The 72089-nt window shown below is 42.0% G+C and overlaps 1 protein-coding gene across 1 annotated transcript; it reads right to left on the reverse strand.

The window, feature by feature from the left end:
- Positions 1-30192: 30192 nt before the first annotated feature.
- BMP2 (bone morphogenetic protein 2) lies at positions 30193-42806 on the reverse strand. Its single transcript, XM_062203882.1, has 3 exons — positions 42665-42806; positions 41166-41515; positions 30193-32224 (listed from the first exon to the last, which is right to left on the reverse strand). Exons 2-3 carry the CDS (start codon positions 41506-41508, stop codon positions 31380-31382), a joined length of 1188 nt encoding a protein of 395 aa, XP_062059866.1. The 5' UTR covers positions 41509-41515; positions 42665-42806; the 3' UTR covers positions 30193-31379.
- Between the last annotated feature and the right edge of the window lie 29283 nt (positions 42807-72089).

Here is a 72089-nt window from a genome sequence, read left to right on the forward strand (position 1 = left end):
AGGCACTTTTTCCTATAAAAGTTTAAGGTTAATTATAAAATCCACTAACATTGTTACCGTGTGAAATATGTAACACGCAAAGCATCACCCTCCTGGGGCATGTCTGATGTGTAATATGTTCACAATGGAATTTTTCAGCTTTAGTGTATACAAGAGAAAATAATTCTTTCTCCCTGGGGAATATATGAACATTCGTTAAGGGAGTACAATTCCAAAATTTCTATGCGGCTTTTCCTAGGAAGAATACATTTCAGACACTGTTAACTATGGTTAGGGTAACAATGCACAAACAAACATATGTGGTTTAGGGGATACAGAATAACAAATGATTCCTCTCTCCCCTCAAAAGACATTTCTGACTGATTTTGGAAGTTCTGTATAATATTATCTCCTTTCCAGTTTTTCTTGGTAATGATGCTTCTTATCAACAGGTGACATTTTCAAGATAGAAAATAATCAAGTCAAGGATGTGTTCATTTTGTAGTAAAAGATTACAAAGCTAACCTGTCAAATGCTCCCTGCCAACCTAATGAAGAGAAAGTCAATTGTAAGTGAACACTGAAGAGGTAAAAATGTAGACAAATGTAGTTAGGAGTTACTAAAGGCATTGCTCAAGCTTTTGACTAGCTGAACTTAGAAGAGTAAATTAACCCTTTTATGACTGGCCATTTAATTCTGGGATCCATTCAAAATGGAAATATGAGACCTTTGTTTAAAAATTAATAAGAATTTCAAGGTGGTGACAGTAGGGCATAAAGCAAGTACACACACTTCTAGACACAGGGCCTGTGCAATGCAAAGGTGTATAGCCTATTCCCTACTTTGGTTAAACCAACTTCTCTGCCTTTATTATGGTAGTAATCACTTACATGAGCCTAACTCAGCATTGTCTCAACCTTAATTCTCCCACTAGCCTCTAAATCTCTTATGGGCAGGGATGCTGAAAAGAATGGGGACTCTGGAAGCTGATGAATCTGCCATAGATTCCCAATCTCCACCACTTACTCTTTGGATGACCTTAATCACATCACTTAATTTCCCTGAGATTTAGTTTTCTCATCTGTAAAATGGGGATCTTGGTAATCACTTCAGATCTGGGGTGCTGTGAGGATGAGATAAGGAAATTCACAATGCCTGGTCCATGATAAATACTCAAAAACAGTGGCTGTCCTTATTATTCCACTGCAAGGTTGTTATGAGGATTACAATGAGATGATGCTAGAACTTCTAAATATCCAAACATATGGGACTGGTTAAAAATTGGTATAAGTTCATATGATGGTGTACTACAATTGTGGATCTCCACATCTTCCCAGAGCACCCTTCCACAGCACTACCTAAAGTGTAGTACACCTGCCCGCAGCACCCGCAGCATCTGAGAGATGGTTAGAAAGCAAATGCTCAGACCTCACTCCAAATGTGCTAAATCGGGAATTCTGTGATAGCAACTGATGGCCTGAGGGGTAACAAGCCCTCCGAGGGATTCTGATGCTCTCTGCCGTTCTAGAGCCACTAATCCACTGCACACTCCTAAGCTGGCATGTGAGCCAACAAAGAAAGTCTTCTAAGCTAAATTTTTTTTATCAAATTACAAAAACAAAGTACAGGAAAGGTCCCAAACAGATTTCAAACTCAAAGATTTTCCAAAAACGAGACCAATAAATCTACCCCAGCAGACATTAATGAGGTTTTTTTCCTAAGGACAGTGGTGGAAGAATCACACTGACTCCCTAAGACTTTTATCTAGTTTGCCTTTGGGAAGAAGGACTTGTAGAGGTTTTCCTTTTTTACTTCCTGTACACTTATATTTTTTAACTAGATATTCACAAAGAGGCTTCAAAAATTCATAGCAAATGAAGTTAAAAGACAATGCAAATTTCCCCTTAACTTCTGACTTACACACACACACACACACACCATAAATACATATACATATATTACTTGTCTCATGTGATTTAAAAAATATTTTAGATGATTTTTTGAACATTTTATTCAACAATATCTCAAGCAATAGATTGGTTTTTAATGAATCGCCTAAACGTAAGTACACACAATCTAATCATGAAAAAAAAAAAGCCTGGCTCTGGTTAATTAGATTGAGGCTGGAATAAAAGGTGTTTGAAAGTCAGGCAGCATAGTGAGGTCTGTTCTTCTAGAGGCAGAAAATCACCATAGTCTGTGGATTTTCAACCCATGGAGCTGAGCAAACCCTCCTTGCCTGGGGAAATCCTGACAGCAGGGCCCCTAATTTCATGAAATAAGCCAGGTTGACCTCGAAAACTGTTGGCAAGGAAATTACACGGGAGTGAGGGCACTTCACACGATTCTCTCTTCGGGTTTTCATTCTTTTAGGGGTGGTTTCCATGGAAATCTACACCTGCCGGTTCCCTGGGGTCCTTAAGCCTGAGGACTTGGAGGAATCAGGGAGGAGGAAAGTGAGGACAATGCAGATCTCAAAGGCTCCTTTCACTTTGTGTTTTTTTGCTTATGGTGTTTCTAGAAGACTAATTGTGAGGCTGCAGAGAAATTCCATCTGCAATATCCCCTTTATTTTCCATGTTCTTGCTTTTTAGAACCTTGAAAATACTAGATAGTAAGGCTTCAGTGCACCATTATCTTGAGTACAGATATAAAATTGGGTCAAATGCCATGAACAGCATTGTTTTCAGATTGTTTTGGTAATGATAAGAGTCCTTTATATTTACAGCGAGAAATTCTTACCCAGAGAACCCAGGGACCTTTAAATCTTTAAAACTTGCCTTGAGCCAGAGAAGAGCAAGCACACGTTTTTACTATTTTAAATGCAGTGTGTTAAAGTCCCTGGGACAGGTGGTCACCAGCTGGGAAGCGTGAGCTCAGCCAGGTGACCTCTGAAAGCCCCTTTTGGAGTAAGAATGTGTGACAATTGTAGTTACAGACCCGAATGGTCTCTGCTGGTCCCCGAGAGGCTCCGTCCTGATGAGATACATGGCTCTCTGCCCTCCTTCTCTTCCCACAAGAATTTAGGTTGCAAAGGATTACATGCTGTCCTCCCCTGACTGGGACGAGACAACAGACCCTTGCCAGGTGTGTCAGTCAACACTGGCTGAGCTCTGACTGTGGATTCCTGGGGGGCAAGGGAGGAAGCATAGGAAGGTGAGAGCAAATAAGTAGAAGAAACAAGCACCTGAAGGAGCTTACAACTGTATAGAAACACAGTATATGAGCCACCCAGCATATTCAATGCATAGGACACTGACATGGATTTTTACTCAACAAGGGAAACTATTTCAATGTTGTCAAAGAAGTTCAAGGCAATGATGGCATATACATATATACAAAGATTTTTAATTTTAGATAATATACAGTATCTATATGTTTATTAGTCTATCTAATATTCATTTTAAATGTAAATTTAAAATTATTTTGCATTATATGTATCTTTATTTTTGGTTTCCTTACTTATTGGTTGGCTGGTTTTACCTAGAATAATCTTTTAAGTTTTTTTAACTGTTTTATTGAAGTATAAATTACAAACCATAATATGCCCATTTTAAGTAATACAAGGAGTTCTATACACATGGACTAGTGTAAGAATTACCATCATCCAGTGTTGAAACATTGTCTTCATCTTAAAAATATTCCTCATATGCATTTGTAGTCAGTCTGTATTCAAGACAACTACTGTCTACAATTCTGCATGCATACTATAGTGCCAGTGTTATAAAATACTGAGCATTATAATGTGTGTGCTTGCTTTCTTTCACTTAGCATGCTTTTTTCTTAAATTCATCCATATTATCCTTGTATCAATAGTTAATTACTGAATCGCACTGCATTTTGTTACTCTGTTCAAGAGTTTATAGGATAGTTTCCACTTTGGGGTTACTGTGCATAATGTTACTATCAATAACTACATAAAAGTCTTTGGAACTCAAATTGATCAAAAAACTAAATGTAAGACCTAAAACTCTTAGAAGAAAACATATGGCAAAATCTTCCTAAAATTGGATTTGGCAGTGATTTCTTGAATACAACAGCAAAGGCAGGGACAACAAGAGAAAAATAGACAAATTAGACATAATGAAACAGCTTTTAAAATTTGTTCATCAGAAAACACTAGCAATAGAATAGAAAGGCAACCTTCAAAACAAGTGAAAATATTTGTAAATCATTTATCACATGAGGGATTAGTAGCCAGAATATGCAAAGAACTCTTAAGAATCGACAGCAGGAAGCAACTTCATTCATGAATGATCAAAAGATTGAAAAGATATTTCTCCAAAATAAATAAATACTATACAAATGACCAGTAAGCAAAAGAAAAGATCACCATTACTAACAATTAGCAAAATGCAAATCAAAACAATGGTAAGATGCCACTTAACACCCATTAGAATAGATATTTTCAAAAACAAATAAAAGCAGAAATCAAGAGTTGATACGGAGGATATGGAGAAATTCACACTCTGTGCACAGTGAGTGGGAATGTGAAAAGGTACAGGTTCTGTAAAAATAGGTCCTTAATAAAACAGGAGTAGCAGGGGTAGGCTTTAGGTTAGCAGTTAAAAGAACATTTAAGATGCGTGTTTCCCACACTAGCATACCTGGATTCAATTCTCAGCTCCGGATTCCAGCTTGCCACCAATGCACAACCTGGAAGGCAGCAGTGATGGCTCAAGTAATTGGGTCCCTGCCTCCTAGGTGGGAGACCTGGATCGAGTTCATGGCTACCAGCTTCTGCCCAGCCCAGTCCAGCACCAGCCACTGTGATCACTTTGGAAGTGATGCAGCAGACAGGCGCTGTCTTTCTCTCCATCTCGGTCCTTCCGTATCTCAAAAATATAAATATCTTTTAAAAAGCAATGTTCAATCTCTTTTACCAGATGATCCAGCAATTCCAGGTCTGGGAATACACTCAAAGGAACTGAAAGCATGGGGCAGGTGTTGTGATATTGTGGGTTAAGCTGCCACCTGCAATGCTGGTATCCCATATGGGCGCCAACTGGAGATCCAGCGGCTCCATTTCTGATCCACCAGCTCCCTGTTAATGCTCCTGGGAAGGCAGTGGAAGATGGCCCAAGTACTTGGGCCCCTGCATCATGGGAGACCTGGATGAAGCTCCTGGCTCCTGGCTCTGGCCTGGCCGGAGCCATTTGGGGAGTGCACAAGAAGATGGAAGATCTTTCTTTCTTTCTTTCTTCCTTTCTTTCTTCCATCCTTTCTTTCTTTCCTTTTCTTTCTTTCTTTTCTTCCTTTCTTCCTTCCTTTCTTTCTTTCTTCTCTTTTTCCTTCCTTCTTTCCTTTATTTCCCTCCTTCTTTTATTTCCTTCCTTCCTTCTTTCTTTCCTTCTTTCTTCCTCTCTCTTTCTCCCTCTCTCCTCTCCTTCTCTCTCTCTAGTTCTCTCTGTCTCCTCCTCTCTCTGTAACTTGGCCTTTCAATTAAATAAAAATAAATCTTAAAAAAAAAAAACACACACATCAATTAGTGAGTTACTAAAAAAATGACACCACATCAGAATACTATATAGCCATGAAACATACTTTTTAAAAAAGAAAAGAATTGAAAGCAGGATCTCAAAGAAGTATGTTTATATTTATGTTAGTAGTAACATATTTCACAATAGCTAAAGCGTAGGAACACCCAAGTTCCATCCACAGGTGATGGAGGGTAAGCAGAAGGCAATGTGCAGAGATCTTCAAAAAATTTATGTAAAATATATATAATGAAAAACTATGCATGGATTTCAAAATAATTTCACCAAAATAACCTCCTTCTTTAACTCATTTCCCCATGAACTTTTTGAAATATGTAGACATACAAAGCAACAGTCAGCATTTAAAGGAAAGAAAGTCTGATGTGTGCTACGTATGGTTGAACCTTGATGACACTTCTGTAAGTGAAATAGTTCAGTCACAAAAAATCATATACCATACAAATATGATTCTACTTATATGAGGTACTTAGAGCAACCAAAACCATAGAGATAGAAATAGAATTTCAGTTTAACAAGTTGAAAAGAGTAATGAAGATGAATAGTAGTTGATGATTGGTGTGTTTTATCACTGTAAAGAAAAAACTGTAAAATATGAGAAACAATGACTTGATCAGCCCTTGTCCTGACTGCTGATGAACAAATTAATACTTTATCCATTTTAGTATTTTTTTGTTCTACTTAATACTATTTGTTGAACACTTTAATTAACACACAATTGTTATTAGGTGTTTAAATTTAACTGAAAAGTGATCCCTGTTAAATATAAGAGTGAGAATAAGAGAGGGAGGAGATGTACAGTTCAGCACATGCTCAATCACACTTGTCTCTAACGGTAGAGTGAGAAACGTTCCAGGGAATTCCAATTCAATCCCATTAAGGTGGCATGTACAAATGCCATCTCAGTAGTCAAAGTGATCAGTTTCAGTTCACAATTGATCATAATGATAGGACTAAGAGTCAAAGGGATCACATAAACAAGACTAGTGTCTGCTAATACTAACTGATAGAATTAAAAAGGAGAGAATGATCCAACATAGGAAGCAGGATACACAGCAGACTCATAGAATGGCAGATGTCCTAAACAGCACTCTGGCCTCAGAATCAGCCCTTAAAGCATTCGGATCCAGCTAAAAAGCCCATAAGAGTATTTCAAGCATGGAAAGCCAAGACACTGTGGCAAAAAAAAAAAAAAAAAAAAAAAAAAAAAAAAAAAAAAAACCACAACAACAACAACAACAAAACCCTAAACCCTAAATGAAAGATCTATGTGAGTGAGATTCCAGTGGAAAGGACGGGCCATCAAAGAAGGAATTACTGTTCTCTGAAGGGAGGCGAGAACTTCCACTTTGACTATGGCGTTGTCTAAATAAGATCGGAGTCGGTGAACTCAAAAGGTTTCCATAGCCTTGGCAACTCATGACAAGAGCCTAGGGTGATTACTGACGCCATAAACAAGAGTGTCATTTGTTAAGTCAACAACAGGAGTCACTGTGCACTTACTCCTCATGTAGAATCTCTGTCCGTAATGTGTTGTACTATGTGAATTAATGGTATAACTAGTACTCAGACAGCACTTTACACTTTGTGTTTCTGTGTGGGTGCAAACTGTTGAAATCTTTACTTAGTATATACTAAATTGATCTTCTGTATATAAAGATAATTGAAAATGAATCTTTTTTTTTAACTTTTATTTAATGAATATAAATTTCCAGTATACAGCTTATGGATTACAATGGCTTCCCCCTCCCACAACTTCCCTCCCACCCGCAACCCTCCCCTCTCACGCTCCCTCTCCCCTTCCATTCACATCAAGATTTCATTTTCAATTCTCTTTATATACAGATCAATTTAGTATAAAGATTTTGATAGTTTGCACCTACATAGAAACACAAAGTGAAACATACTGTTTGAGTACTAGTTATAGCATTAAATCAAAATGTACAGCACATTAAGGACAGAGATCCCACATGAGGAGCAAGTGCATTGTGACTCCTGTTGTTGACCCAACAAATTGACACTCCAGTTTATGGCGCCAGTAACCGCCCTAGGCTCTCGTCATGAGATGCCAAGGCTATGGAAGCCTTCCAAGTTCACCGACTCTGATCATATTTAGACAAGGTCATAAAAGACAGGGTGAGGATAGTAAGCAATGATCCTAAGAGTGGCATTAACCAGGTTAGAACAATTATACAGCATTAAGTGGGGAAGAGGACCATCAGTACACACAGGTTGGGAGTAGAGCCATTGGTGGTAGAGTAGAGGTTATGATTACAAAGGAATGGGGCCCAAGTGCACTGAACAGGGTCTAGAACAAAGGACAGAGTCATTATTAGAGGAGCTGAGAAAGGTGCTGTCTAAGCTACAATTAAGTTTTCTGATTGAGAGGCAAATAGAACCTGACAGAAGGGGCTTGATAATAATCTGTTGGGCTTTAGGCCTTGTAAGTTAAGAGGCCAAGACCTATCTATCTCTTCACATGGGGTATATCCTAAGGGAGGTGTGAACCTCCTAGGGGAAGGCACTCTGTTGACTTTCATTACTTGGCTGGCCTGGGAGGAGAGCTGGCCAGGTAAAGGCAGGTGGCATCTCTAACAAGAAATTTACAGTTCTGCCTGCAATGTTGCTGACCCTACTTGGCTGTCCCCTCAGCTGCAGTGGTCACTTTGGAAGTTGGGCTGAGTGAAGGGCTTTTCAGCTTAGAGCCAATAAGATCTGTGGCTCTGACCTGGGCATCCTTCGACTCCAGGGCAGGTCCATTTCCAGTGATCCAACTCTTGGCAGAGCTGCCAGGGCTCTTCACAAGCTGACTTCTGCTGAAGCCCAGCCTTACCACATTGAAAGTCACTGCAGTGGACTGGCCTGTTGGGTCTCCTTGAGGGCAGATCACTGTACAGATCAGCCATTTATAGACCTGCCACCCATTGCTTCTGATGCCGAGCTTTCTTTTCCTCCTGGTTTTTGTTAAAGCAGACCAGAGGATGCAAGTCAAGGGAGTGCCCACGTCCCATCTCTAACCTTCGGTGGCCTGAACTACAAGTCTATAGTCACAGGCATGTTCTGTAGTAGTTTTTCTAAGGTAGACAATGCCCATGAGGAAAATTATATTCTCACTTAAAAATTTTCTTTCCCTTTGGTCTGAAAGGGAGTTTTTTTTCTACTTACTGTATACTTTGCTGATGGCGAAGAGAATCTAGCTATGAGATTATTATTTAAGTTCTTATTTTGGCTATGCTATTACAGAAAAATGTTAGCCATCTCTTTTATAAGGTCTAAAGATTAAATTGTGTGTCTTACAGATTCCTTCATAATAGAATTAGTTTCCTACCTTGAGGAGAATAGAGAAATGAAAGAACAAGTTGGGCTTAGAATAGAGAAATGAGGGAGCAAGTCCTAGATCGCTTGCTGACAATAGCAATATCACATGAATACTTAGCAAACAGTTTCAACCATTAGATAACAACTTAAGAAAACATTTACCAGAAGGTCCAATGCCTTCTATAAATTTTAAGAATCATGTATTTGGAAACACCTCTTAAATGTCTAACATGGTGTAGTTTGTTTAACCAGTAAACTTAAGCACAACCATCTAAAATGTTTTTAGTTTCTTTCTACCAACAAGTTTAAAACATATGATACACAGATTCAGGTCACACAAATTAAAATGTATCTTTGATTGATTTTAGCAGCTTAAATTTATGGACAATCTCATCTATAAGCCAATTAAAATAAAACTCTTAATAAAATTTTCCCATGTGGACATACAATATGTACACACATATAACATAGCATAATAGACCAATATAGCAATTCTAATAATAGCTTTTAAAATCTTTAACTCTTTTTGTAGATATCCAATTGATTTGAATTGCTTTTGTTTTTAGTAATCTCAGTTAACCATACTTTCTCTCAGTTGGTACTGTTAATACATTATTGGCTTCATCTGTTTACAGAGCCATCCCAAAGTACTGAATACAATAGAAGTGGCTGGAAAAAGTCCACAGGAACCTATAGGAGGACAGCTAAACACAGAACCAACAATGCTTTAGTTTTATGAGCAGCAAATCATATATAACTGTGGATGACAAAAGACTTTAAGTCGCCATGTTTAAAATTATAAACTCATCAACCAACAAGAGGCACTTGCTTACTTCACAGTATTTTTGAAAGCACCTATAGGATTTTACAAGTATTAACTCTTTAGGCCTCTGGGGCTTTCTCATTAAGATAACTATCATGTCTAGCAACACAAGATCATTAGACTTTTTAATTCTCAAACATTTGTATTAATAGCATTTTCCATTATAGAAACTTAAAATTTGGTACCACGTCACATCTTGACAGTACTTCTAATATAATCCAAATAGCCTGATTAGTTGGTGTCTCTATAAGATGAGAGACATAGGTCCTTCGATTTTTTCAGTTGGACCCAAACTGGAAAAACCGAAGTCCAAGATTTACTGGAATATTTAGAGTCCAGATTGTTTGAAACTTTGATTTTTTGAATGCCTGTCAAGAATGCCAAGAAGGGTCAAAATCCAAAATATCTGGTTGAAATAAGATTCCTTAAAATCATGACATAACATAGGTCAAATTTGATCATTGTTACAAGGTGATTATTCAAATCTTTGAAAATAAGCACATATTTAAATAACCCATAGCTCTTAATAAAAATTCAGCTGTTTTTGAACAATTAGAATTTAACAGACATCAAGAGAACATAATAGATTACTTTAATGCATTGCTTTAACAGAGCATCAGAGTTTAATTCTATGTCAAAGAGAAACTGAGCTTCCTGTGATCTTTTGCTGTGAGGTTTCCTTCCTTTACCTTCTTTCATATTGATGACCATGTTTCTGTGTTTCTGTGTGTAACACATCTTTAAGCATCTTTTGCAGGGCAGGACGAGTGGCAAAAAATTCTTTCAATTTCTTTTTGCTACAAAAAGTCTTAATTTCACCTTCATTCACAAATGAGAGCTTTGCAGGATATAATATTCTGGGCTGGCATTTTCCTCTCTTAGTACCTGGGCTATATCTCGCCATTCCCTTCTAGCTTGTAGGGTTTCTGATGAGAAGTCTGCTGTGAGTCTAATTGGAGATCCTCTAAGAGTGATCTGGCATTTCTCTCTTGCACATTTTAGGATCTTTTCTTTATGTTTCACTGTGGTGAGTTTGATTACAACGCGTCCTGGTGAGGATCTCTTTTGGTCATGTTTATTAGGGGTTCTATAAGCTTCCTGTACTAAGATGCCTCTGTCCTTCTCCAAACCTGGGAAATTTTCTGCTAATATCTCACTGAAAATGCCTTCTAATCCTTTCTCCCTCTGCATGCCTTCAGGAACTCCTAGAACCCGAATGTTGGGTTTTTTAATAGTATCCTGTAGATTCCCGACAATATTTTTTAGATTTCTAATTTCTTCTTCTTTTCTTTGGTTTGCCTGTTTCCTTTCCTGTTCTCTGTCTTCTAAGTCTGATATTCTCTCTTCTGCTTCACCCATTCTGTTTTTAAGGCTCTCTAATGTGTTTGTCATTTGATCTATTGAATTCTTCATTTCATTATGATTTCTTGTCACTATCACGGTTTCTTGTTCTACTAATTGTTTCATTTCATTTTGATTCCTCCTTAATATTTCATTTTCACGAGAGAGATTTTCTATCTTGTCCATTAAGGATTTCTGTAATTCAAGAATTTGTTTTTGAGAACTTCTTAATGTTCTTATCAATTTTTTGAGATCCGCTTCTTGGATTTCTTCGATCTCAACATCTTCATAATCTTGAATTGGGGTGTCTTTTTCATTTGGGGGCGTCATAGTGTCTTCCTTGTTCTTGTTACCTCGGTTTTTGCGTTTGTTGTTTGGCATGTTGGAGATATTTGATTTCTTCACTGTGGTGTTTTTTCTTGTTACACTATGGCTCTATATTAAGTGGACTGTCTGCTTTCAGTGGAGCCTTAGAGGCTTGAGATGAGTGTGGCCTGAGAGTTGTGTTTGGTTGCTCAGGGTTGAGGGTGTGTCAAAGATGACACTCCCAGGTTAGGCGTGGTAAATCTCTCTTTCTTTCTTTTTTTGATTCAAAAGGGAAGTAATTCCGCACAGCTGAACGTAATTGGAGGTAGTTAGCAGGCGAATGATATACCCACAGGAGCCAGAGATCAGAAGCTCTTTCCCAAGGACTACACAGGGAATCTGTGCTGCCCTCAGTGTGGGCTCCAATTCTCCTGCAGTCTCCCACTGGGTTGCCAAGTTAGATCCTAATCTCCTGTTATTTCACTCCTCCCCCCAGAGTCAGGTTTTTCTGCTAGGCTCAGGGCCGGTGCAGACCTGAGGTCGCCCTGCTTATGACGTATGTCCAAAATGGTGCCTGCTCTTTGTTTTGCTCGCCTTTGAGGGGTGAGCGGGGAGAGAGAAACTCGTGTCCGTATCGGTCACTTTTTTTTTTTCCCCTCTCTCTCTTCTAGTTAGCCTGGTGAACTTTTCCCCACGGAGTTTCAAGCCTCGTTCCCTCTAGTCTCCTCTTTCCGCTTGCCTGCCGGTGTCTCGGGCTATTGAGTTTCGGCTCACCTCGCGTTCCAGTGCTGGTGTGTTGAGTCTGCCGCTGGTGTCCCGAACTTGGGCTCCCACGCTCTCCACGCAGGTCCACTGTGAATCACTAGTTCCGGAAGAGTTTCCTCTGCTGTTTCTTCCCCTACTCTTCCTTGACCCTGCAGTATCTCCACTTTTATTAACCTGTGTCTTTGCGAACTATCAGTGTGCTCCCTTCCTATTCCACCATCTTGCTGCTCTCTCCGAAAATGAATCTTGATGTGAATGGGATAGGAGAGGGAGTGGGAGATGGGATGGTTGCAGGTGTGAGGGAGGTTATGGGGGGAAAAAGCCACTGTAATACAAAAGCTGTACTTTGGAAATTTATATTTATTAAATAAAAATTTAAAAAAGAAAAAAATATTAAATTCTTTGTGAGAGAAATTGTGTATTTGGATGATATTCATTTTCCTGCTGCCTTTGAAATAATGGTGATGCCATAAATAAAAAATAAAATATAAATAAAAGAAGTCTTCGGAAGAACATGTTTTCATTCCTTTTGGGTAGATGCTTGGGTACGTGATTACAGAATGGTGTGGTCAAGTTATTTTTACCTTTTTAAGAAATTTTCCAATTATTTTCAAAAACAGTTGTGCCAATTTGCATTCTCATCTGCTATGTGATGTTGCAGTTTTTCTACATTATTGCCTTTGCTGGCTGTAGTCTGCTTTTCTGAGAGCAGACTATAGTCAGACTTTCCAGTAACATCTTAGTCTGGTTTTAATTCAAATTTCCTTAATGACTAATGATGGTGTGCATCAATTCATGTGCTTAACAGCCATTGTATATCTTTTTGATAAAATACCTATTCAAATAATTTGTTCAACTTTAAATTAGGTTGTTGCTTTTCTTAATATTGAATTGTAAAAGTTCTTTATATATTTTGGATAACATCAGATAAGCGATTTGCAAATAATTTTGCTCAGCTTTGTTAGTTAATGGTGTTTTTTAATGAAGTATATTTATTGTATTTTTATTTTATGAATATCATTTTTATAGCCTATCAAAAGTCTCTTTTCCTGGTCCAAGTTATGAAGATTTTTCTTCCATTTTTTTGTACCAGAAATTTCATTATTTTACCTTCTACACTTTGGTGCATGATACATGTTGAGTTAACTTCATGTATGGTGAAAGGTAAAAGCTTAAATTTTTCTTTTTTGCAAATGGATAGCCAATTCTCCCAGCAACATTTTTTGAAAAGATAATCCTTTTCCTCCTAAATTGGTATGGTAACTTTGTAAACATTAATAATAATAAGTTCCTTTTACTTCTTGACTTTTGATTTCATTCCTTTAATCTGTGTCTCTCTTTTTGTCATGACCATATTGTCCTGTTCACTGGAGTTAATTTAAGTTAGAAATTGTAAAGTCTACATACTACAACCTTGTTATTTTTCAAAATTGCTCTGACTGTGTTGGGTCCCTTGCATCTCCATATGTAATTTAGCTTGTTAATTTTTGAAAGAAAGGCTTCTGGAATGACTTTGATAGGGACTGTGATGAATCTCTAGGTCAGTTTGAGAAAAATTGCTGTTCTGATAATATTGAATCTTCTAATCCATGAATGCAGGTATTTAGATCTTTTTATACTTTTATCAACAGCAATGGTGGGATCAGAATCCTTTCTTTGTTACTGATCTTAGGGAAGAGCATTCCTCAACCTTCCTCAAGAATGATGTTAACTATGGATGTTTATTCCAGATCTTCTTTGTCAGCCTATCCTCATTTGTACAGAATTTTGTACTTTGTCAAATACACTTTCTATTTAGATAACATATTACATTAATTTTCAGGTATTAAATCAACCTTCTTTCCCAGGACAAATGCAGTTTGGTTATGGTGTACAATCCTTATTTTACTGAATTTGTTTCTTTTTTTTATATTTCATCTATATTCTTTTTTTTAATTAAACTTTTATTTAATGAATATAAATTTCCAAAGTACAGCTTATGGGTTACAATGGCTTCCCCCTCCCAAAACTCCCCTCCCACCCACAACCCTCCCCTTTCCCGCTCCCTCTCCCCTTCCAATCACATCATGATTCATTTTCAATTCTCTTTATATACAAAAGATCAGTTTAGTATATATTAGGTAACGATTTCAACAGTTTGCCCCCATATAGCAACACAAAGTGAAAAAAAATACTGTTGGAGTACTAGTTATAGCATTAAATAAGAGTGTACAGCACATTAAAGACAGAGATCCTACATAATATTTTTTTAAAAATTAATTAATTTTCTATGCCATTTCCAATTTAACACCAGGTTTGTTTTTTTTTCATTTCCAATTATCTATATATACAGAAGATCGAGTCAGTATATAATTAGTAAAGATCTCATCAGTTTGTACCCACGCAGAAACACAATGTGTAAAAATACTGTTTCAGTACTAGTTATAGCATCACTGCACATTAGACAACACATTAAGGACAGTTCCCACGTGGGATGTAAGTACAGTGACTCCTGTTGCTGACTTAACAATTTGACACTCTTATTTATGGCGTCAGTAATCTCCCTAGGCTCTAGTCATGAGTTGCCAAGGCTATGGAAGCCTTTAGAGTTCGCTGACTTTGATCTTATTCCGATAGGGTCATAGTCAAAGTGGAAGTTCTCTCCTCCCTTCAGAGAAAGGTACCTCCTTCTTTGATGGCCCCATTCTTTCCACTGGGATCTCACTCACAGAGATCTTTCATTTAGGTCTTCTTCTTTTTTTCTTTTCCATGGTATCTTGGCTTTCCATGCCTACAATACTCTCATGGGCTCTTCAGCCAGATCCGAATGCCTTAAGGGCTGATTCTGAGGCCAGAGTGTTGTTTAGGACATCTGCCATTCTATATTTCATCTATATTCTAAAGAACATTGGCCTGTAGATTATTTCTCTTATAATCTATTTGTCCAGCTGGCCTTATAAAATGAGTTGAAAGTGTTCTCTCTTTTTCAGAAGCATTTGAGAATGATTGGTAATATTTGTTTTCCAAATATTTAATAGCAATCACCAATGAAGACATCTGAGCCTAGCTTTTTCTATGTACAAAGAATTTTAATTCAATCTTGTTAGACTTCTTGCACAATCATCTATTGCTTTGGAGTCATTTTTGATGATTTCTGTCTTTTCTAGGGTTCACTTGTTTCATCTAAGTCGCCCTATTTGCTGTGCAACAATTGTTTTAAAACTTACTGAAGACTTTTACATTTCTTCCAAATTAGTAATGATGTCCTCTCTTTCATTCTCTATTTTGATAATGTGTCTTCTCTCCTTTTTCTTGGTCAGTCTAGCCAATTATTTGTTAATTGGTTTTATTTGTTATTTTGGTTAATTGGTTTTTTCAAACAATGAACTTTTTGGCTTTGCTAATATTCCCTATTGCTATTCTGCTTTCTGTTTCATTGATTTCTACTTCAGTATTTGCTGTTCCCATTATTCCACTTAGCATGCTTTTCATTTTCTAGTCTCTTAAGGTAGAAACCTAGGTTATTGATTTTGGATGTTTTCTTACTTTTATTATAGGCAGTTAACGCTTAAACTTACATTTCATTGCTACCTTTCCTGCATGCTACAAATTTTGATGTGCTATGTTTTGGATTTCATTCCATTTAAAATGTTCTGGTTTTTATGTGATTTCATTTTTGACACACAGATAACCTAAAAATGTGTTAATTTCTAATCTGAAGATTTGAAAAAATTATTTTGTTGCTGATTTCTAATTTAATTGTGTCATGGCCAGAGGACATAATTTATATGATTTCAGGCCAATTAAATTCAGTGAATCCTGTTTTATGCCTTAATGGTTTACTCTGGAGGATGTTTCTTCTGTTATACTGTTGGGTAAAATATTTTATAGATATTTACCAGTTCAAATTGGTTGATAGTGTTATGTGAATCTTCTTTATCTTTGTTGATTTTCTGTCATTTTCAAACATCATTTTATAAATTATTGAGAGAAGAGTTTCAAGGTTTCCAACTATTATTGCTGAACTGTCTTTTCTACTTTCAGTTCTTCCAAGTTTTGTTTCATGCATTTGGGGATCTGTCATTAGGCATGTGACTAGGAGCATACTATACAAAGTTTGTGGAAAATGAAGTTAAGGTAAGCTTATTTTGGTGCAAAAAAAATTGAGATCCATGCATATGAAAGGTCTTCAAAAAGTTAGTATCAGAGGCCTGTCCTGTGGCTTAGTGGGTTAAGCTGCTGCCTGTGGCACCAACATCCCATGTGGGTGTCAGTTCGAGTCCTGGCTGTTCCACTTTGGATCCAGCTCCCTACTGGTGTGCCTGGGAAAGCAGTAGAGAATGACCCAAGTGCTCAAGCCCAAGTGCTTAAGACCCAGAGGAGGCTCCTGGCTCCTGGCTTCAGACCAGCTCAGTTCCAGCTGTTGCGGCCATTTGAAGAGTGAGCCAGCAGATGGAGGACCTCTTTCTCTGTCTCTCCATATTTCTCTCTCTCTCTCTCTCTCTCTCTCTCTCTCTCTCTCTCTCTGTAATTCTGCCTTTAAAAAAAAGTACATACCAATGCATATTATGAAAACGTATGCATGGTTTCAACTTTTTTTATTTATTTCTTTGAGAGGTAGAGTTACAGACAGTGAGAGGGAGAGACAGAGAGAAAGGTCTTCCTTCCGTTGGTTCACTCCCCAAATGGCTGCAACGGCTGGAGATGCACAGATCTGAAGTTTTAGCCAGGTACTTCCTCCTGGCTCCCACATGGGTGCGGGGGCCCAAGCACTGCTTTCCCAGGCCACAGCAGAGAGCTGGATGGGAAGAGGAGCAACCAGGACCAGAAACGGCACCCATATGGGATGCTGGTGCTGCAGGCGGAGGATTAACCTACTGCACCATGGCAAGGGCCCCTCCTTATACATTTGTAAGTATAATGGTATCCCAATCAATTTGCCCTTTTACATTACAAAAACCCTTTCTTTGTTTCTAGTAGCATATTTTCCCCTACAGTCTACTTTGTCTGATATTAGATCCACTCCAGTTCTCTTATAGCTGCTATCTGTGTAGTGTATTATTTTCACACTCTCAGTTTCAACCAACTTGAGACTTTGCATCAAAAATGTCTCTTATGCACAACATGCTGTTAGAGCTTAGGTTTTTATCCAGTCCGACCATCTCTTCCTTTGATTAGAATGTTTAATCTATTCACATCCAATGTGATTTTTGATATAGTGTGCTTTGCATCTACTGTTTTGCCATTGGTTTTTCCTCTTTTATGTCCCTTTTTGTTCCTCTACATCTTGACTAAATATTTAGTAATGTTTACTAAATATTTTGTGATAAATATTTTCTAGTCCACCTCCTTATATATTTTGAGATTTCTCAAAAGGGTTAGTTCAGGAGATTGAACAACATGCTCCTGAATGAACAATGGGTCATAGAAGAAATTAAAAGAGAAATCAAAAATTTTCTGGAAGTAAATGAGGATAAAAGCACAACATACCAAAACCTATGGGATACAACAAAAGCAGTGTTAAGAGGAAAGTTTATATCAATAGGTGCCTACATCAAGAAATTGGAAAGGCACCAAATAGATGAGCTTTCAAGTCATCTCAAGGATCTAGAAAATCTGCAGCAAACCAAACCCAAACCCAGTAAGAGAAGAGAAATAATTAAAATCAAAGAAGAAATCAACAGGATTGAATCCAAAAAAAAAAATTACAAAAAATCAGCCAAACAAGGAGCTGGTTTTTTGAAAAAATAAACAAAATTGACACCCCATTGGCTCAACTAACTAAAAAAAGAAGAGAAAAGACCCAAATCAATAGGATCAGAGATGAAAATGGAAACGTAACAACAGACACCACAGAAATAAAAAGAATCATCAGAAATTACTACAAGGACTTGTATGCCAGCAAACAGGGAAATCTATCAGAAATGGCAAGACCTCCTATATTAATGGACTAGAAGAATTAGTATTATTAAAATGTCCATACTACTCGAAGAAATTTATGTATTCAAAGCAGTCCCTCTCAGGGCTGGCATTGTGGTGTGGTGGGTTAAGCTGCAGCTTGTAACACCTGCATCCTATAAGAGAGCTCCAGTTGGAGTCTCAGCTACTCTGTTTCTGATCCAGCTCGCTGTCAGTACACCAGGGAAGGCAGCAGAAGATGACCCAAATGATTGGGCTCCTTCCAACCACTTGGGAGGCCAGGAGAAATTCTTGGTTCCTGGCTTCAGCCTGGCCCAGCTCCAACTATTGTGGCCATTTGGGGAGTGAACCAGTAGATGGAAGACTGCCCCCTCTTCTCTCTTTCTCTCCATCTCTATCTCAAGCTATCTCTGATGTTCTTTTTATTAAATAAAAATAAATAAATAAACCTTTTTTGACAAAAGCAAAAAACTAGAGAAAAAAAGCCTGAGGTTCAAAGGGGATACAAAAATTCCTCAGTGGCCAAAAACTAATCTTGAGCAAGAAGAGCAAAGCTCCAGACATACAATACAGATTTCAAGTCACACTACAGAGCTATTGTAACCAAAACATTGGGGTACTGACCTAGCAACAGATACACAGAACAATGGAACAGAATAGAGATCCTAGAAATGAATCCATGAATCTACAGCCAGCGGATGCTTTCAAAAGGCACCAAAAACATGTACTGGGGATAGGGCAAGTCTCTTCAATAAGTGTGCAAGGAAAATTGAATATCCATATGGACAAGACTGAAGCAAAACAACCCCTCTGCTACCTCTTACCAGATTTAAAAAAAAAAAAAATCTACCCAAAATGGATCAAATAGCTGAATGTGAAATGTGAAACTCTGAAACTACTACAAGAACACACTTGAAGATACTGGCATAGACAACAATTTTTTGGGGTAAGACCCCAAAGCACAGGCAACAGAAACAAAAACAGATAAATGGGATTATACCCGAGTAGGAAGCTTTTGCACGTAAAGGCAACAATGAACAGAATGGAAGAGACAATCAAAAAAATGGAGGAAAACATTTACAAACTATCTACCTGGAAAAGGTTTAATACCCAGAATACGTAAGAAACCCAAGACTAAACAACAAAAAACCAGCCATAAAGTTATGGACAAAAGATCTGAACAGACAGTTCTCAAAAGTACAGATGGCTACCAACACTTGAAAAGAAAATGCAAATCAAAACTACAATGAGGTATCTCTCTCCAATGAAAATGTCTATTATCAAAAACACAAAATTTAAAAAAAAATTCTGGGGGGAGGGGGCGCTGTGGCTCAGCGAGTAAAGATGCCGCCTGCAGTGCTGGCATCCCATATGGGCACTGGTTCAAGTCCCGGCTGCTCCTCTTCTGATCCAGCTCTCTGCTATGGCCTGGGAAAGTAGTTAGAAGATGGTCCAAGATGCTTGGGTCCCTGCACCTGCATGGGAGACCCAGAAGAAGCTCCTGGCTCCTGGCTTTGGATCAGCGCAGCTCTGGGTGTTGTGACCATTTGAGGAGTGAACCAGCAGATGGAAGACATCTCTCTCTAGCTCTCTGCCTCTGCCTCTCTGTATCTCTGCCTTCCAAATAACTTAATAAATAAATATTTTTTAAAAATGCTGGGGAGGATGTGGAGAAAAGGGAACACTTATGCTATTGGTATGAATGTATAGCCAGAACAGTATGGAGGATCCTTTACAAAGCTAAAATAGATCTACCATATGAACCATTTAACTCACTTCTGGGTACTATCCAAAGAAAATGAAATCTGCATATGGAAGATACATGCACTCCTATGTCCACTGCAGCACTATTCACAATAGCTGAGATTAGAAATCTACCTAGTTATCCACTGATGGATGAATGAATACAGAAAACATGGTCTTCATATACAATGGAATAGTATTCAATCACAAAAATGAATGAAAGCCTGGCATTTGCAGCAAAATTGATGAAACAAAAGATCATGTTAAGCGAAATAAGCCAGACATGGAAAAACAAATACTTCATGTTCTCTCTCATTTGTGAAAAGAAGAGAAGAGAAGAGAAGAGAAGAGAAGAGAAGAGAAGAGAAGAGAAGAGAAGAGAAGAGAAGAGAAGAGAAGAGAAAAAGCTGACCTGAACTTAGAATGGTGATTATTAGAATCTACTAAGAGCCTGCGCCGTGGCTTAACAGGCTAATCCTCCGCCTTGCGGTGCCAGCACACGGGGTTCTAGTCCCGGTTGGGGCGCCGGATTCTAGGGCCCTGCACCCGCATGGGAGACCAGGAGAAGCACCTGGCTCCTGGCTTCGGATCAGCACGATGTGCCGCCCACAGCGGCCATTGGAGGGTTGAACCAATGGCAAAGGAAGACTTTTCTCTCTGTCTCTCTCTCTCTCACTATCCTCTGCCTGTCAAAAAAAAAAAATTGTTGAAAAAAAAAAAAAAAGAGTCTACTAAGATTGTGAGGGGCCTCTAGAGGGAGGCTGCACCAAATATGATCAGACTGAAGTTCCAGTGTTTCACAGTAGCATGGGTTGTCTATGGTTTGTAATACTGTATTATATACCATGTAAAGAACTGCAGGAGAGAAGCTGGTGAGCTCCTAACATAAAGAAAAGATAGGAAAATGAAACAATTAGTTGCCTGTTTGACTGGTTTACTCTGTATATCTGTGCTGAAACATTGTACTGTAACCCAGAATATGTATGTTTTCATTAATCAAAAAATTTTAATAATAAAATATTGAAAAGAAAATATAAATAAAATTAAAATTGAAAACCAACAGTGAAATAATATTTTTCATTTTATCCAATGTATTATAATTTTACCATGTAATAAATGTAACAATTATTAACACAATATCCTACATTCTGTTTTCATACTTACCCAGCAGCACGTCTCATTGTGGGATAGGCACATATCAAGTGTTAAGTTGACTCGTGTGGCTAAAAGTTTCTGCATCGGATAATAGTGTGGTTCTAACTTTTTCGTTCACAAACCCTGATGCTTTGCTTTAGAATAAAATGCTGAGAGCTGCACCTGAGAGCTGATTTTGTTTTGAAGATGAATACTGGGAATTGAGGTACATTGCATTTCATTTGCTATTCACCTCATCCATAACTTCTCCTGCAGCAGGACGTGACAAGAAAGAGGGAAAGATGACAGGTCATGTGTGACAGATCTAGGATGCTCCCATGTCCCTAGTACACTCACAAAAATAAATCCGTCTCCAAGGAAAATGTCTGGACGACTTCTGAGAGCTCTCAGGCACTGTGCACTGATGCAGAAATGCACTGGCTATGCTGGTTTAGAATAATTGGTACCTACTCATTAAAGTAAGCTTCCAAGCATCATTCCATTGACCTTACTCTGAAGATGTGCAAAACTTCGTGGAGTTGTTGGAGGAATCACGTTTTCATTAATTCCGTGCAGCTTTCCTCATAAGCGACCTATCATCATCATAATAGCAATCCATAATTATATAGCAAGTTACCATTTCTAACTACATTTCATATGAGAAAGTTAGTGAGGATAAGTAAGCATGTGTGTGTGTGTGTGCACAGAAGGGTATTATTTTTAATTTACCATATACCCTTGTGCCAGCCCAGGACTTTCCTCTCCCATTAAGCAGAATTCCTGTGCTATTCTCAGCAAAGCTGTACAAAAAGATCTCCCTGACCTTGGAAAGACTCTTCGTTTATGAGAATCACAACATAAATAGGAGAAGTATTACCCCCACTTGGTAATGCTACAACAAAGACCAGAGGAGGTAAATTACAAGAGGCAAACATCAACTGCAGAGACGTTTCTACTTAGCATTCTGAGCAAGTCAAGATACAAGCGTTGTTAAGATGACACCAGCTGCCTCACTGTCACTTCCAGGATGATCCTCAGGTATAGGAGTGCATGGGGGTGCTGGGAGGGAAAGGATGAGAACAATGCCCCCTCCTCATTTTATGTGTCATGACGCCTCCAGTGCCTCCTCCTCCATTTCAAAGGAAGAGTATGCATTCCACTCAGCGAATGTGTTACATTCCTAAAAAGTAAATAGCTGTTTCAGCCTTTCGGCTTCCATCGTAAATTATCAATGAGTCATGATAAAAAAATGTTAAATTCAAAATTAAAATAAAGGAATCACGGTTTCTGGCTGCAGAGCAGAAGCACTTTATTCCTTCAGGTCACTGGGCTGTCGGCTCCCTTCCTGCTCCATGCCAGGACAGGAGCTGCCTCCTTTGCAGTGTCCCAAAGGATGCTGGATGGCAGGAGGAGAGCATTTTCCACCACATAGAACAAAGGGGACAATAGCATCTCGCTGCTGGTCCAAACTGGCACCTCGGAGGGGATCTCAGCGAGAGGCCACGCACTGTGGGTACCCGGCTGCATTGACTGGTGGTGCTCCCCTTGACCCAGATGGTGCTGGCTTCCCCCACAGCTGCTCTCCCAACACATTTCCCTATCTGCACAAAAGGTCTTGAGAAATAGAGAAAGAGAACAGAGAGTAAAATGGGATGTGGAGGACAAGTCTAATCCTGTTTTTTTGAGGATTGTGCAAGTGATGGGGAGAAGATCAAAGGTACCAGTTTCTGCACTCCCCGACAAGGACCACCCATAACCCATCATCACCAAGAAGTTTCACAGCTCCCAAACTCCTTGGGGATCAAGAGGTAAAAACTTGTATGATTCACTAGGCAGGAGACCTCCAGAGTCATATTCGGCTATACTGCTGTGGAGGGAGGTTCTTACTTTTACCACTGGGACTGAAACTTTAGCACCCCAGAACTTTCCAGCAACAGTACAGAGGGACTTGTCCTCCCACCTTGCAACGTTTCTCAACTAACGTTCCCAGGATTAATAGCAGTGTTATAGCTTCAGTGGCCCCCCCCCATGTCTCCGGGGTGGAGATGCTTTGCAATCCTGGCAGCCATGCTATGAGAACACACCACAGTGATATAGGACTGTCTAGCAACACCCTCTCAGCTCCTTCATGCTAAACCCTTAGAAGTACCCTCAGTGAGGGACCAGCATTGTGGCACAGTGGGTTAAGCTGCCACTTGTGACGGCATCCCATGTGGACACCAGTTCGAGTCCAGCTGCACCACTTCCTATCCACCTCCCTAACACACCTGCAAGGCAGCAGAAGATGCCGCCCACATGAAAGACCTGGATGGAATTCCAGGTTCCTGGCTTCAGTATAGCCCAGCCCCAGCTGCTGCAACCATTTGGGGAGTGAACCAGTTAATAGAAGATCTCTCTGTCTCCCTGACTCCCTCTCTTTCTAATTTTACCATCCAGATAAATAAATAAAGTTTAAAAAAAGTAATTCCATGAATTCAGAAGTACACCAAGGGGTGATGTTAAACAAAAGCACAAAGGCAATATCCTTCTGACATCCTGGCTTTAACCTGGGCGTGTCATGGAAAGGGATACTCAGGCATGGAGGATACTTCCAAGAGAGCTCACTTACAGAGGGTACTCAAAACAACTGAAGGAAAATGAAGTTTAAAATAAAAAACAGTTTGTTTTGGTGAAAGAAATTTTGAAATCCAGGAATACTATACTCATATCATGCTTTTTTTCCATGAGAATCTTTGTGAAGACCCTTTCTATATTATCTCATATGACAACCCACCAAAGATAATTTTTTCCAAATACAATATTGATATAAATTCTGATACCTTTGTATCAGGAATGGCTATAGTTTACTTTGGGAAACTGTTCCTGGGAAGAAAATTCTGGAGACCAGCATTATGGTGCAGCAGGTTAAGCCACTGCCTGCAATGCCAGCATCTCATATGGGTATTGGTTAGAGTTCTGGCTGTTCCACTTTGGATCCACCTCCTTGCTAATGTGCCTGGGAAAGCAGCAGAAGATGGCCCAAGTGCTTGGGCTCCTGCACCCATGTGGGAGACCCAGATGAAGTTCCTGGCTCCTGACTGTGGCCTGACAGCCATTTGGGGAGTGAACCAATGAATGCAAGATATTCTCTCTCTCTCTCTCTCTCTCCACACACACCCTTCTTTGTCTTTCTCCTTCTCTCTGTAACTCTCTGCCTTTCAAATGAATAAAATGAATATTAAAAAAAAGGGTTCTGGAATTCCTGAAATTTGGAGTCTCTTTCAGCCAGAAATATTTGTTTCAATGAAGTTCAATAGAGAGAGCTCTGGAGGTGAGCGTTTGACACAGTGGTTAACACACTACTTGGGAGTCCTGCATCCCATCTCCAGGTGCCTGGTTTGGGTCCCAGCTCCTTTCCTTGCATTCTAACAGATAATGGCTCAAGTACTTGAGTCCCTGCCACCCACATGGGAGACTGAGATTGAATCCCAGGCTCCTGGCTGCCAGTTGGCCCAGCCTTGGTTTTTGCAGACATTTTGGGAGTGGACCAGCCAGTAGAAGATCTCTCTCTCTCTCACCATCTCTCTGCCTTTCAAATAAAAATAAAAGTAAATAAATAAATATTTTTTAAAAGTATGTTCTGAGAGCTTTTCCAAACAAGAAAGGGACCATCAAGTTTTTAAAGTATTTAAAAATTATCCATCTGCCACAGAAAGCTGTGTTGATCTCATTCATGTACCATGCATGGGTCTTCAAAAAGTTTGTGGAAAATTCATACTATAAAAAAAAAACTGTAGGGATTTAGAAATTTTTTGCATTGAAAAAAATTTTCTCTTTCAATTCCATTTCCTACAACCTTCTGAAATAGCCTTCAATGTATGTGCTTGTAAGATTATGTGTGTGTATATATATATACAAATATACATATTTTATATATATAAATATGCATATTTATATATATGTCCTGACTTCTCCAATTCTCTTCATTTTCTATTATTCAGCCAAGCCATCTATTGACAAAAAAATACAATAAATCCTGTGAGATTAGGAAATATTGGAATTTTCCCCTGGGACTCTTTTCCTGTTTCTCTTTAGTGCTTTATTGTCAGTAAGTTTACACCCTGATTCATTTCATAGATTGACTGTTTCAGCAAGTTATCGTCATGGTTTGTGAAATTGACAACAGTAATATGCTTTGGAGGGTTATTGGATTCCTGGTTAAACCAAGTATCGAGCAATTTCCAACTCAGTCAGATTTTTTTTCAAGGAGAATTTTCTGTCAAATGTACATGCACAGGCCAGATGGGCTTCAGAGAATCCTACTTTCCAAGACAGTCTGTGATGTACACACTTCAGAACCCTTGCTTGATCCCCATGCCAGGAAAACCTGCCTGTAAATGAATCAGGAAAGTGGTTCAAGTTTTCCACGGATTTGACTGAATTCCAGCAAAGGGAGCCCCACAAGGAGGAGCAGCACGTCAGAGGGTGGAGGAGGAAAAAGGAAAGACTTTGGTGAGGAACGCATGGCAGCTACAAATTGTGTACACATGCGAGATGAGCTTGTGAACACACGTCCAACTTGGCAGATCTATAAAGATCGTGTATTTATAACACACTCCTGCAGCATCTTCTTGCAATGAGCCAATGACTTTGATTTAAAATTAGGCCTCTGAGAATTTTTAAAAGCATTTCAATACTATCTACGGTGCAACACAGAAGTAGCCTCCTGGAGACACTATTCTCTACACACCAAACCTCGTATTGCTGACAGCTGCCTCACAATGCAATCTTTACCTCTTTGCCTTAAAACCGAAGCAGCTGGGAGCCAGAGCTCAGCTTTATTAGTGATTTACAACACACCCTTGGAAACTAAGCTGGGTGGTGGTTTTTTTTTTCTTGGTCAATCAGGTGGGAAGCGTGTTCCAGCAAAGAGAAACAACAACTCAGAAGGTTCTCAAACAGATAATGCCTTAAGAACTGGAGAAAATCTACTAACCATGCACCTAACAAAAGGCCAGGGGAACCTGGTAAGAAAAGTAAGCCTTTCACATAAAGACAGAGATAAAATAGTCCAACCACCGAGATTTGGCATCTTTAAAAATGCCTTTTCAATCTTTAACTTTTGTCAGCTTGGTCGTCTAGCAACCAAGTGCAGGGAAAAAAACTCCACCCAAAACAAAGTGAAACAATACAGACACTTAACTTGGTAAGTGTGCGTGCGTGTGCATGTGTACTTGTGTGTGTGTGTGTGTGTAAGACTCTTCAGCTTGCAAAGATAGAAACTCCCTTCAGCCCATTAAAACAGAAAAAGTCCCGACTGTAGATGGCAGAGGAGGAAGTCAAGAGTGAGTAAAAGGCAGTGAGAAAGTGTGTAATGTGGGATGAGGGTATAGTTTCCACACACCGGGCTAAAGCAAGGTTTACACTCTTAAGCAATAAAAACAAACCATTAAGCTAGGCCCAGTACTGTCAGGAAGTATAAAACAGTTCTTGAAACTTTGCAGTTACTACACAAAAGCTTTTCATAAACTCTGTTTCCTGATCTTCATTAAACGTTAACATCAAGTTGCCATGGGGCAATTAGCTTGCCTCCTGAAATCAATAAAAAATCAACAATTTGGAAATAGTTGTACAGTAAAATAGTTCAATAATTATTCGCTCGTGGTGTTGTGGCCAAGCAGTTCCAGGGTAAATGCAGACCAGATGAGACCCCGCTGCTTGAGAGGGGAGCTTTAAGCAAATCGCTTTACTCGCAGACCTCATCAGAATGGACGGCAGGAATAGTGCACTCCTGGCAGTGTCTGGGAGTGGGGCCCAAGGCTCCGTGCAGCCACAAGCTTCCAAGCAGTGGTGAAGGCAGTGTCTCCTGGAGCACTATACAAGTACCTCAGCTCAAACTACAGACTTCAACAAAATGATGAACTCAAAGAAAAAATTAGGCACTCTACACTTAGCATTTGGTCTCCAGATAGGAACAAATTGGGTTTCCCTATTATATATATATATATATATATATATATATAATTTATGTGCACACACACACACACATAGAACAAAGCATGTACCTGACATTAGGAAGCCATTCATTCTAGTACTTCTTCAACAGATATTCAAACCTCAGTTGCTTATAAGAAATTTTCAAAGTGCTCCTAAATACTAGTAAAAGGAGGCTGTGAAACAAAAGACCCTAGTAAGGATGTTTTGCTGAAGTGCCAGCTCCACACAAAAACAGAAAACTGTTCCCTGCTGATCCCTTTTTTCAATTCCTTTTGCACTTTTTAGCCCAAGCCCATTCACTTACGGACCTTATTCGAAGCCAACTGTGGCAGAGAAAATTCCAATTTCCATTATATCAAACCTCAAATATCAGATTAATTCCAGACTTGGAAGCTTGATACCACCCTCTAGGCTCAGTGGTGGCATATAGTGAACTGTCTTAGAACTTTAAAAAAAAAAAGCAAGCATCATTTTTAGTATAAACAAATGCTTCAAATGTATGACATATATTTGTTGCCTTCAAAGCAAAAACTTTTAACTCAGACGCTTGGCACTAAGATCACACAGGATCAGCTCAGTGGACTGACTTAAGTGCTAAACTTTTTTAAAGAACGTTTTTAAGGGCTTGCACCTGCTCCCCCATCCACATAGATGTACTGACACGTATTTGACTAAACTGACTTCATACATGCCCAAGCAAGCAAGCAGAGAAGATTTTACAAGATAAGCAACCAAGTGTTTTCATGTCTGAGGGTGGCCAGAACACAAAATTGCCAGTCATCTTGTGGGGGAAAGAATGCCTTTGAAAAAAAAAAAAAAAACATGTAGGGCATCATTTCAGATACGGCAGAATGCATTCAGATGCCGTCCAGCACACAGGTTTGTCTTTATTTCTTGCTTTAAGTGCTGCTTCTTATAGAAGGGCCTAAATTTGGTTCTGGCTCTTTAATTACAATTGAGAAGATCCATTAGAGCTTCACCCGGGAGCTTGGAAGGAATTCAGACTCTCAGGCCCCACCACAGCCCCACTGAAACAGAATCTATGCTATAACATGATTCTGGGGGTGTCTGTGTACACATCACACGTTCATGCTCTTCAAGACATTACTGATGAGTTCAGATGCACATTAAAATCTAAGAGGTTTGATATAGCACAGAGATCCCTAGGTAGAAGTTCACTTTGAAGTCTGCCAGGCAGGGAAACAATCAGAAACTTCTAACCCAAAAAATACCGCAAAGCTGTAATTTCTGTCAGCAGGGAGGAGCCAAGAGGAAAAGCAGTTTACCTGACTGGAGCACACACACATTCATTCCCCATCTCAGCCTTCTCATCCCATGCAGACAATAAAACAGGGAAGAAACAGCCCCAGGGCATTCTTGCTTTCATGGTCTGCCAGTTCACATCCCAGTTCCTCTAGACTTATTCTCTACTGTATGGCTGTGTCCCTTTTGCCTCATAACAGATCAGAAGGCTATGACACAGAAACATTCAGTGCATCAATACCTGACACTAATCTTCTGGGAGAGTACAAACACTATTTCTAAAGGTGCTTTATGTACTCTTGGTTATAAAGGTTATTATTCCCCCCCCCCATGAAAATGTGAAGGGAAAAATATGGAGTTAGGTTCTCTAGTGATGACGTGGCTTGCTATACAGACAGGTTTGCATGTCATCTCTCCATTCCCTGCCTCTTGAGGTACCATTTAAAGCAGCAGTTGGAGCAGAAATTAGGAAAAGATGGGAGCACAGGCAGATCAGTAAGCCTCTCACCTTCTGTTCCTCCCAAATTTTGAAAGCAAAAGATGAAGAGAGCAACTTGGATGTGCCAAACAGGTTAAAACCAAGCAACGGAGATGCTTGCCGGAGAGACAAGCACAAGAAACAGATGACAAATTTGTCAAGATGATCCCTGGAATTCAGAAACTGTTACTTGTTGGTACACACACACACACACACACAAAGTCCACCTCTAAAACTGTTCAAAACATCCTACAGAATAGTGGCTAAATTAAAAAAAAAATGGCACAGGGTTAGTTACGAGGCTGTATTCCTCATATCCACTGTGAGCTATTATAGGGTCTATAAAAAGAGCAAATGCCTGTAAGAATATCATTTCTCAAAGTAGCTGTGGAGAGTCAGTGTTTTCAATGGTCAAAAAAACCTGAAATTAAACTGAAACTGAAAAATCCATCATCCATTCATAGGTAATATATATTGCATATAATTTCATATCAGTGATTATACATATATAATATATTAAATATATATAATTACAAGAGAGTGCACTTGAGCTGATACCATTGGAAGCAAATTTGTCCAAGACAATCAGAACCCAGAGAGCCATCGAAAAGATAAATCAAACTACCAAAGGAGAACATCCTTGTGCTACCCTTTCACACTCTCATCAAGAGAATCTGGAAGTGCAAAACGCAGGGGTTATTATTTTCTAAGAGGTAAATGCCATGTAGCCTGCAGGAGGGTGGAGAATGGCTGCTCGACTCAGAGGAGCCTTGCCCTCCATAGCTGGCTCTAATCGTACCCTTCTCACCCATGCAAGAGCAAGAGAAATAGTTGCAAAAAGAAGCTCAAAGATGTTAAAAAGGCAACTAGTATTAGTAAAAGTTTAATTACAGTCTTCATTGAAAAGTAAGGTCTACAGAAGCTCAAAGCTCCCTAAATCTAACTATGTTTATGGTCCTCAAAAGCCAGTTCCTGGGAAGAATTTGATGACAACCTGTTCCACAAAGCACATCTGTCTCTGAAGCCTATTTCAAGGCAGGGGCTAAGAAAGGAGGTTAGACCTAGGTTTCACCCAGCAGAGCAGCATCAGAGGGGACGCTAATTCCTGGGAATTGAACATGGCTGGTAAAACAGTGAGGAGTTCTGGGTTCCCTGGTTTTACAAACATAGCCACTGAACCTTCCTCGGATCTGCTTCCAACCCAGGGCACAGAAGCCCTGCCACGGCTAAGTTCACTCTGACCAGCCTAATTTGACTTCATTCTGTTTGGGCTGCAGGCCAGTTGGCAGATGTGCACCTAGAAGCTGATCTCAGACACTTTCCCTTTCTAATTTTTTGGCATCGTTGCCTCTGTGGCATGGGATATCATCTCTGAAACTTTATCTCGGGTTACCCAGCTTTTGCTTGTTTTGTAACCTTCGGTTTTCCCTTAAATCTTTCTGTCCCTAAAAGGTTCCTATGAAAAATACTGAGCTACTGGTAATGCCTGTGGTGCAAATAGAACTTATCAAATGACTTGCTTGAGAGTTCCCAACCACTCCTCACTTTTCCCCACCTCCCTCTAAAACAAGTACTATCAGAAACAGAAATGCAAACATGAGGTCATCACTTTGAGTACTGTACAAATGCACCATTTCCACTTATAGCTTGGACTTTATAGAAATGAAAAGCCAGAGCTTTGATATTTATTATCTGAAATAAGTTTAACATTTAGAGAAACGTGTTTGAACACAACCTTGGAAAGAAAAGCAAGCATATCAGAGAACAGGGGATGAGCAGTTAAAACACAATGTGCACCGTTTTGCCATGTGATGGGCAATGTTAGAAAATGAGGCCCTGCAGAGCACACACAGAGCTCCTGGACAAAGCAATGGTAATGTACAAACAGATTTCCAACTCCTGCTGAGGGCCACGAGATACCAATTTTCAATATACATGACCACAATATCAATAATGAAGAAATCTTGTGTTTTATTGAATACTTTGGCCAGATCAGTCCCTTTGAAGGGATCCCTGGTTTAGGAAAGAAGAGCAACAAATCATCATTCACTTTCCTGCAGGTTCATCATTTTCCAATTTCTATTGGTCCTGCTTTACTGTTTCTGCAAATTAAGGGGTGGTGGTGGGGGGAGGGCTTCCATATTAGATCATTAATGTCTGATTCTTATCCAAATATTCCACCTAATAAGGATGAAAGTTCTCATGGATTGGACAACCACTCTGCAACATTCCTGAGAATTGAATAATATAATAATCTTGAAAGTCAGCAGAGTGGATTATCCACTTTTTTTTTTTTTTCTGGACTTGAACTTGTGAACTTAACAGTAGCGCTGCAAAAAAAAAAAAAAAAAAAAAAAGCAAATGTGCTAAGCACTTTGCCAAACTAACCTTCCATGTAGACTTTTCATCTTAAATACACACAACTGAAAACAACTACAATTGTGGAAAATTATGTACAAACCCGATACTTCTTTTGATTACATATAAATACAAATTAGCTATTTTTCCTAAAAAGTGGTTATAATAGTAAATAAATACAAAATAAATCTGACCATTATACTTCATGTGCTGGGGTTGAACCCATATAAAATGTACAACTAAATACATTTTAAATCTTTAAGGAATAATTCTCTGATTAAAATATTTGTTTTCCCAACTTCTTTTTGTAGATATAAATATATTTTCAAAATAGCTGTGTTTTTTTTTTCATTCCATTCCATAAATAAAGTCTTCATTGGGAAATATTAAAGTGTCAACTGGTATTTTTTTTTATCCTTTTTGTGTTTTTTTTTTGGTTTGTTTTTGCTTTTTTCTAAAATATATATATATTTATTTATTTATTTATTTAAATTTTGCTGTGCTAACGACACCCACAACCCTCCACAACCATGTCCTGATAGTTCTTTAATACAACCTTTTCATTCTCATCAAGGTACAGCATGGAGATAGCACTGAGTTCTGTTGGGACACAGCACGCCTTCGGAATCTTAGAGTTCACAGAGTTGACCAAAGTCTGCACGATGGCGTGGTTAGTGGAGTTCAGGTGATCAGCCAGGGGAAAGGGGCATTCCCCGTGGCAGTAAAAGGCGTGATACCCTGGAGGGGCCACAATCCAGTCGTTCCACCCCACGTCGCTGAAGTCCACGTACAAAGGGTGTCTCTTACAGCTGGATTTGAGGCGTTTCCGCTGTTTGTGTTTCGCTTGACGCTTTTCTCTTCTGTGCAGGGGGTGCCCCTTCCCATCGTGACCAAAAGTTACGAGCAAAGGCCTGATTTGTGACCAGCTGTGTTCATCTGGGTGCAAAGACCTGCTAATCCTCACGTGTCTCTTGGAGACACCTTGCTTCTCCTCCAAGTGGGTCACTTCCACCACAAACCCATGGTTGGCGTGTCCCTGTGCAGTCCACCGCATCACGGCAGGGGTGACGTCGAAGCTCTCCCACCGGCTTGTGTTCTGATTCACCAACCTGGTGTCCAGCAGTCTGGTGGCGGGGAATTTCGAGTTGGCTGTTGCAGGCTTTATAATTTCATAAATATTAATTCTATGATGGAAACCGCTATCGTCTCCCAAAGCTTCCTGCATCTGTTCTCGAAAAACCTGAAGTTCTGCAGAGGTGATAAACTCCTCCGGGGGAATGGAAGTTAAGTTAAAGAAGAATCGCCGGGTTGTTTTCCCACTTGTTTCTGGCAGTTCTTCCAACGATTCTAATTGACATAGGACATGGGGGGGGGGGGGAGAAAAAAATAATCACTCAGTGAGAGAAGTGAGGACAATCTAGAAATGTAACAACAACCCCATTATTTATGAGAATTTTCAAACTTCATTATGGATTTGATTTAATCTACATAAAACATCTGCAACCAGAAAATCAAAACATACCCTTAAAGTAAAAAAATATATATAGTCTCCTTTTTTCTTTTTGTATATGTTCATGTCAACATGCACTGAATGAAGCAAAATTTCGTAATTAATTGTTATGCTTTTGATCCAATGTAGGAACACAGCTTCCAGGTGGCTATAATAGTAGGGGAAATGGTGAAGTATTTCTTTGGAATTCACAGACTTCAGGGCAAAAAAAAAAAAGTCAGCACTATAGTTAGTAGAGGTCTAATGAGTGAGGATTTGAGGAAATTATTGCATTTCTTTTTTTAAAAAAAGGCTTTAATGTCAATCCTTTAAGCGGTATTCTAAAACATTACTCTGCAATTTAGGTGATTTACAAATCTCGATATACAGATTTCAGTTTCCTAATTAAAGACTCTGAAACTCAACATCAACGATGACATTTTGCAAAGCACACCCTACTATTTGGCTCAAAAGTCCAGGGACAAAGGCATTTGCAGGGATCTACTTCTTTGGGAACATACGGGTGGTACTGAGACGCTGCAGGAATTCAGACCAACCAATGTTAAGAAAAATGGCTTCCCAACTGCTAGTTGTTCTCTCACCTCCTGATGACCTCAAAAATCAAAATCTCACTTCAGATGACTTTGGAAGAAAAAGAAATGACTTTGTCTTCTGTAATTCTTCTATGTTTCAAAAATCAAACCATATTAAAATCGTACTCCTACCTACTAATAGGATATAGGAAAGACACAAAACCAAAAAATAATTGCAAAAATTTACAAAAATACCATTGTGATCCTCATGATATAAGGAACAATCTCATCCTATTACAGAATAATCCTTCCATGTCTGTCTTCATCATCGTTATTTGAAAATAGCCATTTAAGTGGGCCATGCATGAAAGCTTTCTCTGGTTTCAGATTCCTGAATGCAATTTTAAGAAGTACTGCTTTCCAAGCAAATGATAAAATATGAGATAGCACTTTAAAATCCTTACAATCTGCAAACCATCAAAGATACAACACTATCATTAAATGGGAAACAACACTAGAATCTGAGATCTTTGCACTTACTTTCTTACAGATTTATCACATCTGGTATTTTCACTGTCAAAACATTTACCTACTTCAGTTAGAATGAAGTGTTAACAACAACAAAAAACTCAACTTTGTCACAGTCCCATGTCTTCACCATAAAAGAGATTATATTTTTATTCATTTCATGGCTGTGTTTTTGCTGAAGGTAAACAGCTATGTGTCCTTCAGAGAACCTAGATGCCTCAGCAAAACAGCATTATGTCATATCACTCACTCTAAAGTTCTACTGTGTAAAGTTTCACCATCAAAGCTTTCAAAGAAACACTGTAATCACAAGGTAAGCCGGAGTTCTGGGGGCAGCTGGGGCACTGGATACCGAATCATGGAGTAATGCTTCCTACAGCATTGCTCAAAACTGCACTGCTCCCACAGCACAACCAGGATACCACAGCCTCCCAGTGTGGCTCTGATTCCACAGTTCTGATAGTCTGCATTCTAGCAGGATCCTAGGTGAAAGGATGCTGCAAACTGGTCACGGTCCTAAAGACGTTGTCCACACTCAAGTGTGGATTGCCAGAGCAGCATATTTATCAGCATCTTTTTGCTAAACAACATAAAAATTAGTAGAAGAACTGATGGCACTGGCAGGGACTTGGACAGAAGGGTGTTCTGAAGATCCTCTGCTGAAACACGGGGACCATCAGGCCAAGAAATGAGCCCTCCGTGGTCCTCTGGGGACTGTTAGTCCAGATCTCTTCAGGATAGCTCTCAGGATCCATCCACATTCTAAATGCTCTGTAAGCGAATAGCACTTCAGACCAGGCACAGTCATGAAAATAACTTTCCCATGAATGGAACCAGGGCTCTTCCTGGGGGGCTCCCAACAAAGACCAGGAATTGCACTTAGCTTTTTTCCCCTTCTCCCTCTGATTCAGGTGCCTTCCAGTGTTTGTCTTCAAGGCATTATTTCAGCAAGGGCTAGCACCAGCAGCATCCTCAGGCCCTGTGACACCAAAGCCAGAGCTGTGCCTGACCTCTTGCCTTCTCTGATCCAAGGCACCCAAGAACACTCTCTTCTTTCAAGGAGGGGAAGGAAAGGCAAATTGCCCAGGGCATTCACTGGACAGCTACAGTAACAGAAGTGTCCTGAGAAATCACAACCACCACAAAAGCTCTGAATCCCAATCCACAACTAAAAATGAAAGGAGTTTTAAACCCACAGACACACCACACACACCACATACACACACCACACACATCATACACACATACCACATACGCACACCACACACATCATACACACATACCACATACGCACATACCACACACACATACCACACACATAACACATACATACCACAAACACACCTACCACACACACCACATACATCACATACACACATCACACACACACACCACACATATAACACATACACACCACAAACACAGCAGAAACATACCTACCACATACACCACACAACACCACACACTTACTACACACACCACATACACACACCACACACATCAACACACCACATACCCACATACCACACATACCACATACACACACACCACACACATCAACACACCACACACGTCACACACACACCACACACCACATACACACACACCACATACACAAACTACACATATCATACACACCACATGCATACAACACACACCACACACCACATACACCATGCACACCCACCACACAAATTACACACACCACACACATACAACACACACATCACACACACACCACGTACACCATACACACCACACACACACCACACACCTTACACACCACATATACCACACATACCACACACACACACCACATACACACAGAACACACAGAACACACACATGCAACACACACATCACACACCACATGCACACCACATACACACAACACACATACAGCACATATTATGTATAACACATACATGCATACCACATACATCACACATACCACACATATACAACACTTATATCACACACACCACATACACCATACACACACCACATACACACAATGCACACATCACACATACAACACATATATCACATGCACACACCACATACACACAGTACACACATCACACACACCACATACACACAATGCACACAGCATGCACCAACACATATATCACATACACACACCACACACATCACCTGTACCACATACATCACATGCACACACCACACACATCATACACACACCACACATATCACACACAACACATACACACCACACAAACACACCACACACATCACACATACCACATACATCACATACACACACCACACATACCACATACATCATACACACACCACACATATCACACACAACACATACACACCACACAGATCACACATACCGCATACATCACATACACATACCACACACAGCACATACATCACATACACACAACACACACATCACACACACCACACAGCACATATACCACATACATACCATATACCCACACATATTGACACATGCCACACACACATCACATACACACACCACATGCACATACCACATACACACACACCACATTGACATATGCCACATGCATACACACCATATACACAGATACCACACACACATATCACACACACACACGACATATACACCATACACACCACATACACACACCTCACACACAAATAGCCAGAGGATAAAAATGAAGTGACAATATCCCAGGGAAGTATGAAAGACAGGTAAATAAAGTCAGAGAGACATTTGTATAATAAAGGCATAAAATAAGACAGTGGCCCTTCAAAAAATAAAGATAAGACTGAGTCAAATAAAATTGACACTATTACACCAGAAACACGAAGAACAATAATTTCATGTGGTTCAAAATCTCACTGGAAGTAAGCTGCCTTAACAAAGGAGAAATTTTGCATTATTAAATCAAACAGGTAACATGAAAACCTTCCTCCAACTTGTAAACTGAACTTTAGTTAACCTATTGCCCAAAGACCCCAGCCCACCCTAACACAAATGTGCCCGTTTCAGCACCCATGACTGCAAGGTCAGGTCAAAAGGGTAAGTCTGAGGTTCCTATAAGCCTCCCACCCAGGAAAACCACTGTCCCAGGTTAGCCCACATACCACTTCATCCCGGTCCTCCTCCAAAGGAGGAGTATCACCTTTTCTTGAGGGTGGAAAATTCAAACCCAATTTGAAATAAAGTAAAGCAAAAAGCCTTCTACAGCAAGCTCAGCAATTCTGAAAATACCCATACAGTGAATTTACCCAAACAGGTAACATATGCTTTCTTGGAGGCTCATACCATTGTTAATTCTCTCTAAATACCCCAAGAAAGGAACTTGCTAAAGGAGTTGAGCTTTCTGACTTATCTGCCATGTGAGTGAGTGAGTCTCTAGGTTCTTAACCAAATGCATGGAGCTCTGACTGAAAAAATAGGGTGAAATGCAGAAAAATAAGGCAACAAGGACCTTCAAAAGTGAGGTTCTCATTCTTACATCTGTATGATGTCATTTCTTCATTTACCTCAAAATAATCCCCAAGAATGGGCTGAAGCTGCTCAGCCTACTCGGGTCCACACTGGCTCCTCTTCCACAGAGAAAGGAGAAAACATGATATTAATAAAAAGAAGTCATCACAATAATGATAGCTAATGTGCAAAGTGCTTTCCTCATGCCTGGTCTGGCACTAATGGCTTTATATTAATTATCTCACAACAAACTGATTAGAGAGAAACTATGATTATCTCCATTTTGTAAATAAAGCAGTTGGCACTAAGCAATGTCAGAGCAACTTTGCTAAGCAGAGTTTCAAACTTGAGCCTACTGCGGTGATTCACTTTTTTAGCCAACAGATGGCAACATCTAATGGGGGGAGGAGTCAAAACCACTAGGGGCACAGGGATGTTGAATGGCATGACAGCCATGAGGGGAGTGCTGTCCTAAATGAAGGAAGAGAAAGGTACCACCACCCAGGTAGGTGGAGACAGCAGGCAGAACTAAAGGAGCAGCAAGGCAAGTGGACAAGCCCTCTGGGCTGTGGGACCACTATTTTCTGTGGCTGTCTTTTTGTCCCCAAGTACGCTAAATTTCATTAAAAAAAATAAATAAAGCATTACTGTGCTTTGAGAATTCTGCTTGACTCTGCAGACAATGAAAAAAAAAATCCCATTAAACCACATTAGACCACAGAGGAAATGGCAACTAAAGAGAGAGAGAGCCTGGTCACTTAGCTCCAGCTCTTCAGGAATGCTTTGGTGCCCTCTTATTATCATCTGACTACTTCTTGGACCATATGAAGGACAGCTCTAAAAAAAAAAAAAACACACACAAAACAGCTCAATATGAGAGTATACAGGAACCACTAGAAAAAGAAGTGGAAAAGCAAACAGGGCTAGCACGGAGCTCCAGAGCCTTGCCCTCAATGAGCAATCACACTGAAGTACCCAGGGACACCAAGGATGCCCAGCAGGCGAGTACCAGGGCTTGGGGGTGACCTAGGGGGTGCCTATATATTCAAATCTGCACTGGGATTGTTGATATATCTTTTTCTTCACAAGGAAATGATTGTTTCTTGACGCTTACTATTATATGGATATTTTCATAACACATATTTATGGTAACAGAGCTCAGCTCTACTTGAAAGCTTTAGACATAGAGGCCAATAATTCAGTCAGTTCAGGCCATGTCTGGAGAATCAGCTTATGGACCGGCCACCCTCATACCCAGCCTGACTGCAAAGCATGAAGACTTTTGCTGTAGGAACAGTCAACTAATTTCAAAATATTGCCAACAGCAGCAGAGAAATAACACACGCTTTCCAGTTGAAGAACTAATTTTTCTACCCTCAATGGCAGTTCTGAAAGGGCTATGTGGTGGATGTGTTTTAATGACTTTGAAAAAAAAAAAAAAAAAAAACAGAATTTTAGCAAAGCCTCTTCTCTCTAGGATAACAGTTGTTGTAGAAAAGATCAGACCAACTACAAGAGGAAAAATGACAAGTGATAATTTTGTTCTGAAGCACCTTATTGTGAGGTCCCATCGTACTCACTGATTGACTGAAAGAACTTCATCATGACATTGCTTACCTTGTGATTACATCAATCCATCCAATCCCCCTACACACACACACACACACACATACACACACCAGGTTAATTCCTACAAGCGTGTCTGGGTCCTTTACCAAATAAATGTCCATGAATGCTTCTTGGACTACATTCTTCTCTTGAGCCAGCAGCCTTCATCACATGGTTTACTAAAAAAATTTTAGTCCCGGCCGGCGCCGCGGCTCAATAGGCTAATCCTCCACCTGCCGGCGCCGGCACACCGGGTTCTAGTCCCGGTCGGGGCACCGGATTCTGTCCCGGTTGCCCCTCTTCCAGGCCAGCTCTCTGCTGTGGCCAGGGAGTGCAGGGGAGGATGGCCCAAGTGCTTGGGCCCTGCACCCCATGGGAGACCAGGAGAAGCACCTGACTCCTGCCATCGGATCAGCGCGGTGCGCTGGCCGCGGCGGCCATTGGAGGGTGAACCAACGGCAAAGGAAGACCTTTCTCTCTGTCTCTCTCTCTCACTATCCACTCTGCCTGTCCAAAAAATAAAAATTAAAATAAAATTAAAAAAAAAAATTTTAGTCCCATGCATGGCACAAGGATGCTTAAAAAAACCAAGCCCTGGGTTACACAACAATGAACAGTCCTCAAAAAGTGCTCCATCTGGCCTAATGAGAGACCGACGAGAGTCATAATGAGAAAAGAAACATATTTGTTGACATCAGGGGCAAAAATTACATAGCTTTTCTCTATCATCTACTTGATTAAGATCTGGAGTTACCGCAAGTTGCTGGTAAGCAAGTTGGTAACTCCTATATTGCCTGCACATAGCACTGACACTTTGAAACACATAAATTTATTAAAAACACAAGCACTTAGCACTGGTGCTAAGTGGTGCAGCAGATAAAAGCCCCAGCCTGCAGCACCAGCATGTGATATGGGTGCCGGTTCGAGTCCCAGCTGCTCCAATTCCAATCTAGCTCCTCACTGGTGTGCCTGGAAAAGCAGTGGAGGATGGCTCAAGTCCTGGGGCCCCTGTACCCACGTGGGAGACCCAGAAGAAGCTCCTGGCTCTTGGCTTCGGATCAACCCAGCCCTGGCTGTTAAGGCCAAAAATAACTTACTATATTCTGTGTAGCCTGCTTAGGTCTTGATCAAGCCATTTCTAGATAAAGACACAGGCACACTTCATTGCTGAAACAGTTACACATGTCAAAGTCTCAGGTGCTTTTGATTTTTAAATAATCTTCCTCTCAAAGTTATGAGAAAGACACCATACCTTCCTAGCCTTAAAAATGAACGTTAAGAGGAGACCCATCCAGCTAACTCCTATTCCCTTTTTATCCAGAAATACTATTCTAATCTGTGTCAACTGGAAGTGATGAACCTGTAGCCATCTCATGGTTACGATGAAAGAAGACACAGGAAGGAAAACCTTTCTCCTGTGACCACAGACAACTTCTGCTGTCAGTGGCTGAATTCTCAACAGGTAGAAAAAGATCATGTTGATCCTCAGATCTTCAGGAAACACTTTACTTCAAAATGTGCTGGAACACGTGCTACCAGCTCCCAGCTCCCTTCACTGTGACAGCTGGGATGAGAAGTACCTTGTGTGATGGGACCTGCCTTTGGGACTTCTTCTCATTATCACCCATCATTCTTGAAAACGTCCCACTGAGAGAAAACTGTTTTCGTCAAGGAAAAGGGAACATCAGTGCAAGTGGCTGTTCTGTGATCTGTAACTCCACTCTTTTCTAGAATTCGCAGGAATGCATGCTGTATTTAGAGCTATTAAGCCAAAGGCACATTTAAAAGAACAAAAGAATGGAAATGTAGCATGTAGTTGACTAATGGTGCTAAGAAGTTAGGTGCAACAGAGCTCCATAGCAGCCCTAAGACATTTCAAATCCACTAAATGCCTTTCTGATGAAACCAGCAGAAATATCCTACCTTAGGAAAACCACATCCAGGATCATAAAAGAAAAAAAAATCACATTTCAATGCATGCGAAGGAAGACAGGCAGCTGCTGCAAAAGGTTTTATCTGAAGGCTTGCTTTGTCTCTACTCTGAGCCTATCTCAGATTTAAGCATGAGACAAGAAAGTCATTGTGGAAACAATAAGATTGATTGTGGAATTGATCTCCCACGGGGATTAGATAGGGATTCGAAATCTTCCAACGCAGGCCCAGATCCACTGTAAATTAGGAAGACTTGGGGGCCCTGGGCTTTGATTTTTCAAGACTATCTGAGAATTCCGCCCTTGCCTCAGTCTAGCTTGAAACCCTGGCTTAAGCTGGAGACACAGATTTATGGAGCAAGGGCTTCCAAACAGACTTCGAGAAATCCCAAACCTCCTCTTTCTCCCACTGCGGAATTCCTGCACGCTTAGCTGACCAGGGGCATGCCATTTAGCCTCGTCTTCCCCATCCCTTGATTCCGCTCTGGTTCCCGGAGGAGGAGTCGCCCTCCTGGCTGCGTGCCAGGAAATGGGTACGGACCGACCAACGGGGAATCCCTGGCTGGCCCGCCGCACGAGCAGTGCGTGAAAATCAGATTAAGAAAGGTCGGTACGGAAGCAGGAGGGACAGCATCCGCAGAGCCCTGGCCGAACTGCCTCTCCAGGGATGCCCGCAGCCGGCCTCGGTGCTCGGCGTTGCGGGTAGCAACCCGCCCGCGTCTCTGCCCCTGCGGCGCGCGCCTCGCCTTACCTTCGTGGTGGAAGCTGCGCACCGTGTTGGCGCGGCTGGCTGCCCTCTCCAGCCGGTGGTCCGGGGCGGGCGCGCCAGGCTGGCCGGAGTGCCGGCGGTACAAGTCCAGCATGTAGGGGGGCACCACGGCGTCCCTGCTCGGCGTGGGTCTCTGCTTCAGACCGAACATGCTGAGCAACCGCAACTCGAACTCGCTCAGGATGTCGTCCGAGGGCTGGGGCGAGGGGCGGCCCGATGACGCCGCGAACTTCCTGCGGCCCAGCTCGGGAATGAGGCCGGCCGCGCCGCCCAGGAGGACCTGGGGAAGCAGCAACGCTAGAAGACAGCGGGTCCCGGCCACCATGGTCGACCTGCGGACAGGGCCGACGTGAGTCACCCGAGTTCCCCGCCCAGTCCTCTCCCTTCCCGCCCCCGCGGCCTGGGCTCCCGCTGCGCTCGCTCGCCTCCTCCTCCAGGGCGCCCTCCTGCCTTGCAGCACTTGCTGGCTACGTCAGAGCGGCCACAGCTCTAACGTTTGGGGTGGGGTGGGGGAACGGAGGGCCCCAAGTTCCTGACCCAGAGCACTTTTCTCTCTCCCACCCCAGCCTAGGCCCGTCTGATACTTGATTTGGGGGTTGGCCTTATCCCTCGCTCCCTCCCCACTGAACTTAAGTGGTTGTCACTCCCCCCTCCCATACACACACACACACACACCCCAGAGCTGGCAGCCATGCTGGGAGTCTGGGGGATCACCGCTTGGTGTGACACCCTGCGGCCCCTAGCCAAACTCAGAGCGCTCCCTTGCCTATAAACGCGCGCGCATGTGACTTCCTGAGAACCAGGGCACGGAACTTCCTGAGCCACAGTTCATCACTTCCAGACCATGCAAACTCAGGCCCAGGACTTCTGAAGCCGCTTGGCGGTGGTGGCCCGCGGGGTGTCGGGACGCCTCGCTCCACGCCCGCCCGCGCGCCCCCGGTGCGGTCGCGTAAGCAGGTACCTTCCCGGCGTTACATAAAGGGCCGATCTCCACGCGCGCACGTGTCAGCGGGGAAACCCACGGCGCGAGCTGGACCCTGGCCCTCTCGTGCTTCTAGCAACCAGCGGAGAGAACCCCTAACGCCCAGCGCTTTCCTACGGGGGGACGGGGCTCTGATGGAGAGCGCGGGTCTCCCCCAGAATCTTGATGAAGATAGCGCCGTGCCACGGGCGTACAGGTTGGCAGCTAACGGGTGAAACCCAGGGGCCATCCTCTCCAAGGCAGCTCTTTGACTTTTTAATTTTTTTTTAATCATCTAAGTGTTAACAGCCTTACTAATATACCGAGGAAGAGCGGAGGAGGGGCGGAAGCGTGCGGGCGCGGGGAAAGGGGGCGCCCCCGCCGCGCTGGGCTGCACGTGGCCCCGGACAGGGGTCTGTTTACGTCCTGCCCGGCCGCGCCCCGGAGGGGGCTCCGCCGCCGCCGCCGCAGCCGCGCGAGCCCAGCGCCCGCCCCGCACCCCGGGGCCCGCGTCCGGTACCTTTAGGAGACCGCAGTCCGTCTAAGAAGCCCGCGGGGACACGTCCATCGAAAGAGCCTCCACATGGAAAAAGCTCTGGCCCAGGGACCTGGCGCGGGGACCGGGCGTCCGCTCCCTTCCCGTGGCCTCCGGCTTCTCCCGGCGCCGGCCGCCGAGTCCCTCTCCTCGCGCAGGGCGCGGCGTCCCGGGCTCGGCCCGGCAGAGGGCTGCAGCGCGGCGGGGATCGGAGGCTGCGAGGCGGCTCCGCCGGGGCGCGGGCACCGGCGCGAAGCGGGGAGCAGCGCAAGTTAAGGCTGCAAGTTCAAGAAGTCTCCAGCCAAGTGCTGACACACAACAACAGCGAGCAGGGGGAGGAGTGCGGGCCGGGGAAGGGAAGGGAAGGCAGAGAGGAAAGGCTGCTGCTGTCGTCGTCCTCAGGCACCAGCGCCCGCGGGACGCGGGGCCGCCTGCGGGACTCCGGGGGGCGAGGGTCGGGCTCTCAGCGCTAGCTCCGCCGCGGCCCATGGCTCGGGGCAGCCATCCTGGGCGACGCCGGGTCCGGGGAAGGGCACAGCGGCGATCTCGATGCCCGGCGAGCTGCCCCCCCGCATCACTCTGCCTGCCGCCAGCGCACCCCCATCAGCGCCGGCCAGTGGAAACAGCCGCGGCTCCGGCGCCCCGTCGTCCTCGGGCGCATTCTCCGCGAGCCCAGCCGAGTCCCGGGCCGCCGAAGCGGGTGGCCGCGCTCTGCCCTCGCTGCTGTCCTAGCCCTCGGGCCAAGTGCCCTTTGTGGCCGGCTTGGGGTCCGATCACACCTCGGCTGGCACGTCTCGAGCCCCCGATCCCCGGCAGGAGGTGCTCGGCATCGCGGCGCTCGGGCTTGGCTCCGCACTCTCCGGCGCTCTGCGCGCCCGTCCGCGGCTCCGGCGCGGCCCGGGCAGCCGAGGCCACCGCGCTGTGGCGCGCAACGGCCGGGTGCTCCAACCCGCGCGGGGTCTGCGGTGCGCGGGTGCCTCGCAGCGCCCAGTAATCCGCGCGGCGCTCGCCTCGAGGGCGCTCGGGTCGCCGGCGGCGGCTGATGTCCGGCGGCGGCTGCCAATCCCCGGCGGGGTGTGGGAACCGGAGCGGCGGGCGCAGCGCGAGCCGGGCGCAGCGCGGCGGGGCGAGGACTCCGGCGGCGACGGCGGCGGCGGCGGCGCCGTGGCGCGGCGCTCGCGGCTTTTAAAGGGGACGCCGCCTGCTGGCTCCCTCCCGGCCCCGGCCGAACACCTCCCCCTCGGCGGCACTGCTCGCCGGGGATCCCCGAGCGGGCGGGAGCGGCGCGCAGGGGTGTGGACGGCGCGCCGGGGGCAGCCGCAGCGGGGTGGGGCCAAGGGCGGGGGCGCGCGGCCGCCGAGGGGGGCGCTGGCGCTTCCACCCCCCTGCCCTCGGGCCGGAGTTGTCACCCTAGTACCCGACCCTCGCGTGTTCTCCGGGGCTGAGATGCGGGGCGAAGGCAGGTTCTGGCCTCGGTGTCTCCACCGGGCCCGTTATTCAGGTTTCAGTTTGAAGTTTTTCAGAAAAGAGCTCAGGGAAGTTACAGAGCATCTTGGTGCAGACGTGGTGTGGTAGACGCTTCTGTGTTTCCCCGGCCAGGGGAAGCTGGAAACTGGCCGATGTTTAACACAGAGACATCTATGTAGCTGCAGACGGAAATCCATGTGTGCGCATTTACAGTTACATAAATTTGGGTATGCATTTGCACTCGAACGCGTGTGCGCGCATGTGTGTTCATGAAAACATACCTAATACACGCGTGTGCTTCCAACCAAGTCACACGTCCCTTTAAACCCGGGGCTGCGGGTGTGACTTGGCCGTCTCTTCCTATACACGACACGTGTGTGTGTGTGTGTGTGTGTGTGGCAGTGCGAGGGGAGGGTGGCTGGGATTTTATTTCGTTTTATGGAAGCCGTCGCTTCTTCCCCTGAGAAGTGAATCTCGCTCAGCCCAGGGGCAGGTAAAACAACGCACGGCGAGATCCAAGCATATGAGGCAATTCTGGTTTGGGACCTCGGAACCTCCTGTCCCCCAGCGGGTCCCCAGAGGCAGAGCTCAGACTTCTGGCCAAGGCACTTGTCTCCCTCAGCTGGAATAGCTCCCCACCGCCCCAAGCTGCTGCACCATAACTTTCCGGAGATTTCTTTCCATGCGTCCCAGGATTTCCGGAGCCTCCACGCACAGCACCACCGGGTTGCCCAAATGATTCCAAAAGCCACGGGTGGAAAATTTTTGGAAAAGGCAGAATTGCCAGATCAGGTTCTCGTGCACCAGAGCTTCAGGATCTGCAAAGCACAGAGAGGAGTCAGAAGCGGGAGCTACTCAGCGTCTATCGTCCACGTGTATTTTTTTTTTTTTCCCGTTCAGGGAACTAAAATAATTCTAGGTTCCGCTCACATAAATCGGATTAGCAACCCACAGAGGGGAATTAGGCACCGGCTGTTTCTAAAGGTATAAAGGTCAAATAAGGTATTTTGGAGGAAGCTTGCCTGCTAGGAAAATGAGGTGGGGGAGCAAAATATTCAGGAACTGGGGTACTTTATGACCATCTGAAAAAAAATGCTATGGAGGTTGACTGTCACTCTGAATCATGGAACACCAAATAAGTGAGCAGCAAACATATTCCACAGACAGACATTGAAGCCAAAACGTGTTTATTGTGCTTCTACAATGATTTCCTTCCCTATCAAATTTGCGAAGTTAATAATTATTTCTGTCATCAGTGAGTTTCAAAAAACAAAGCAAAACAAAACCTATTTGAGAGTTAAGTTAGTAGGTAGTGTTCAAAGAGGAGGAGAAAGCTGATGGCTGTTGGATGTGCCCCAAGAAAAGGGGAAAAATAAACCTCTGGGAGTGATACCAAGGCTGCCTCGCGGGTTCTGGCCTTCCCAACTTGGGAAATGGGGACCTTGGCACTATAATAAATGGTCTTCGATAGTGAAGACTCTTGAGTTAAGAAAACTGGCATTCCTGGACACTGTATTCCATTTCAGTGTTGTCCATTACAGAATCTCTTTTATGTAGATTGTGTGATTCCCCAAGCACAAGCTTCTCTAAATTTTGGCCCTATTTCTCTTTGAAGAGCTAGGCGCTCCTATCTTGCTGTTTTTAAGAGATGGCTGCCCTCTTGTGGTGGAAATGGGTCCAGACGCTTGGGAGGAAGAAGTCGACAAATAAAGAAAATGGTCTTGAAAGATGGATTTGGGGTACAAAATTCAGGGTGACTGTACCTTCTCACTTGCCAGGCAAAAGCAGTTGTCAGAAGTTCTAACTTTAGATAGAGATTACTTTCAGTTGCTGTTTACTTGATTGGCAGAGACAGAGAGATGCAGAACTGAGAGATCTTTTATCTGCTGGTTCACTCCCCAAATGCCTACAAGAGCCAGGACTACGCCAGGCTGAAGCCAGGACCCAGGAAACCAACCCAGGTCTCCCACATGGATGGCAGGGGTCCAACTACCTGAGCTGTCACCTGCTACCTCCAAGAGTGGGCATTAGCAGGAAGCTGGAATTGGAAGGGGAGCTGGAACTTGGACCAAGGCATGGATATGGAATGCTGGAATTCCATGTGGTGACCTAACCACTATGCCAAACACCTGCCCCTAGTTCTTTTTATTCTCTTGGATAATCTCTAATTTATACCTGCAACTCAGAATGCAGGATTATTTAAGCTTTTGGAGTGACAGTGTCTGTTTGCTTTGAAAACATCCCTTACTGCTAGTCATGGTTCTGTCTTTTCCAAAGATTCATTTGAAATGTTTCCATCTAGAGGGTGAGATTCATTCTTGCTGGTTTCTGGTAAGTCTGCCAGCACTTGCGAGCTGGAGCAAGGGTAGGGATAGAGAGTTCTTTGAGAATAAGGTGGTGGTAGTTGCAAACTCAGGCATCTCAGAAGCGATAGGCAGGTTATGTGAAAATATAAAGCCTACCAGGTAAGGATTCTCTGTAAAGGAGGTTGCCACTATTTCATTTTAGTCATTTCTTGCCAGTTTTTCAAGAGATACTGGAAATCCACATTTGATTGTGTGTGGATATGACCTGGGATGAAATTAAGTGCTTAAAGAGTCATACTTTGGCAACTTTTCCTTTAGCAGTTCAGCCTAGATAATGTTTAATTTTATTGCATCCTGCAGCTATTAGCATTCACCTACAATGCTACTAGCATTGTTCTTGCTAGGCCACCCATTATGCAAATTAACATCAAAATAATGATCCTTAAGTATTGTAGAGGTCACAGCAGGCATGACATGACCCATCTACCTTATAATTGCCATGCCATTGAAACCTGTGGCAACTCCCCTGAGAAAGCTCTTGGCTTCTAGCAGGTGTATCACTGAGTTCCTGGTGTGACTCCCAGCACCAGTTCTACTGACTTCACCCGGCTGAGGTTCTCTCACAGGAACCAGGAGCCTCAGCAAAAGAGCAGCATTTAGTCAATCAAACTTTTATACATTTGGGGTTTAGTTAAACATGAGAAGTTAGAGGCAACACCAGGGCAAGTTGGCCAAGTCAGGTTCTCGCTTCTGTCAGATACTCACTACATCTTTTTTGATGTCCTAAGGATAAATTTTCCAAATTGACTAGACTGCTGCTCGATTTAGGATGCACACATTAAGTACTCTATGTTGATCACAGCCCAAGACGTGGTTGGGTGACCTAGGTTCTAATTCTGCTTCAGCCATGGATGGCTGACTTTATAATGGTCGTATCTATTAATCAGGGTAAATAAATACATGTTCTGCCTGCCACAGACAGGCGTGATGGAGGTCAAATGGGGGACATATATGGACTTGGAGAATTTTAAAATGCTGTACAAACAACAAGACCCTGATTGCTACTCACTCCACATATCTTCAAGCGTTTGGCCTGAAATAGGTTTTGCCCAACAATGGATATCTCATCAGAAATGTTACTACTGGGTAGATCTAAGTCAGTAACAAATTCTCGTAGCTTCCACTTCCTCATAAATAATATATGGAGATTAATATTTGGTTTCCTTTCAAGGCTGTTGGGAAGGATAAATGAGAAGATATGCACATAGAAGGCATAAAGTTGTAAAATTTGTGTTATACATATACACTTTTTTTTTTGACAGGCAGAGTGGACAGTGAGAGAGAGACAGAGACAGAGAGGAAGGTCTTCCTTTTGCCGTTGGTTCACCCTCCAATGGCTGCCGCGGCTGGCGCATCACACTGATTAGAAGCCAGGAGCCAGGTGCTTCCTCCTGGTCTCCCATGCGGGTGCAGGGCCCAAGGACTTGGGCCATCCTCCACTGCACTCCCGGGCCACAGCAGAGAGCTGGCCTGGAAGAGGGGCAACCAGGACAGAATCCGGTGCCCCGACCAGGACTAGAACCCAGTGTACTGGCGCTGCAGGTGGAGGATTAGCCTATTGAGCCGTGGCGCCGTCCTGATACATATACACTTAAGATCATTTGTCCTTGAAAGAATTTTGTTTTATGTTATTTTCTTTCATTGATTCTAAAAATATGGGTTGTTTGCACACTTCTGAAAAATAATCATAGTCTTCCAAGAATTGGACTCCCTTTAGCATGGCAGCAATTAAGATGCCTGCATCACCCATGAGAGTACCAAGTTTAAGTTCTGGCTCCAGCTCCTGACTCCAGCTTCCTGCTAGTGCAGACCCTGGGAGGCAGCAGTGATGGCCCAAGTGGTTGGGTTCCTGATATACTCATGCAGGAGACCTGTATTGAGTTCCATGTCCTCAACTTGAGCCTAGCTTGGCCCAGGCTCATGTGGACATTCAGGTAGTGAACTAGTGGATGGAAGTACTCCCCCTCCGCCTCCCATAAGTAAATAAAAATTTCCAAAAGAGGCTACCCTGAGGAACCCCTTGGCTTTTAACATACTCCGCAGTGCAGCACCTCCATGCCCAGTTCCTTTCATCTCCAGAGAATTTCTGATCCAGCAAGAACAGCCTCCTACCCATGACTTTCATTTCAACGCTGGTGCCTTTTGCTCTGCTTTTTTATAGCTCTCAGAATCACTTGCATTTTCCACAACTGTCCTAATCCTATAGTTTCTGTTTTTCTTTGAAAATGGGGATACCCAATAGTCCATTATTCAAACAAGTTCATTCTTTGAGATTGGAATGAGAAGATATTAATACACTGCACTGAACAGCAGAGGTAAACCAGGACTGCCCTAGGCATAGCAGACCTGTGGTCAACTTATTTATGAATACTTCTTTGACATTTGTATATCCTCACTCATCCCTTTTGTCTGAAACCTTGTCCCTTTAAGGGGCTATGCCTCTGAATCTGCCATTATTTCTAGACTATTTTACAGCACTTTTGAATGCCTTGTGCCTTCTTTGACAGTTTCCTTAATTTCTTGAAGTTTTTTGTATGAATCACTAGTACCTATCAGTGATGTCTCAACAAACTCTTAAATAGTTTTTAGTTTGATTTGATTTGTCAGGCACATTTAAATATTCCAGATTTTTCACTTTCAAAATATTTGAAAAAATAAGTTGCCAGGGGTGTAAGTAAAAGTGAAATAGATTACTTCTTTGAAGGAATTCCCTAAGGAATTTTAAATGAGTAAAAATAATTATGGCACTGTGACATAGAAAGTTAAGTCCTATGCCTGCAGTGCCACCATCCCACATGGGCACTGGTTCAAGCTCCTGGCTGTTCCATCTGATCCAGCTCTCTGCTTACATGCCTGGGAGAGCAGCAGAGGATAGCCCAAGGGCTTGGGCCCCTGCACCCATGGGGGAGACCTGGAAGAAGCTCTTGGCTCCCGGCTTCGGACCACCCAGCTCCTGATGTTGCTGCCATTTGGAAAGTGAACCAGCAGATGGACCATCTCTCTTTGTCTCTCTTTCTCTCTCTTTATCCCTGCCTTTCAAATAAATAAATAAATCTTCTTTAAAAAAGGTGATTGAATTCACAAAATGGCCTCATTATTTTTGTAAAAGAAATATTTATTTATTTGAAAGTCTGAGTTACAGAGAGAGAGAGAGAGAGAGAGAGATATCTTCCATCCACTGGTTCACTCCCCTAGATGTCCACAATGGCCAGCACAGGGCCAGGAAAAAACCAGGAGCCAGGAGCTTCAACTGGATTTCCCACATTGGTGGCAGGGTCCCAAGCATTTGAGCTCTAGCAGGGAGCTAGATCAAAAGTGGAACAGCTGGGACAAGAACTGGCGCCCATATGGGATTCTGGCATCACAGGCAATAGTTTCAACTGCTATACCACAATGCTGGTCCCAATGTCCTCATTCTTAAAAGACTGAAAGCTCACAATTCCAAAAAGATCTAACTGTATCACAGAAAAATAACCAGTTTACACACAAAAATGTTGCAGTCTTAACCTTTCTTGCTCTTTCTTCATGAGCTGCCCTTCAGCTGTAATTTGCCAAGGGATGGTGCAAGTCATGAAGAAATGTAAGGAGAAGACTTACCAGGAGGTGAAAGCTATCTCCAAACCATTCACCTAACAGATGAAGTTATCCAGAGACCCTTAACAATACCATCACAGGGTTCATATGCTGGTTTCATCCCAGAATTTCTATGTGGCCATTTATTATTTACAAGAAGAAATCTACTAGAAGAATAGTTTATTTGAAAGTTCTAAATAATACCTAGGGATTGTTCATCTACTTAAAACTTTATTTGCATGTGTCTGTGCCTTTCACAACTTGTTTGGCCATGCAAAGCCTCCAGAGTTTGGCATACTACTCCTAAACTGTTCCTTGTGCATCTCTCCAAAGGACCCTCAAGGGATGGATGGCAAATTCTTTTCATCCTGGTTACCTGTTTATCCAGTAGGAGAATTTTGCAAAGGAAAAAAAAAAGGTTTGAAGGTAGTGGCTTTAGAATTGTAATTGAAAAATCTCAGATTGAACAATGGCAACCCAAGAAAATCACTTGGGCCAATGACTCTTACAGAAGATTATCATCTTGGGTGCATTTCACACATTGTCTCAATTAGACACAAAGGGTTTTGCTTCCTGCCCTAATTAATGTAGAACTTGCTTATTGGGCAAATAGCATGAGGTACGTGTGATCTGAGAAATTTTGAGAAGTATTGTCTTTCATCCACTTATATTTACTCTGCAATGACCGCAATATCTGTGAGGACCAGCTGTAGTCAACAAGCCAATGTCCACGACAGCTCCCTCAGACCTGACTACTGCAGTACATGCCAATTGCCAGCCAAGGGCTACTCCCATTTGGTGCATTTTGCTTTGCCCACATGTGCTGCTAGCCACATGTGTTATGGAATTAACATCTCCCTGGAGCAGCACTTAGTCAAGGGATGATGGGAGTTACTGCATCGGTACCGCACCTGCTCCATGCCTCCAGATTAGATGACTCTGAGCTGCATGATCTAAACTGACTTCTGAAGTTCCATTCAGCCACAGTGATAATTGGTTTAATGACACATCCTTTATAAGCTGCCTTCCTTTCTTTGTCTCACTTCTCTATTCCCCTAATTGTTTTCTTTGCCTTCCCTCAAGCTACTTGTACCCAAACTCTTGTCAAGTTACCTTTTGAAGGAACATAAAATAAACCCTAGATTTTCTACTCACCTGTAATACCTATGGAGAGTGCTTCAAAATTGTATTGAATTGCATTATGCCAAAAATGAAATAAAAACCTTAACTTCGGAGACCTATTTCCTACACTTGGTTCATTTATTGAGTCAATGACTTGCTTTTCCAAGTACTGCTAGGTTTTTAGGGCTACAAAGATGAATACCATGATTTACACAAATCAGCCAAATAGAAGATTATACAGGGTACAGAAATTGAACCAAGAATAGAGTTACCACCTTCACCTGAAGGTCGGAGAAGGTTTCCTGGGAGGACATAATACTTGGGTTGGATCATGAAAACTGAGCAGGTGTTGGGCAGATAGACAAGGGGGGAAGGAATTCCAGGCAGGAGGAACAGCAGGGGGAAAGGCAGAAAAGCATGAAACATCAAGATGCATTAAAGAAATGATTGGCAATTTAGTGTGACTGGCTGGGAGAGGAGAGAGGAGTGCCAGCATTTTGCTGGGCAAAGGAATTTGGAGTTTCCCCATAGGATCTATTCTGCTTTTGAGAAAAATCTCTTTGGTAGAAGTGGGCATGATGACTTGGAGTAGAGCCAGATTACAGGCAGAAGGACAAAGTAAAAGGTTGTTGTAATTATTTAAGCAAGTCATGGGGAGTCTTTGCACTCAGCAGAAGTGTGTGGTGAAGGAGAAGTCTAAAAGAGATTGAAAAGGTAAGATTTGATGGAACTTAACTGCCCACAGGGGATGAAAAGGAGTTGGAATAACACAGTGTAGAAAAGGCAGAAAGAAGAACATGGTCTATCTATAAATGCATGAATTGTGAAAAAATTCTTGACAAAAACGTGTTTGAGTACCAGAATCCTAAACTTCAGCTCCCACCATTGTTAATGATTATATCCTTAAGATTATTCGTGTAAGGTCATTCATGCCAGTAGGTATATATCAAATAGGTAAGCTAAGTCCTTTCATAAAGTAAACCTAATCATTTTAGGCTGTTAGTGAGCAGTTTGGGGTTTAACATTTCATTTATTAAAAGACCAATTTGCATGCATAAAGTGCTAACAGATGGGCACTATTTAGTGTGTCAGAATAGAAAAAGTTGTGAGACTGTTAAGGAGAGCAGTTATCATTTCACTGAATGCCTTGAAAATTAGTGCAGCAATAGATCTGCCTTTCTAACAATTGACTTTTGCTAACTTCGTATCAATTTAGCAAAATACTGTTTCAGCATCTTATTAAATATGTAAATGACAATGTAGACAGAAAAGATAAGGATTCAGGGGAATTAGTTATTTTCATATACTGATGAATGAATGCTGATTAAACATATACCAATTTAAAGGAGAAGTAAAATGCATTTTGCATATATCCTTTGCTGTAATGACACAATTGTAAGAAAATTTCACAGAACGTAATTTGATCTATTTTTGAATATCTTAAGTTTAGTAAAGTTCCTATAATGGAAACCTTGGGGAATATTTACAACCAAGTATTAGCCCTGTATTAATAGTATTAATCTAGAAAAATGTAAAAATTTTATTTTATTTGTCCTGAGCATTTGAGACACTCTAAAAGTGGCTGTTGCAAAGAAAGAAGGAAGGAAGGATGGAGGGGAAGGAGGGAGAAAGAAATCAGATCTACTTGTCCTTTGTTTATTTCTCATGTAAGAAGAATATGGAGAAAAGATCTTTGGTTATTTGAATATTCCTCTTGCCTGAATTCAGAGTAAATCTGAGTTTACTTCACTTTAGCTACAGAGTTAACAGTGTGTCAAGGTACCAAATACAGACTTAGATGGAACCAAAATTATTTGGTTATTTTCCCTATAAATGCATTCACTCTAATTTACCTCAATTACATATTATAAGTGATTTTCAGTATGGAACAAATGGGAGCTATCTGAAATGCATTCTCACATGCCCTTCATTTCCAGCAATAAACAAGTAAAATAGTTGTAGATAGGAAGTGACTTTCACATCTGTTGACTCCTGTTTCATGCCCCACATCAGTAATTAAAATCAAAACTCAGTGATCCTACCTTCAACTAAGTCACTAAAGGAAATGAATGAGAACAATTTTTATCCACTTGACTCTCAACATCTTTTTAAAATAACTTGAGTGAGGTAGATTAATCATAAAATGAATGGCTATTTAATTCTTCCATCACATGTGCTGAAATGGACACTTTCAGAATTGTGTTCTAAGTTTCTTTTCCTTTTTGCTTCACAGCTTTCTGAACCCTTTGGACATGTCTTCATGCATCTAGGCATATCTTTTTTTATTTTAAGTTGCACTTCTTTTAAAGATATTTAATATAAAGGGTATTTAAGATGTACAGGGTGATGCTTTAATATATGATTCCAGCTCTGGTTCATGACTCCACATGCTAATGCAGACTGGGAAGAAGTGGTGATGGTTCAAGGGGTTGGGTTCCTGCTATTCACATGGGAAACTGGATTGAGAGCCCCATTCCCAGCTTTGACAACCCCAGCTGTTGAGGGCATTTTCAGAGTAAACCAGCAGATGGTTCTGTCTCTCAAACAAATAAATAATTTGTTAAAAGGCAAGTATACTTAGTACACAGTGCAAAAATTTTTGAAATGCATGTATATTTCTTCTGTGATATACATTTACATGAACTTTTGAAAGAGCTCCTCATACTAATTGATCAAATAATAGGAAGCTCCATTTTGTGACTCATCTGCCTTAGATATTATCTAACAATTCTTCATACAAAAATTGGAAGATTAATACTCTGACCCATCTTCTCAGATCTGTCCCTCACTCCTTGATGAATGGTTACTCTATTATTATCTTTTTAAGAATTAGAATATTTACTTTTTGAAATCATGTTTCATTTATTGAGTCTATTTATGTCTGTGTATGAATGGGTTCAGCACACACCCCTAGTGTTATCAGGGCTTCTCCTGACAAGGAAGGTTTTATTAGGAAGAGCCTATGAGATTCATGACAGTTTTTTTTTTTTTATTTAATGAATTAACTAACTTGTGCATAATACTTTCCATGTGCTGGGTAAACACTGAATGTGATTTTTTTAAAAGATTTATTTGAAAGAGTTACACAGAGAGAGGAGAGGCTGAGAGAGAGAGACAGAGAGGTCTTCCATCTGCTGGTTCACTCCTCAGTTGGCTGCAATGGCTGGAGTTGCGCCAATCTGAAGCCAGGAGCCAGGAGCTTCTTCCGGGTCTCCTATGCAGGTGCAGGGGCCCAAGAACTTGAGCCATCTTCTATTGCTTTCCCAGGCCATAGCAGAGAGCTGGATTGGAATGGAGCAGCTACGCCACAGAGCTGGCCCCTTTATGTGATTTGCAAACATTAAATAACTTAATTCAAAGAGTTACAGTACTTGGTTTTTGCATGTAAGTGTTTTGGCATTAAATGTACATGTCCTCTTGCCTTACTTTGTGATTTTTATGTGAAATCTCCATTGACTCACCCACCTCCATCTCAAATAACCTGAAGCCAATGCTCTATTACTTCTGGTGACTTATATTTGCTGTAAAGAAACCTAAGGCCAGCTTGATGTTTATCCTTAGACTGAATTTGATTTTTCTACTTGCATTCTAAGAAAATGATCTTGATCTTCGAAGTAGCAGTTTCAGAAGGATATATTGTTTGTCACCATTTACTAGTTTATCCTTAAACACATTATATAATGATTTGACACATTTAATAGATTTGCTGTTTCAAACTATTTTTATTCAGGTTAACAGTATATTTCCCTGCATTATATCAGATTAACATTTTCTTGTATTCTTGTATATATTCTTTTTTTTTTTTATTTTTGACAGGCAGAGTGGACAGTGAGAGAGAGAGAGAGACAGAGAGAAAGGTCTTCCTTTGCCGTTGGTTCACCCTCTAATGGCCGCCGCGGTAGCGCGCTGCGGCCGGCGCACCGCGCTGTTCCGATGGCAGGAGCCAGGTGCTTATCCTGGTCTCCCATGGGGTGCAGGACCCTTTCATTTGTTAGAATAATTTGTAGGTTCCGTATTAAGATATTTCTTCTTGTAGTAATAGGACTGCCTTCATACACTCTGAATGCACACTTTCCTGATTTGAAGATAGATGTTCTCTAACAATCTTCCCTCCATCTGTTAGAGGTAGAGTAGAAGTAACAGGTGCATTTTTGGAAGGAGGGAGGGAGCTCCCAGAGCCCCAGGTTTCTCTCTGAATCTGTCTGTCTCTTTTCAAAGATGTCAATGTGATGGGACATGTGTTCAGCCTAACACTTAAAAGGCCCACCTCCCATATTGAAGTAGCTGGGTACAATGCCTGGCTGTGACTCCTGACTCTAGCTTATTGTTAATGCAGACTTGGGAGGCAGCAATGATGGCTCAAGTAATTCTGCTCCTATCACCCATGTGGGACATCTGTTTTGAGTTATTAGCTTTGGACTGGGCCAGCACTGGCTATTGCAAGCATTTGGAGAGTGAGCCAACAGATGGAAGTGCTCTCTGTCTGTCTTGTTCTCTCTATCTCTCTCTCTCTCTCCCTTCTTCTCCACTTCTCGCCCACCTCAAATGTCATTATGAGTATGAGTAGTGTGTCCTTCCCTTTATTTAATCTCTGGTGGTATATTTCTCCTTTATTGCCTTTCTTTTTTCTTATTCTTTTCTTCAAAACTAACAAACAAAAACTTTCTCTTAGGTTTCACCCTACCATGCTTCTTCACACTGTACATACCTACTTTTTATTTATTTATTCACTATTTATTTGACATGTGCTCTAGCTGCCTGGGTTTTTTTATTATTATTATTTTTCTGACAGGCAGAGTGGATAGTGAGAGTGAGAGACGGAGAGAAATGTCTTCCTTTTGCCGTTGGTTCACCCTCCAATGGCCGCCGTGGCCAGCGCGCTGCGGTCGGCGTACCGCGCTGATCCAAAGGCAGGAGCCAGGTGCTTCTCCTGGTCTCCCATGGGGTGCAGGGCCCAAGCACTTGGGCCATCCTCCACTGCACTCCCTGGCCACAGCAGAGAGCTGGCCTGGAAGAGGGGCAACTGGGACAGAATCCGGCGCCCCGACAGGGACTAGAACCCGGTGTACCAGCGCCGCAAGGCGGAGGATTAACCTAGCGAGCCGCGGCACTGGCCGCTGCCTGGGTTTAAAAGCAGATTTCAGCATGCAAGGATATCCTTATAACCCCACAAAGTTCAGTGACAATAAGTGACTTCCCTCACCACCAGATTATGTCGGAGGTAGGACTTATCCCACTTTCCTCAGGTGTGGTGGCTAGAGAAATTATGGCAATGAATTGTGAAGAATGACAGAAGCAAGCAGACAATGGCATAAAAGGTAGCCAGGTGTACTGAGCACTTACACCATGCCAATTACTCTGAGCATAAATTATTTGATCCTGTTGACAACATTGTAAAGTAAGCACCTTTATTATCGCCACTTTATAGAGGGGAAATAAAAGGTATGGGATGATTAAGTAATTTGTTCAAAGCCATTCAGCTCTGGGCCAGCATTGTGGCCTAGCGGATTAAGTCACTGCCTGTGACAATGGCATCCCAAATGGGAATGAGTTAGTGTCCTGACTACTCCACTTCTGATCCAACTCCCTGCTGATGAACCTGCAGGGCAGCAGAGGATGGCCCAGGTGCTTGGGTCCCTGCTACCCAAGCACCCACTCTGGATGGTACTCCTGGCTGCAGCCTGGCCTCTCCCTGGCCATTGTAGCCATTTTGTGAGTGAACCAGCAAATGAAGATTCTCTCTCTCTCTTCTCTCTTCTCTCTTCTCTCTTCTCTCTCTCTCTCTCTCTCTCTCTCTCTCTCTCTCTCTCTCTCTCTCTCTCTCCCTCTTTAGTAAATAAACCTAGAGAGAAAAAAGCCAAGCAGCTCCAAGGAACAGAGATGAGACACAAATCCTAGAGGTTCAATCTCGGAAGCAGCAGTCTTCACCCCTACCTTATGCTGTCTAAGCTACAAAGTCACTTTCCGATTTCCACGTTGCACATGCAGACTTTAATAGAAGCTTGTTTGTGCTAGGAAGCCTGAGCTGGCTTTCTAATTACATCAGCTCTATCTGTTCATTCACTCCACATACAGTAGTCCTGATGACTGGGTTTATCCAAGTGCTTACTGAACTGATTGGATGGTTTTATTTTATATTGGTTCATTCTTAATAAAAACATGCTGGGAGTCCCTTGAATATTTTTCTCTGTAGCTGAGAATGCAGCAATGAACTGTAGGTTACAGGACTCCTCTTCTGTCTGCTCAGGCATTGTCTGGAGAGGAAAGGATATTTCTGGGAGGCAGCCACGTAATAAGAATTCACCTTGGCCACGAAGGTGCAACAGACGATCCAGCTCAATTCCTGCAATATTTGCTTCTCTGCATGGGTAATTCCTGTCTTAGGTGACAACGACACAGAAGGAAATGTTCCTCCTTGGAAATTTTTCTCTATGAATCAATCGCATTGTTCCCTTGAGACTCATCATAAAGAAATGTCATTGAATACTCTAATTGTGGCATCCACCAGAGCTATTTTTTAAACAGCAACATTGGTCACAAACTCAAGATTTCTCCATCACAGAATTCTGGGAAAGCTTAAATTTTTGATAGCCACTGGTCCTATAAACTGGACCTGTATTCAAATGTTTTAAACTAAATTAGTTCAGGATTTCACAGCTAAGTTAAAATAGAGAACCTGCAGCTTTATCTGAGGACAACACACACACACACACACACACGCACATGTGCACACACACAGAGAGACCAAAATCACCTTAGCAAAATACTTCCCCCCGCCACTCCACTAAGTGTTACTCAAAAGTATCTGAAAGTTTAAGATTCAAACTTGGCAGTTGTATAATCTTCCCAGGGGAGGAAATTCAGGGGAATTTAAAGAAAATTGGCTTAGCAATGTGTTTTGAATATAGGCAACAGAACATTTTCTATTTGGGTACAACTACATCAATGAAACTTGAGCCAGTGGAAGTCCTGTCCAATGCCATTTAGAAGGTTGTCAGAGTTAAGGGAGGCGTTAGAGGAACACTAGTTGGAACAGAGAACTGCCTTGAGGAAAGACTCTATTTCCTTCCATTTCCTGCTGTAGATAAATGAAGACCAAATATAGGAAACCATAGGTCATTTCAGCAAATAAAAAGCAACCCACCATTCTGGGTATCAAATATTGTGGTTATTGCTGCTGGTGTTTTGCCCACTCTGGCGGGTTCAAAGCATGGCTGCAAATTCTTTGACACTTTGTCACTTCTCTCACACTCCTAGATCTGAGTGGGCTTGTCGCTGCTTTGACCAAGAGATCACAATGGAAGTTACGTTAGATGACTTCTGAAACCAAATCGTAAGAGGCCAGGCAGCTTCCGCTTTGTTTGCTGGAACCTTTGCTATGCAGTGACTGTGACTACCCTGGAACAGCAGAACTTACGGTTCACAATACAAACTCTACAACTAGACTGTCCGGGTTCAAATTCTTCTCTATCAACTCTGACTATGTAACTGCAGGACTGCTCCTCATCACTCTGTGCTCCGGTTTCCACATCTGTAAAATGATGAGAAAGAACAGCCCTTCACAGACCACCTGTCCTCATACCTGTGTCTTACACAGTTATTTAAAAAGTCGAGTGTAATAAGATCTGTTCAGTGTTTAGGACAGTGCTGACAGTCATAGGCGGGATGGAAGTATCTGCTCGATAAAAGATGCGTGTTTTTTCAGAGGTGCCTCACAGGTTCAGAAACAGTTCAGAATCAAATCATTCTGCATTTTGGAGTGTAGAGAACAGAAAATGAAGCAGTTGCTAAAACTCTGATGAACTTGAGCAGCTAAGACCAAAGAAAATCCTAGCCTCTAAAAAGCAGAGATGTCTCTGAAATACCACTTTTGCTTGTATTTCCCTTCTCACATTCTGGGCTGAAGTCTGCTGTGTTTACATCATTGAACCAGGCATTTCCCTGCTCATGTCCTAGCATTGAGTAAGATATTTGAACTTATAAAATTTACAAGTCTAAAATAGTTACCAGCGTGTACTCCCTTACCTCCTCCCCAGCTTGCCTCACCCTCCGAGGGGTTGGGTTATAAAAATGAATGAAATCATCATTTCTGTTTACTGGAGAATCCCAGTGCTAAAAACGGGGGGGAGTTAGCAAATAACATTTAAAGAAAAATGAAGCTACATGAGCACAGAGAGACACAACTAGATAACTCACAGGGTACATTGCTGGCAAGCATATCACAACTTGAGTGATTTTCCTTCACTTTGCAAATGCAAAAAGGATGGTGGGGGGAGACACTAAAGCTTTCTAGTCAAAGTCCATTAAGAAATAAATTTTTTAAAAAACCAGCTAATGGGAATATACATACCTTCCTGGACATGTATCAATGCTTTAGTCATTTACCAGTCTGCAATACTTCTCATGTCCTGCTATGAAACTGAATTCCCCAGACTCCTTTTCTCCTTGTATCCCTAGTAAATTCAGCCAAAAGGCAGCTCTGATCAAAGAGTAGAGGGTGGGAGATGGAAGGAGCCAGGATATTTCTCTCCCTTCTCTGTGTGTCACACACCATCTCTGTCAATGGCTGACTTTTCTATGATTTCAGCTTCTACTGAAAAGGCCTCACCAGGGCTGTAGGTTCTAGTGGATGCACCAGATTCTGGCTCTGGTGACATTTCCTCCTGCTAACCTTACAGGTAACAGCTGCTTCGTGCTACTACTAATCGCTCAGTTGCCTCAGTGGCTTTGTAACTGCTTCTTGTTTCTGTCAAATTCCCCCATTTAATTCCTTCTGTTTGGTCCATGTGGAATAATTTTACTTTTCCTAACTTGGCCCTCATAGGTACAAATGAAGCAGTTCTTCATTGTTTCTAATGTAACATATAAATGAGTAGGATTATTTTATTACCAGACACTTTTGTACACAAACTATACCATTTACCTAAATAAAGGATGTTATAACCCTTATAATACTTTGCATTTTTTCATGAGATAACAAGGCCATATTTATTATCTACATAGGAGTAATTGCAGTTCATTTAGTGGACACCAGAATTGAGTTGCCTAAGAGTGAATTATCCATTCAGATGCAATCAGATTCTCTTATATGCCTATGGGCTCCTCACCATACATTACTTATTTTCTCCCTGACAACATGCAGTATGTCAAGTTCATGCATAGCATACAATGCATTAAAGTTCATCAAAAAACAACTCTTCTCACTATCATGATTTAATAGGTGGTTAATCTTTACACTGATTATTCTTTTTCTCAAGTAACATATTCATTGATCTCCAGGACTACTGAGACCTGGTAGCAATAATTCCGCCTAATAGTTTTGTTTGCCTGACCTCCCTGTGGGTGCCTGGGTGTAGAATTTGGGTGCCTGACTCCATCAGTAAATGCTGCTGCAACCCCAGGGGTCTGAAGGCCAGCACAGAAGCTGGGATCCACAGTCAGAGCTGACTGTTTACATGGAAGCTTTATTGCAGTTGCAGACTGAGCACATATGAAAAGGTTTTCTGTACTCAGTTGCTGGATAAAGCAGATTGCATCACCAGGAATTCCTGTCCTCTCACACATAGTGACCAACACGCCTTAATAAGCATTTGCCTTTTTATTTTCAGGTCAATAACGTAATGCTTCTGTTCATTATGAAACCCAATTTTTTTAAAAAAATCTCTTTTAAACTAGGAGGAAAGGCATAAAATGATAATTCTGGGACTCTGACTCTGGTATGTCCTTTGCTCAAGTAGTCAATCAGCTTAATTAGTGCAAATGAAGGGGCAATATCCACTTTCAAATAAGGTAGGATTTCCAAGGTACAGCATCTGGCAAGAGGGGTTGTTGTCAGGGGAAGGAACTTGTGTATCCTTCCATGAGGTAGTTGCTCTTGGAGGGGGCGGGAAATCAGCCCCATGTGAAATCAAGGGTAGTATCCTCTTAGCAAGGGAGAGAGAGAGGTCAGGAGCCAAAGGTTCAAAGTTAATACATTTTGGTTGGAAATACTGACATCAGGAGCTGAGGGAAGCACATGTAGCAAACAGGATGTGGACCATCTCAGAATCCAAAGGCTCTGAGCCCAGTCAGCAGGCCACATCAGAACCACAGCAATGCCGATCGAATAGTGTAGAGGTAGAAGATGCAGACCAGGTCACAAGCTACAGGTGGTCTGGATAAGGAGGGTGCTAACCCAAGGGCTGCCTCTGGAGGGGGCTCCTTCTTCACCTGACCCTGCCCTAGCTTCAGAGTTATCTTGTTTCCATAAGGTTGTGAAAAATCCCTCCCAGGAGCAGAAGCCAGAGTTATTTTGAAACACTTTAAAGTACTCAAGGATGTTTTCTGGGATACACCATCCTCTATGCTGATTTCCTTGTTGAAGGAGACTTTATCCACACAGTCATAAACAGTAATTGACATGTGTCTTCTCACCAGGCCAATGAATTGCACAACCCTAAAAGTCTTCCCTGCTGTTTGGCAAACATTGTGTTCTCCTTAAGATGCAGGTAGCTACTTAAAAATCAGCTTTCAATGTATACAGCTAGCAAAGGGGCACCTGTGTCATGCTTACAGATTGTATGAGCCAGAGATTTTCCATGGCTGTGCCTAAATTACACTGAAACATGGATAAATTAAGGTTAAGTGATACAGGCAGGTCATTACGGAGATATTTTCACACTCTGGTAGCACAACGCACAAGCAGGAAGCTAAGTCAACTAAACACAGGGTGGATGTCTAGGAATAGCATTCTTAGGTAACTGGGCTTTGAGGGGGAGCAGGTGTGAGTGTATGGCTGCATGTGCCCCTGCACATAGGGAAGACGTGACTCTGAGACACAGGGAAAAATGTGACCAGGACATAGAACTGTCCCAGAAGGCAGCTGGATACCTTCTTTGTGGCTTCTACAATGCCCATATTTTTATCTTTGTAGAGGAAAATCAGAGTAACCAATCCTTTTCTCCTCCTTCTATTTAAAACTCGGCCCCAATACCTTATATTCAGGGTCTCCCTGAGTCCAGCCAGAGCTATCTGGTGGCCAGCAGGTGATATGTGACTTAAAAAGTGTCACATTTGGCCTCCAAAATAATTTTGCAACTTTTTCAAATGTTTTATCAATATCTAAAATTTGTAAAATTTCCCATAAACACCTAGAATCCCCACTTTGTTTTTAAAAAAGGAGAAGATTTGTCAACATCAGATCTTCATTCCCACATAGTATGCTTTAGATGGGACATGCACTCACCAGTTTTCCCTGGTTCCCACCACCCCTTCTTGTATTCCTGGCAGCTGTCATCATATAGAATAAGATAAAAATTAACTACGTTTTACACCAACATTTCTATCCACTGTGGGAAACAAAGACCTGGAGCATCTATACATGTCAATGAATGTTTTCTTACATGTGGTTTATGTTATTCATTAACATTTTCTGCATGTTTTCTATAGGCATTTGAGTTTGAGAGCCTATGTTAGACTTATTTATAACTGAAGTGTCAATAATGATGAGATTGACAATAGTCAACTTCCAGTATAAACATGCTCACTGATGAGGAGTGTAATGACCTCTGTCATTTTTCTGGAGACAGCCATCCCAATGTGAACATCAAAATGTACAAGCTGACCCAGCTCAAGAATCTATTTGCCCAGCTCATTGAGATTTCTTTGACCCATCAAATTTCCTCTTTCATTTTTGTAGGAAGGGATTCCTGGAAATAGCTTTTAAAGGCTAAATGATACTATCCTTATTAACTGTGTGAATGACCACAGAATTTTGTATAAACAGTGAGTTGAGAAAAGAGGCAGTGACCTCTTAGAATCTGACAGGTTGAGAAAGACCCAGGTTAAAGGGCAAGCACTTCATGTCAGTCAAGACTTCTGAACAAACAGGGACATGTGCTGCCTCAGTAGAATGAGATTGCTGTAAGTGACTCTCCCTGAACTATAAAATGCCTCTTTAAGAAAACAGATGACAGCATTGCACTAAGGAATTCTGAAAGCTTTAATACAACTCAGGTCCTGCAGGTTTTTGTTTTGTTTTGTTTTTTTTCCATAGGAAGGGGTAGTTCAGAAGTGGACAAATGCTGATAGAATTGAATAACTAATGACCCTTAAACCAAGAAACACATGCATGAACAATGAACATGTATGAACAATAGCAATGATGCTGCAAAGAGAAAGAAAATGATGGCAAGTCCTGGATATATAGCCAACAAATGGAATGATATAAATCAATCAGGCAACATGAGACCCCTGGGGCATGGGGGACTCAAGGAGCACAGGGCAATAGGCGTTCTGCCAAACTAAGATCTATATTTTTTTAAGTGTATAATATAAAATCTAAGGCAGAATTAACTCACAAACTGAACTCATTTCTTCACACTAAGATCTTCCATGCTTGAAAATTCTACTTTTGTATAGTTTCTTAGTATGTATCTTCTACAGGAAAGAGATATACAAGGTGGATTCGATTGATTGAAAGAGCAGTTGAAAATTCAAATACTGGTTGGTTGGTTATTCTCCATCCTTACCCAATCCTCTCCAATCCACTACTCTCCTCTTTCCCCTACACTGTGTCCCATGCAGTGATCTCTATGGGTGGAGTCATCCCACACAGGCCTTTGTGGTTTCTGGCTTCTAGAGGGTACTGCCATAGGTTGGAGGGCAGGAGAAGAGCATTGGAGAGGTCACAGATTGCTGTCTTCCTGCTGGGCCTCATGTGTAACAGTGAATTTGTCCCAGCTCCTGTCCAGCTGCCATGTTAGATACTACTGATTCCTTCCCTTGCAGATCTTGGGGCGGTTACAATTTTCTGCTGTTGGTAGATGCTGCTGTCTCAATATGCCCTGTTCGTTACCTCAGCCATTCAAGTAGTCTCACTCTTTTGCACAGGGTCTGATGTTACATTCTATAACAAAGTCCCTTGTGTGACCCATTTGCTCCAGCCAGCATTCTGAGCAGTCTAAATCATGTTACAAATCCTGGTTAACTGTTTCAGTGATGAACAATAATGTGTAATAAAAGTTAAAGTTGAGAGCTTTCTGTTGACTGGGCAATGTATTTTATATCAAGATTCATTTAAATCTCACAGTAATCCTAGAGATAGACAGTGTTTTTAATCATCTCTATTTTATATACAAGCAAATTAAAGCTTATAGAGATTAAATAATTTGGTCACAGTTCCACAACAACTAAAGTACTGATATAAGACTCCAACTTACATCTCTCTGAAGCTGTTATAGAAAGACAGAGTGGACAAAAAGCTGTTCTGAAATATCTGAGGAGTAGCTGTGGAAGATTTGAACTTCTTTTTTTTTTCCTAAAGATTTATTTATTTATTTGAAAGTCAGAATTATACAGAGAGAGAAGGAGAGGCAGAAAGAGAGAAAGAGAAAATCTTCCATCCGCTGGGTCACTCCCCAATTGGCTGCAATGGCCAGAGCTGCACCAATCTGAAGCCAGGAGCCAGGAGCTTATTCCAGTGCATGGGTCAAGGACTTGGGCCACTTCTACTGTTTTCCCAGGCCATAGCAGAGAGCCGGATCAGAAGTGAAGCAGATGGGACTCAAACCGATGTCCATATGGGATGCCAGCACTGCAGGCAGCAGCTTTCCCGCTATGCCACAGCACCGGCCCCTGCACTTCTTCTATATATGGCCAAAGGGAAGAATCTCCTCCCCATCCAAAAGCTTGAAGCGATGGTGTGCTGATCAATATTTAAGAATCGATTCTGAATGTAGTGAGTAGGAGTGGAGGTGGAAGGTCTGATGTGTAGTTTTTGGCAAATCCTGCAAATGTAACATACCCATGATAGCTGATGCCAAGCTACCAAAGTGGCATCACTAAGTGTGCAGCTGGAAAGAAATGTGCACAATCAACTTGTGAGTCTGTATGAATGCACCAGCATGTGATGGATTTTTTTTTTTGACAGGCAGAGTGGACAGTGAGAGAGAGAGACAGAGAGAGAGGTCTTCCTTTGCCATTGGTTCACCCTCCAATGGCCGCTGCGGCCAGAGCACTGCGGCCAGTGCACCGCGCTGATCCGAAGGCAGGAGCCAGGTGCTTATCCTGGTCTCCCATGGGGCGCAGGGCCCAAGCACTTGGGCCATCCTCCACTGCACTTCCAGGCCACAGCAGAGAGCTGGCCTGGAAGAGGGGCAACCAGGACAGAATCCGGTGCCCCGACCGGGACTAGAACCCTGTGTGCCGGTGGAGGATTAGCCTGTTGAGCCGTGGCACCAGCTAGATTTTCTTAAAGGAAGAGGAGGAACCACACAACATGGCCATTAGTAGCCCTGTAAAGAAATAAGTTAATCATTATTGTAGGAAACCAGAGTTTTGATGAGTTGTCATGGACCTCACAGAAGGAATCCCTGCCCTTGATGGACTTGAATGGACCTTTTAAGTCATGTTTAACTCTAAGATTAACTTATTTGTGTCAAGGTTGCACGAATTCTAGGTGAGAGGGAAAATAAGGAATGTCACATGAATTCTACATGACAGGGAAAGGAGGAAGGAAAAGAAGAGAAAAGATCTAGACAAACCCAAGATTTCTGATCCCAAATTCACAGATGTGTGATCTTGATAAAACTATATTAGCCCTCTGTAAGCTATTGTTTTCTCATCTCTGTAAAGTGGCAATAATAATATTTCATCCCTTTTTTGATTTAATGACAGAGCCTTGGAAAGGTCATCAAATAAGTTTTCCATGTCTCTAATGTTTCCATCCATTACTCTCCTGCCAGGGGCAAAGGGTAAGCATTGATATGAAAGTCACTTGATAAACAAATCTGCTTATAGGATTAACATCTAGGATTTCTATTTCATGGTTTGATTTGTGAATTTTAAAAATGTATGTAGCACATTGAGTTGTATTACAATGTGGTTCCACGCAAATTGGCTGAAAATTAAAAAGAAAAAGAAAGGAAAGTCTACCAGAATCTTGACCACTAAATCTAACCAAAAGCTGTGGAACCATTTCGAGATATTCATATCAGAAGTCTAGCCAGCTGGAATCTGTTTTGTAACCCTGCCTACAGTGTAGCACTATCAGAGGAAACAAACTAATGACCTGCCAAATTGGCTTTGGACACACCAATCCACACTGGCAAAGCACAGCAAGGTTCAAGAAGAAAAAAAAAAAAAAAAAGAAATAGAGGCCACCCTTCCAAGCCCTGAGTCACCTTAGGGGGCAAAGTCATTGACTCTAGAGCTTACCCTCCCAATGGAAAAGCAACCAAAATTCAGGGAAGAGCAAGAAAGGCCAAATGCTAATCCCTTCATTTGTGTACTTCCAATAATCTTTTTAGAAGCAGAGATGTTTACATTTTAATCATGTTCTCGATAATGGAGAGATATGCCCCCTTGCATTAGCTGCACTTAAGATTCCCGCTTTTTGTTGTAGTGGGCTGAGCAGAGAGAAAAATGTGGAGTACACAGAAAGCTGTTGTCTATCCTTGCTTCAAAAAAGATTCGTGCTGTCAGGGGTCTTGGTTAGGCTTCTTCTTAATTTTACTTAAAAATTCTATTTTCTGAAAAAGTTATTAAGTTTATTTCAAAAGTTACCACCTAATTCACAATAGTGCTTGATATCAGAGAGGCTGGCTAGGAAGGATTGGGCACGGCCACAGTAAACTAAAGGTCTACAGAACAGTTTGAGGTTTATCCTCTTATGAGACTCAGAGACTGAAACCTTGCCAAAGAAGAAGGGCATGGAGAAAAGAACTGACTCATTCAGCACCTGCAAGGTGCCAGACACTTTGCTATGTTATCTTTTTGGATCCTCTCTACAATTCTACTCATATTCTTCTATTCCTGTACTGGTGGAAATAGAGGCTCAGAATCAGAAAGCAAACTCCTAAGATTACAAGGACCCTAACTGATAGGTGCAAAATTTCAAATCCATCTCTAACCTCAAGAAATGTGCTTTGTTTTTCTTACCTATCCTATGTATTTCATGAGTGGTCTTAGTCAAAGATATATAGGGTAAAGCTATTGGGCATCAGAATGACAGGGCAAAAAGTACAAAGTCCATTCTGTCAGGGCATAGCACACCTCCTCTGGACCCATCCCAGTGGGTTAGTGCACATACCAAGGACCTGCTGAGATGCACTCTGTCCTCAGAGAACTCAGCCTCCAGTTGGAAAGACAGAATCACACAGGAGAAACACTTACAGCATAGCACTACCCTGGGGCAAATCAAGTACAATGGGTGGCTCCTTATAAGTTCTACAGAGCTCAACAGAAGAAAATCCATGTAGATAGATGGAGAAGATGTTCTGGAAACAGCAGTAAAGAACAGACAGAGTCTTTATAGAAGGGAGACTTGATGGTCAGGTTGACTCTTGTTGGGTTAAGGGACAATTGGGTGTTCATTAAAGCACAGAAATAAAACTCAATGGGTATGAGATATGTACAGCAAATTATAATGCTATATTACTACATTTCCTCCAGAATAGCAAAAGAAAACACTGAAAATACAAAGTATTGACAAGAATGTATAGTAACCAGAGCTCTCATACATCACTAGAGGAAGTATAAATTGGTAATGGCCTCTTTGGAAAATTGTTTTGCAGTTTCTACCAAAACCAATCACACACACATACCCAATATTTAGAAATTCATCTCCTAGGAGTAAGGCCAGCAAAGATGCATATGTATGTTCACCAAAGATACGTACTAGAAGTGTTTATAAAAGCACTATTCATAGAAGCCCAACTGGAAATTTCCATAATGTCTGTAAATAGTAGAATGTGTATATAACTTTTGGAATATTAATATCAAAGGCAATGAACAATCTGCAACTATATGACAAACAAGGATCAATTTCTCAAACATAATATTGCATGGGAGAAGCTAGATCTAAAAGAATACATTCTATGATTCCATTTATCCAGTCAAAACAAGATTAAAACAGAGGCATATTTAAATCAGATTAAGTTATCTGTAGTATCAGGATTTAGGATAACGGTTACCCTTGGGCATATCATGACTGGAAGAAGACATAATGGGGATTTCTGGAGTGCAAGTGATGTTCTATTTCATAGTCTGGGTACCCATTACACAGATGTGTTCAACTTTGTGTACACTTAGGAGAAATGCAACTCCCTATCAGATGGTGCCAATAAATGGTTAGAAAATTAGTGTATGTGTCAATGACAACCCAGACAAGAAGAGATTTCCCTGTAATTTCTGCCAGTGTCCACTTGCTCTTGTTAAACGGGAAGGGAGACCGGCCATGATCGTGTTTGCAGCGAACTACTAAATGAACTACTAAAAAACCAGTAATTCCTCCAACAATGTGTACATGCATACACAAAAATAGAAAAGTTACTTTCTCTTTCACTCCCCCTGCCTTGTTCCTGCCACATCTCCAGCCCCCAATCAGCCTCCTGCTAAGTTTTAGTAAACCTCCTAAATCAATATATCTTGATCCTAAACCTAATAGGAAGGAATGTTTGCTTTTGTATCTGGGTTCAAAGTACAGACTACAGTAGTTGGCTTTTAAGTTTATGTTATAGGCTTAATTTTCATGCTCAAAATGAAATGAGGAATACATTAAGACTGAGAAAGAAGAAAAAAAAAAAAACCATGATTGATGAACTGGCTTATATGACTACAGTTCCTTTAGCAACAAAAGTATTCGGTACATTCCCTTATTATTGAGATCAAGCAATGTGCCTGGATCTAAATGACACAAAATGGTTTGAATTAGAGTCAAATAATTGCCATTCTGAGTGAACATAAACTTTTTTGAGAGGAGTGGTGAATGGGGATAAAAAAATAACTAATAAACTCTGAAGCAGGGCTCACATCTAAGACTTAAGCTTCAAAGCTCTTAAAAAGGAGGCTTTTTTTTTTCCTTTAGAGAGAGAGAGAGAGAGTGCGATGCATGCAGCAGGAGGAGTGGTTTTCCCAAGCTGATTTTTCTTACGGGGTGACCCAGCCTGGGTCGGAATGTTACCATGTGACCAGCCCAGACCGTGGCAGCAGCACAGCCTCAGCACAGAAGTTAGGGCTTTCCGCAGCATCATTAAAATAATTGGGAGAGAAAAAAAATGTTAAGCTGCACAAGCTTGAATCACAAGCCTCTTGGAAAGGTTAATAAGCTTTCAGCTCTGCACTCCCTTTTGCCTCCCTTCTAGGCCTTGCCCCCACCCCCACTCCACCCTTCCCATTTGCAATGACAGACTGGTTATCAGTGGGGAAGGGACGACTCAGAATAAAGCCTTTGTTTCAAACTGTTGCAAGGCCCCTGTAGCACCACTGATGTGTTTATGACTCTGGTGACAGAACTCCAAAAGGGAATCTCTGCTTTTGTTCTCCTGCTTGGAAGCCACCAAGCTAGCAGACTCTCCTGGTCCAAAAGGAAGTCACTCCTGCCATATAAAAGTATCTGGCACAGGAAAGGAGATATATTGGGTGAGTGAAACACAGGCAGCATGAGCTGAAGCTGACTCTGCTCATGAGAGGTGAGCAGCATCAATCCAAGTAGAGGGAGACAAGAATCTTCTTTAATCAGAGAAGCCGTTGTGGTGCAGCTCACAGAGGAAGTGTTGGAGCATGGAATCAATTCAACTGCTGTGGGTACTGTGCCAGCTGGATGGCGGCAGCAATTGGACAAATGGATTTATACCACAGGAGGAGAGAGAGAGTGAGAGAGAAAGTGAAGAAGAGAGATTTAGGGGAGAATTAAAGTTTTCTTCTTTCTTGTTCCCATTTGGCCTTGGTATGCCAAGCAGTCAAGGTGGTCTTCTTTAGCAGGCTACCATCGCCACTGCCCCCTCCCAAAGTTCCAAGCTTGAAACTGGGGTCAAGGTGTGGTCAGTGATGAGGGGACAGCTTCCTGTTCTTCTTTATCATTGGTGAGCTTATGCAAGTATGGCAGGTGCCATTGCAGATTACCAACAGAGAGCAAGAAGGAAATCTGGTCTCAATAGACAGCCGGTGGCTTTTAAAATTCGATTAAATCTGGTTCATTTGGGTGAGAAGAGTCCCTCATTAAAAAAGAAAAAGAAGCTTCATCCTAAAGAAAGATATTTCAGAAACCATGTCCATGAAAGCAACATGCCTACAAAGAGAATCCTCACATTCCTGTGTTGAATGGAAATTCTCTTCTATGAGTGAGGTGTGAATGCAGACAATGGCAGGGTTTCCCACTCATCCCTCTCAAAGGCCACACCCCCTAACTGTTATGGCTGACTTCCCGAATTTAACCTTCTCAGCTGAAGTTGGCATTATTGAGGCCATCTCAAGGGACGTGTTCATCCTCCCTGGACGAAGTCTCTGCTCTGCTGCTTTGGTTCGTATACTTTGCTTCATTCCACACTTAAAGCCAATTGACTACAATGCTACCGGCTCCTTTTAGGAGCAACCATTCCAACCCTGTGGAATACACCTTCTGTGTTAACTGATCTTTAACAACTCCGACATGTTAATTTTTAAACACCTTTGTCTCACTCAAAAGAAGCATTCCATGTGATCAGAGACCCAGGCTCTCCCCATGTTGTGGCTCAGTCTTCCTATAGCATTTTGGAGCCCTCAATGTTTAAGTACTGAGTGGGAAAGTGGACATTAGAAAAGACACAGCTTTTTAATCCCTTTTGTTTTAGGTTAAATATTACTTGGTATCTGAATTCATGCAGATATTTAAGAGCCAAAGTCATAAATTCATGGTACTATGTGGTTGGAAATTTAATCTAATTCTGTTGTTTAGGAGGTGGGCCCTGGTGGGATGTCCTCAGTTTACTGGGAGAATGCTCTCTGAAAATAGTTCTCACAAGGGGGTTGTTAACAGAAGTCTGAGTTTGAGCCCAGCCACACTCTCTGATTCTTGGCTTGCTGTGTGATCCTCCCTCTGCATGTGCTCTGCCACTGTCATCCACTGCTCTCAAAGATACCAAATCAACAGGGCTGCCAATCTTGGATTTGTACCTCCAACACTGTGACTAAATGAACTTTTTTCTCTTTATAAATTAATTGTTTTAGGTATTTACAGGGAGTGATGAAACAGTACCTAGCATACCCTTTGTTTGCAAGTGAGACACATCAGTGAGGAAGATTGCTAACATGGTCCAACTAGATTCTCAAGAGGGTCTGAATAATGCAGTTTCTTTCTTCACCCAATAGCAGCTTTCCTTTAAAAATATAACTGTTTGGTGTACAATCTGCTATGCCTGCCAGAAAAACTCATCTAGAAGACTCTCCCAGCCATGGCTGATTGTACCCAGGGTATGCACCTGCCTTGGTCACAGTGTGTTCAGTGGCACCAGGTGTGGTTCATTGCCCTAGCTGGGACAAGGATTATTAGCTGAGTCAATTACATCTTTGAGTAACTTGAGCTACCAAGTGTGGAAATAAGACATTCAAGTGGAGAAACGTACAAGCAAAAAGAGATACACATCTACATAGGGATAGAGATCTACAGCTTTCCTGATTAACCTTTCACCAGTCCTAGTGTTCACAAAGCCTGCTGGTTGTTGAAACCAGATAGGAAGGAGTGATGCCAAGATTCAAACTGAGATCGCCCTGGCCCCCAAATCTGATGATTATGATGATGATTGCTGTTATTTTCACTCCTTTATATCACCTCCATATGTTTTAAACAGAACATCTTAATATTATTTTTAGGGAATGGGTTTGTTTTCTCAATTCCTAAGCTCTTCCTATTTTAGAATTCAATGTGCATATCTTTTGCCATATACCTTTGCAATTCATCTTCCTAGAAGTAGGGTCAAGTCCTCCCCCATCAATAGGAGGATTGGATATTGGACTGACTTGAAGCCATGAAGTGTGGGTAGAAATGACTGTGGGTCAGCTCCTGGGATAGGAGATTTCCCTCACTCCTTTCTACTCAAAAAAAAAAAAAAAAAAAAAAAAAAAAAAAAAAAACAACAACAACTATG

Source organism: Lepus europaeus, chromosome 10 (genome assembly GCF_033115175.1).
Source record: "Lepus europaeus isolate LE1 chromosome 10, mLepTim1.pri, whole genome shotgun sequence".
Taxonomy (NCBI): domain Eukaryota; kingdom Metazoa; phylum Chordata; class Mammalia; order Lagomorpha; family Leporidae; genus Lepus; species Lepus europaeus.

Bases quoted from the DNA above. Each gene is read 5' to 3' on its own strand.
- BMP2 (XM_062203882.1), bottom strand. From the start codon at position 41,508: ATGGTGGCCGGGACCCGCTGTCTTCTAGCGTTGCTGCTTCCCCAGGTC. The intron at 32,225-41,165 runs GTAAGGCGAGGC...TATGTCAATTAG, and splicing joins GCGCAGCTTCCACCACGAAG to AATCGTTGGAAGAACTGCCA.